The following is a 71,502-nucleotide window of genomic DNA, read 5'->3' as shown; positions in this document are numbered from 1 at the left end:
ATAGTGTCCTACTGTACTTCAATAACTTACCAGTCGCCACGGCTGTTATTATTCCAGCATTTCTGCCTGTGTTGTCTATAGCTGGCTCATGCCTTTGCTCCGCTGCCATGCCTTAAATGCATATATGATTCATTTGTAAACAAGTGTCTTACTGCCAGCGGTATATAAAATCAATGATTGCTGCTTTAAGTTTATTTTCTTTATTCATGTTTGATTTTCTTCTTTTTATGTTGTACAGTGTTGTTACTATCATCCATTCTGTTTTCCTTATTATATTGTATTTTGTATTTTGTATTATCCTTACCATATATATGATTCTGTTCATAGTTAACATTATTATGAGGCACCTTGTGCAATTCATATTTGAAAAGCGCTATACAAATACATTATTATTAATCATCATCATCATCATCATCATCATAATCATTATTATCATCATTATTATATTTTTGCTCTGATCTGACTAATTTGGCTACAGCAAATTCTGCCCTTTTGTCTCTTGCTTGAATGCGGTCTCTTTGTATTCTCAACAGATTTTGTATAAATATTCCAAGCTGCTGTTCCTATCCAAGAGCAGTTCAGCCCACAGAGGCACCTAGAGGGATGAAAGCAGTACAACACAAACACCGCCAACCACGCCAGAGCCAGCCCACTCACAGCAGCCTCAGACACTTTCAATTGGTAGATTATACTCTTTAGTCCACACAATAGAGAATGCAGAGCATTTCTATGACAGCGGTCCCCTCTGCGATCAATATGTCGATACCCTGCTCTTCTCCATTCCATTCCTCTCTTTTGGCTATAAGAGACATGTATGTCATCATGCCATTAACTCCAGCTCTCCTTCTCTCTCTCTCTCTCTCTCTATCTCTCCTCCCCTCCCTCTTTCCCTTCCTCTTTCTCTGACAAATGCACTCCAGGAACCAGGCATCTTTGGATATTTTGTCCCCCCGCTGTACGTATTACAGCTGCCCCTAGAAAGTACATACTTTGCATGCAGTACGCATACAATTGGGACATACTACCTTGTCATAACATTGCGCCTTGAAATTTGACTACATCCATCACAGTCCATAAAGCGATATTTGTCCACACCATAAAAAGAGAAAAACTAAGGAAGCCCTTCTGACAGTTTTGAAGCCTACCACGTTACCGGCAAAAACTCTTCTTTTCTTTTTTTTTTTTACAAACTTTTAAAATCTAAATTAAAAAAATCTAAAATATAAAAAAAAATCTAACATTCCAACACTTCAGTACAAAGTACATAATCAAAGAAAATACACATGCCACGGGAGACATAACAGGATCACACTAGGAAGCAATCCAGAGCAATAGTTCACAAAAAAGGAGTAAAATCCAACTCCTCATTAATTCTTGGAAGTGTGGTAGCCTTGCACCTAAAAATCCACTCAGCTTCTTTTTGGTTCAGACATTTCAGGCGGTCACCCCTCCTGTCTGATACCGGAACAAGGTCAATACCTATGGCTAATAGAGAAGAGGGATCATTACCATTATGTTGTTTAAAATGTCTAGCCATGAGATAGTCCAGATCCTAATGGCATATTTGTGTTCTGCAGGTCTATCTTGTACCATCGTTTAGTGCAGCCTATGTAGAAGACTTGACAGGCTGGACACTCTAATTTGTCCACAGCTAGGATTCGTCCACAGCTAGGATCATCAAAACACCTCCGGTGTACACCGGCCTGACTCGCAAATGTGATGTAATTTCCGCTGTGCACAGAATTGTGAGTCAGTATACCCTTGCATACTGTAAAATGAAACTGGATGTAGTAGGATATCCTGGTATTTTCGCCATACTGCATGTGGCATACTATGTATTGAGACATATTACTGTACATCCTTTTTTGGCATAGTAAATAGTATGGAAGTATGCGATTTGGAATGCAGCCCCCCTGTTATTGTTCCCCATTCCCCTTGCTGGTTCAGTTACCCTTTCACTCCCTGCCCTGTGTGATTGTCTGCACCTGTCCTTTATCTTGATTAGTCTCACCAGCACCTCGTTACCTCGTTAGGCCCCTCTTGCTTTATATACCAGCTTTATATATCTTATCAATCTTTTGTCCCCTTGTCAAGTCATTGGTTTTGTTTGTGTGCTGTTGTGTTCCTCAGTTTTTTCATGTACCTTTTGGATTTATTTTTTATTAAACCACACTGATCCTGCTCCACCTGCCTCCATCATTTGGGTTTTACTCATGCCATGCCGTAAGAGGCCATAACAGAATGACTTGACCATTCATGGACCCAGCAGACAGTGAAATACCAGCTTAAGCCCCAGGCCCAGACTAGCTATCAGCCGAAGCGTACCAGACGTCTTCTGACCCTGCGCTACAGTGCCTCCAGGCCCTGAGATTCCTTGCGAGTCCCAGCAGCCCTCTGTGTCTACGCTCCAGCCGTCTTCCATGGCCGCACCCCAGCAGTCCTCTGTGGCTGCGCCCCGGCATTCCCCCATAGCAGTGCTCCGGCTAACCTCAGCAGCTGCGCTCCCACAGACCCCTGTATCTGCACTTCCGGGATGAACCTGCTCTGCCTGCCTCCATCGTCCTACATTAACCGTAACATGTCATTTACAGTTTTTCCACAGCTCTGAATGTAAAAAAAAAGAAAAAGTCATATACTATACCTCAGCAGTCAAACATTTTTGCCATTCGCTTCGTTTCTCACATTGCATGTTCACTGTCAACAGTGCCTCTCTTCCTTTGAAGAATAGTCCGTTTCCTATTTGAATATGCTACTCACCTCCTGAGGAGGCCGGTCAGGTGATGTTTTATTCATGTGAGGTGAGCTACTGTACCTTCTTGCTCTGCTCCCCTTAAGGTGAGGGCATGGCGTGTTAACTACTTAACACATATTAAGAGCCGTCCCAGTACTCGTCCTCTGGGATCACGCCTCACCAGTCGCCTGCCCGGAAACCAGCTGACGAAGGTAGGATTCTTACTCTGCCTCCATCCCTCCACCCTCCCGACCTGCTCACAGCCAGCATGCCCATCCAGCCTGTGAAGCTTAAGCTGTCTGTCAGCCACTGAGCTCCTGTCCCCAGCGCAGGTCTGTACGAGCAGCAGACAGACGGAGAGGTTCATACGACCGGGCCGTCGGGAGAGAGTAGGGATAGGAAAAAAAAAACCTTATCAGCGCTTCGTCCGTCCTGACAATGACGTACCACGCCCCCCCCCAGGACCAGGAGATGATCAATTACCCCCATCGGGCACATTCACATTTCATTAATGGCTGAAAGACCTACAATTGTATGGGCTGGACTGGCGATGACAGCGAGACAGGAAAGTTAAAACGTATTAAAGATTGATCCCATTTTATTTACTTTCCTGTCAAGCTAGCCCCAGGGAGAGATATGGGAGGGTTTCATGAAGTTTGAAAAGGAATGTTCCTTGTTAAGGACAAAAAATGTTTAACTTCGTCCCTGCTGTCCTTACCCACCGTATGGCACAGTGAGCTGAGTTACCCTGTACCTGGTGAAGATAGATGTCTTCATCTGCTGTACCTGTGGAAGATAGATGTCCAGATTACTACTGTGGCAGAGAAGAAAACTTGACAGATGCGCAAGGGCAAAACAATCTCCCTCAACAATACACAGGACAGTGTGTCGATGATAGCAATTACATTCAGACCAAGCCCTTGGTTTGGAGAGGCGTCCCAACATCAGAATCTCTCATCATTGAAAGTTGGTTTTATCCTGACATGGCTGGGAAATGACTAGACAACAGACTCGAATGATGACAATCTAGGGTTAATGTTCCTGTCATAAAGTGGCACTGATTTGTGTGAAAGGAAGCAACACTGAGACAAATTTTTATTTCTTGTTCAGTTTATGTTTTTAAATTAATGGTTACTAACAGCAGTGCTAGTGAAACAGTGGCTTGGAATATAAGCTTTAAATCAGTTTGTTTTTAAAGCTGCTCTGGGTCTGTGTGTCCGAAGTCATTTTTAAAATGAGAGGTTCTGAGGATGGGAGATCTCTAGAAACTGACAGCTGTGTCAACCTTAGGCTTGAAGTATAATGTAATAAAGCACAACTTTAGCTCTGTTTCATTGGGGATTTGTGGCCTGAGAGAGACTGAGAGCAAACCGCAGCACACAGGAATAGGATGGGGATTTGGGAGGTAATTTTGAAGAATTGCCGCTCTGATTTAGGGGAATATAGAACTCTCCAAATTGGACATGTTTGTTCCTGTTGTAGAGATACAAGGGTGTGGTTGACTCGATTGTGGGGACATACTACTGGCTACTACAGCCAACATCCAGACAAATGTGAAATACAGAGGGGTAGGTTTGGTTTGAGAGGTTTGTGGGACGAATAGATAGATAGATAGATAGATAGATAGATAGATAGATAGATAGATAGATAGATAGATAGATAGATAGATTATTTATTGTCCTTTACAGGAAATTCATTTTCATGTCTGTACAGTGCTACACATGATACAGACTCATTATCATACAATCCCCTCCAGTCACACAAAAATCACCAACCATATTTACACACATTTACATTATTGTTCAAGTACAACATTTTTGCCTTAGTCTTAGAGATATTGTTTAACATTTTGGTCATCTGTGTTTTCATCTTCAAAGGTCTGCTGTTGTTTCCCGGTCTTTTTTCTTCCCTCCTCCATGCTTTTTGAATGACTAAAAGCAGTTCCTGAAAATATTTAAATGGTCAAAAAATGCCTCATGCATAGTTATGGCCAGCCAAACATCAAGTATATGGCTGTCCTTCTTATATCCTAATCAACATTTATATTTAACTCCCGTGTTGTTGCATCACTTTCTTCTCTCACAGCCCCAAATTATCTTTTTTGAGTTTAATTATTTGGAATTATGGGTTTTCGTTAAAGGCGTAAACAAAGAAAATGCATGAATTCAGCGAATTGCTTTGAAGTTCCTAGTTGTATAATCACAGCAGCATTTTTGCAGAAAAGGGCTCTGTTGTTGATTGGTTGGTTGGGTCTGGATTGGTGTTGTAAATTAATTGTTTGGCTGTTCATTTAATCCAAACTACAGTTACTCTGCAGTGGGGTTAAATTTCTACATTTTCATGTCACAGCGTGATTTATAATTATTCCATATTTATAAAAGAAAGTTTGGATAGTTCTCACCAGCTGCAGCTCAACCCTTTAATCACATTTTGTTTGTTGGAATAATCCACTGAACTGACTGGACTTAACTAACTTCTAGCCTACTTCCTACTCCTCTACTTCCATTTTAAGCAGTGAACTCAGTTTTCACTTCTTCTCCGTCCGAGGAAGGCAAGGCAAGGCAAGGCAAGTTTATTTATATAGCACATTTCAGCCACAGGGCAATTCAAGGTGCTTTACATGAGACATTAAAAGCATTAAAACAAAAAGCAAGACATTATAGACATTTAAAACAAAACGCAGGACAAATTAAAAGGAGGAAAATCCAAAGTGAATTCCAAACAGCAGCAGGAAGGGGAGAAGCTGTTGACATGTACAGTATGTCTCAGTCCCACCAACCACCAGCCCACCATGCCAGTGTGGTTGGTGACTTGATGAACATACTGTAGAGGGAGACATGAAGAGAGCCTGTTTAACATGCTTCCCAGCCCCACTTATCTCCCAAGCAGGTTGTTGTTATTGTTTTTGTTGTTGTTTACAGCTTGTCTTAGCCAGCAGCCCGAGAGAGTCTCCTCGGAAGAGCGGAGCGTGTCATGTAAATTTAGCAATGTGTTGGATTACAGCCTTCCAGTTTTCTGCCTCTGGGAACTTCTCTAAAACATTGACGTTGCCAATTGTTTTGCATGCTGTACTTTTGTCTCAACGGAAGGGGGGGGTAGAGAGGAGCACACTGGAGTATGATGGTGGTACACAGAGCTACAGACAACAGACCTTAGGAGGAGCTGCCACAGGGACTGGAGTGAAACACGGAGGAGGTCATGTATTAGTGTCTGTCTGTGAGCACCGAATGGTGGAGCAGCTCTGGCCTCCCCAGGATCAAGGCTGCTCTCCAGCTGGGCGAACTGGTTACAACTGACAGCACAGCATGGGGCACTTTCTCCTCCCCTTAGTTGTGAGGTCAGCAGGGACTGAATCCACTAACATTATAGTCTCAGAGAGAGAGAGAGAGAGAGAGGGTTAGGGTTAGAGAGTGTTCTCTCTCTCCCCCCTCCCTCTGTCAGTCAGTCAGTGAGTCCAGATGCTGCTCTGGCCCTGTGGTGTGATGAGGATTCAGGAAGACTCAGGCATCTGGCTGCCAGTCCCGTGAGTAACTGGTCCAACCAACTCAACTTCTTGTACGCCGTTTAACTTCTATGATGATTTTTCATTGCAAGTGCCTCCTCTGATTATTTTACATTTAGTTAGAAGTGAGTGTCTTGAAGCTAAGACCACAGGATGCTCTGCTTACTGCTAAACCGCTCACAGCTGTGTTTGTGATTACTGAGAGTAATGTCAAAATGTCCCACCTGTAGAGAGCCTTCGTCTGATAGGCTAAACTTTTCTCCGTTCAGAGCAGAACAACTTGCTTGTGCAAATAAACGACATTTTTATTCTTGTTCTGGCACTCAGAAACTGCTCTGTGTGCTTTGTGTGTCAGTGTAATAAAGCTATTTCATTTTAATGTGGCCCTATGCAAGATAGTGGCTGGCGAGAAAATGGTGGTCAATTTTCATATTTCACACCGCATGTCTATTTAAAGTGTTGCCGCTGCTTTTTATGTTAATGGTGGTCGTGATAAATCCAGACGGCGTGTCAACCCTTTTGGCTGGTGGGAGGAGGTGATGAATACAATTAGCTCCACATCGCTAATGCATAAATAATGACTCCTCTGGAATAGAGAGCACATGCTCTGTCAAAACCCTGTCAAGCGAAGCTCTGAATCAGGCCTGTTCTCTCCCTAATCCACTTCCATGGCAGAACTATCTTCAGCCCCGTTACGTGAAGGTGATGAATGATGAGGCCAACACTACATCATTACGTCATCTACTGACTCTCTCTACTATATGTGCTCCATACAGATAATGTTAAATGTCAGTCTGAGTGTGTGTGTGTGTGTGTGTGTGTGTGTGTGTGTGTGTGTGTGTGTGTGTGTGTGTGTGTGTTTGTGTGTGTGTGTGTATGTGTGTGTGTGTGTGTGTGTGTGTGTGTGTGTGTGTGTGTGGATGGATGTCTGCGCGTCTGTGTATGTGTGAATGTCTGCATGTTTGTGTGTGTGTGTATATCTGCGAGTCCATACTCTATGTACATAGATTATCTGCATTTATGTAACATTACTATTTTTATTCAATTCATCAATCATAGACCTTTCCGACCTGTCAATCACGCAAAGAATAGTAACCAATAAGTTTGCTTGATCTCTTAAGACCACGCCTCTGATGTCCCACAAACAAAGCTTATCCCGCACTGTTCATAGATTACACATTAGTTTGAAGAAAATAGTTCTTAAAACATACAGAAAAACGGCCTGCAGGCTGCTGTACCATAATGTTATAAGAAAACAAGCTGTAAGATACTCCACTCATCAGTTTACAGCAGCGCCGACACAAAAAGCTACGAAGCTTGTAACGTTAGGTGCTTGATGTACAGTAGCCAGTTAGCCCGTAGCTATTAGTTAACATATCATTCTCACAGGCTTATTTTCTAAGAATGGATGCCTTTAACGTACTCACCCTGCTTTACATGTGCAGTTATACTCCTCGATTTTGTCCTGATGAATTTCAATCTGGAGTTTAAGAGGCATCTGTGCCTTCCGCATAGATTGCCAACACCTAGCATCAACATATGTTGTCACCTGCTCCGTCTGAAATCCAAATATCATGGATATCCTTGTGTAAAATAGTTCAGGCCTTTCTGTAGATCTCTCTTAGACAAAATAATGGCATTTGGCAAATAACATGCAACAATGTTGTCAGGAATCCTTGATTGAATCATCAGGTATGTGCAGTTCAGTGGATATTTTATTAACTTGCTCCAAAGCTTCTGGGGCATAACAAAAGTAACTAGGGGGGAGAGTTTTAAGAAAACAATGATAGACCGGTGATAAATGCAGTCCGACTCACTCGCTGGTACCATAGTGTTTCTGATATCTCTGGTTCTGCATTGACAGTGACCAGAAGAGGTTTCAGTGAGCAGAGGATGTAACAGTAACTGGAGGATGTAACAGTGAGCAGGGGAGGTTACAGTGACCAGAGGATGTAACAGTGGCCAGAGGATGTTACAGAGAACAGAGTAACAATGTAACAAAGACCAGGGAATTATTGTGAATACAGCTATTGTCCATTCACAATAGTCACATACCTGGTCCCTCTCCCCTCCTTTCCTCTTCTCCTCTCACCTCTCTCTTGGCCTGCACCCCCCTACACACACACACTCTCCTCCTCCCTTTTCCTCTCTCCCCTCCCCTCCTAGCCCCCCTCCCCCCCCCCCCCCAGCTCCTCCCAGCCCTCCCCCCCTACCCCCTAGCTCCTCCCAGCCCCAACCCCCCCAGGCCCCTCAAGCCCCTCCCATCGCCTCCAACCCCTCCTATCTCTCTCCCAGTCCCACCTAGCCTGTCCCATCACCTCCCAGTCCCTCCCATCTCCTCCCAGTCCCTCCGGCCCCCAGGTCTGCCGTCTCCACCTCATTCTCATTCAGAACGCCTCCACCTGTGTCCGGGCCTGGGGTCACAGACAGACTCAAGTGGATATTATCATGTCTTTCTTCCTCCCTCTATTTCTGTGAAGTGAAAGCAGAGATGAAGGAATGGTGAATGTGGTGATGGGTCATTAGAGGGAGAAAGAACATCAGGCAGGGTACACAGCAAACCCATATTTCAGGGACATTGAAAGTTAAATTAAGCTAAATTCAGGAATTGGAGTGGCAACGTTAGCTAAACGCTATTCAGCACTTTGATATTGTCTCACAATGAAATGTGCTTTATAATTAAAATGAATTATTGCATTATTTATTATTATTATTATTTTATACTGACTTCAGGCTGCTTTTTTGTACACGTTTTGGATCAAAATTTGGTGGATAGCCTACAGTAGGCTACACTTTTTTTATGCTTATACCTTCGTGAGACCAGTCAGTCAGGGACTGTGTTCTGACTGCTGTTCTACCCCCCAATAGACCATAGCCCCTAATTGGTTTGTATAACAAATGTTTCCCTGCATGTCTCCTCTGACAAAACAAAATGTTTATATTTATGTGCATGTCTGTATATGACAAGGTAAATACAGTTGGTATAAATAACTCCAAAATTCCCAGTTTATTCCTGTTAATTCCCATAAATTCCCCTTAATTCCCCTTAATTCCTATGGAAAGTTTCCAACTTTGAATATTCACAGATTTTTGCAACGTAATCCTAGCCCTAACTTTAACACATACCCCTAATCCTACCCATAACCACTAGGAATTGAACACCTACAGTAACATGAACCATAGTCTAATGATGCAAACAGAGAATGGCACATTCCTGTTAATCTAATAAGGTAGCAAATTCAACTTTAGTAAAGTTCCAAGATGTGTTTATAACACATTGCAATAATAACATGTAGTTGTTTGCCCATCAACATGGTGGTGCCTCATTTTGGTCTGTATGATAACGCTGGCTGAGGTTGATGTGTGATTAATGGTCCATGTCTAGGCCAGGAAATGAATCAGCCTTCTCCTTCGTACTAGATTTAGGCTGAATCCCATTTCTCATTTTTACCCCTACCTCATGCCCCACAGAACAGTGTCAAGGGCTAGTGGGTTGACCATTTGCCGAGATAAGGCTGTTGTCGGCGGTATACCATGAGCGCAGACCACCCAGTCATCTTGATGGCTCGCTAGCTCCGAAAATGACCAAGCATATTTTCAAATTGGCTCTATCTTGATAAATTGAACAGATTTGAAGTTAAACAAGTACATTGCCGCCTAAAAAAATCTTTAAATGATATTCATTGACACAACAGTAGTATTTTGGAAATGTTTGAAGTGTGGGTCTGAAAAATCTCAGTATGGAGAGCTATGTAGCCCTCGCCCTTACCCCTACACGACACCCACCCAAGGATTGGGACAACCCTACCCCTAGGTGTTAGGGGCAACGCATAGGGCCAAGGGGTGAATTGAGATTCAGGCTAATTTATGTTTCCTCTTTATATATATATATATATATAACATTGAATGCCTTACAACAAAGCGCTGCAGACAGCAACCCCTCTCTCCATCTATGATCTAGCAGACACTTTGATCCATCTCTATGGTAACTCTGTGCCAGTTTGTTTACATTTTGTGCATTGGCTGTTTCAGAAGCTTCCTTACAGCTGTCTAATCACACTATGCGTCTCACATCTGCGACCTTACTCAACTCAGGAGGTGTGAACCACATTTGCCACATCCCAATCAGATCTGATTGACATGTTTGTCTAAGACGTGTCTTTTCTGTCTCACATATCATACATGAACCATAAGAAACTCAGCAGGTCATCACAGACATGTTAATTTCTTTAGTCTCCTGTTACAGAGATGTACAGTAAGTGGTTGTGTGCCGACTGGCAAACCTGACAGGTATTAATGTACTATCTCTGTCTCTTTCTCTTTCCTCATCCACTCTTTCAGTCTCTCTTTCTTTCTGTCCTCACCTCTCTCTCTCTCTTTCCCTCTCTGCATATGTCTCCCTCTCTCCCTATGCTGTTAAGACCAGCTTACAGACCAGAGGAGTCACAGGAAGCAGTGGGTTGGTATTCTGTCTGTCTGTTAGTGAGTCACTGAAAAGCAGTGCCAAGTGGACGATGGGCGTTTTTTTTTTTAAAGTGGTTCATTTTCATGTTACTCCAAAAAACATGAATCATGATGACGGTGGCGTGGCTTAAAAAAAAAAGGAAAAGGGTAATGTCACTACATTCAAGATTAAACAAGGAAATAACTCTTACTGTAAGTCTTCGCCTGAGGATGGGTCTACATGCATTCATATGGAATGGCAGTAACTAAATTACAAAAAATCTGTCCTGATGAAGGTAGAAAACCGAAACGTTGACTGATTAAAAAGCAGAGAAAAAGTGTGTGCGGGAGTACGTTATTCTTCATTTGACACTTTTAAGGGGATTTACTCCCAGCACCACAACAGTGTGAGAGTGTGCATTTTGGTATTTTCACTTAGTAACTAAACCAACTCTAATTACCATCCAAGACTACTTTAGTGTTAATGTTAGTGCTTCATGCAATTGATACTATATTACCATATTGTCTATATGACTAACCTCTTCTCTGAGCCAGAAGTTCTACACATCATTCTTACCTCGAGGACGAGCACCTGGCATTGATGCTGTGCTGTTCAGTCAGCTGCTTGCTCATCACTGATCCCTCCAGTAGACAAAACTGTTGTTTTTAGCAGGACAGCTAATTATAGACAGTGAGGGATGTGGACGCGGTGTTCTCGCTGAGGTTAAGCAACACCCCCAACAGGAACAGGGCAGCGGAAGAAGATGACAGCATCGCTGTGGTCTCCCAGGACGGCGTTTAGTGTGTGTGTGTGTGTGTGTGTGTGTGTGTGTGTGTGTGTGTGTGTGTGTGTGTGTGCAAGTGCGCTATGTGTGTGCATTAGAGAGAAAGAGAGAGAAATACTATAGCAAGAGAGAAATCTTTATCTAGCTTGGTTCCTGAAATCTGCAGGAGTTCTCCGATGATCACTCCATCCTGGCCTCTGTTAGACAGAGTTCTTATCCATCCACAAACACACACATGCACGCATGCACACACACACACACACACACACACACACACACACACACACACACACACAAAACTTGCACACAAACAGGCACTCAGACTCACATTTCCTTCACTCTCTGTCTCTCTCTATCTTTCCCTCACAATACAGTTTTCAGCCCCATGGAAATATACATGTAAACCACAGACCTGGAAATGAACTCCTCCATGTACAGGTCGATCCTCAACTTCCCGACGGGCAAATCTCGGTGAGAATGGGCAGCCACACCTCATCTTCCCTCATCCTCAACACCGGAGCGCCCCAGGGCTGTGTCTTGTCCCCATTGCTGTACTACTTGTGACTTCATAGCCACCTATGGTTCCAACTCCATTGTCAGGTTTGCTGATGATACAGCTGTGGTAGGCCTGATCTCCATAAACAATGAAGGTCTACATGAAGGAGGCGGGGCGCCTGAGTAGGTGGTGTCAAGTCAAATCAAATCAAACTTTATTTGTAAAGCGCATTTAATACACAGAGGCAACACAATGCGCTTTACAGAGAGCAAAGGGGGGATGGACATACTGTAGATCCTACCCCTACATTTTCCAGTTGGAAGCAAAAAAACAGTTCACTCAGGATAACAACCTCCGCACTCAGCACAACAGCCGGCTGGGGATCGTAAGGTTCCCGGTTCGGCCCCAGCTCCCAGAGTTAAAACAAAACATGGAGAAGCATCGTTCAGTTGTTATGCTTCACATATCTGGAACAAACTTCCAGAAAACTGAAGGTCTGCTGCAACTCTCAGACTTTTCTTTTTGCCGCTGCTTTTTATTAAATCAAATAATTATTCATTCATACACTGCACTGTAACTTTTATTCCTGTATTTTATTTTTCCTGCATTTTGTTTTAAATGTTCTTTTTTTGCATTTTGTTTTATATGACCTTTTATGTGTTGCACTTTGTCTTGATGCTTTTAATGTCTCATGTAAATCACTTAGAATTGCCTTGTTGCTGAAATGTTATACAAATAAACTTGCCTTGCCCAGCTCCCGGCATTGTACCAAAATGTCCTTGAGCAAGACACTGAACCCATAAAAATTCGAGCGGGAAATAAACAAATGATAGGAAAGTCAAAGCTGTCGAGGGGAGACAGACGACTCAGTATTCTGGAGGCACAAGAAGGTTTTTTTTAGGAGAGGAGCAAAACAAACCTGAGGGTTGTTTCATCAACTCATCGACCTTTAATCCCCGCAATCCCACTGTGAGAGAGAGAGACGGACGTGGTCACCAGGATGGCAGTGGTCATACAGTAGGAGGAGAAGGGCAGAGGTGATGTGTGTGTGTGTGTGGGGGGGGGGGGTGACTCTTTTGAGGAGATTGGAGGTCACTCACAACAATCACTCCAGACAGACAGACACAGTATGGAACCTTCAGTTACTGGAGGGTGCAAACACAGACCTGGGCTCACCAGTTCAGGTAACACTTTAGTATAACTATCACTTAACATAAATAGTAAATAGTTCATTCACAAACTGTCAAATAATGAGTTACTGATGATGTGTTAAATGCTCTTTTACTCATACTAGTGCACAGATGGATGGATGCATGGATGGATGGATGGATAGAAGAGAACAACCACAATGGCTCTACTGGGACTGTGCACTAGTGTTAGTAATTTAAGAATATATATATATATATATATATATATATATATATATATATATATATATATATATATATATACATATATATACAGAGAGAGAGAGAGAGAATGAGAGAGAGAATATACTGCAAAGTATGCCATCCTGTACTAAGAATTTTAAATAAAATAAAAAAGTCTGAGAAAAATATTAGATAATCTTGCCTGTGTTTTCTAATGGTACTGTTGGTCAACCAACTGACAATACAGTTAGCAAAGGACTGTGGTTACAGAGTATAGGTTTTCATTAACAGGAGGTAAGTAAGAGTGCAGGCACTTTTTTTATGTTATTCAGACATTTCAATCATGTCTGCTTCCTTTGTTGGGTTATGCTGAGCAAGGCCAGAGCTGTGAATAATGTGTGTTAGAGGAGTGAAGATCCCTGATGAAAAAAATGATCTGCTCCTAAGTGCTCTGCATAATAAGCTCTTTATTGCTCATGAACAACTAGAAACTCTTTCCATTATTAGCAAATGAGTGCCCTCTCTAAAACAGTTGTGGGCCTGGCCTTCTGAAGTCACTTTAATGAGCTTCTTCAGATGTGCCCAAACAAACAATGAGAAACAGAGTAAACCAGCCTGTTTCGATGTCAGGATGCTATATGGCATCACATGAAATAAATGAATTGCTATGAAGGGCTTTTACAGCAGGTGGAGGTGATGAGGCCATAGGAAGAAGCTAAACGGATATTGTATGAAAATATACGCACACAGAGAGAGAGAGAGAGAGAGAGAGGGAGAGAAGAAAGTATTTTTTCTATTGTATTTCATTGTGTACACAACATTACAATGTCTTGTGTTGTATACTTTTGTAATTAATTATTAGAATACAGAAACATCATGACAACTGAGTCTGACACTTCCTTTCCATCTTCTCACATGAAACTAAATCCAAGACCACAGCATTACATTTGCACAGCTGCTTGGCAAATAGGCCATGTCATTGTATTACAATATTCTCTCTCACACACACTCAAGAAGCAACACGTGTGTATCTATGGCAGAATCTGTTGGCAGGAAGTCACTATCCCCCAACTTACCTTGATAGGTCTTCCGGCTTGTGAAGTCCCCGTCACTAAGGGATTAAAAAGTGCTTTAATTTACATTTGATACCTAATTTTTGCAACCAGGCGTTGACATGCTTTAAATCACAATCCTCTGTCTAAAAATGGGCACAGGATCACAGTTAAGCTCATTGCATGAATCAGCTGCACTGTGGCTCTATCTCACCAATGCACAACTTTGAGACTTAAAAAAAAAAAGGAAAAAAAAGCCAATTCAAAGTCTAGGCTCAATCTTGAGTCATGTTCAGTGAAATTTCTTTCAGACACAATTACATGATAGTATTATACCACTGTGTATAGGACATAGAGTAGCCTATGCATGTATACCCCTGACAAACAGAACAATATGCCTGTCAGTCATACTTGCACACTTCTCCAGTGTGAGCATCGTTGAGAGGAGCATAATTTATTACCCAGTGGGAGTGAATTGGTAATGAGTGAATGTTAAACACCCAGCCATATTTCACACCCGACCTGACTCAAGGGCCATTTAAGAAGGGGGTATGTTAGGATAAAATGGAATGGAAAGTTTGAATAGAAAAAGGAGAGCTGTGCTTTTCATTACTCATACGTGGTGTGCCCAATGCATATTCATAAGCTCCAAGCGACACTGCAAAGTAGGCCTATACCATTTTTTTTGTTGAGCCTTCCAGAAGATTCTGTCAACTTCTTCTACTAAGTTTATCTGGACTCCTAAAGAAACGATGGGCCGCTACCTGCTCAGGATGACCTACCCTAAAAGAAATGATCAAGCTCATCAAGTAGGGTAGCACATCCTGTCAGGTAGGAAATGTCTATCAGAATGCCCTACTACCCATTATATTGTGACTAAACCATGGGTAGCACATCCTGTCAGCAAGTAAATATCTATCAGAATGCCCTACTACATAGCAAAACGTTATAGGCGGGGCATTTATGAGTAAACCACAATATGGATGATATCACCAAACACAGAAATAAAACCACCACCACGACGAGATGCATTATGTTGCAGTCAACAACTTTTGTTGATATCGGCCCCTCTAGAGTTTCACCCATGAATTATCCCGTGAATGATCATATTGTATTATGTCTAGTTGTTTATGCACAACAGCCGTGCGCCATGCACTGAGGAGTAGTCATCAATTGAAACGTAACACAGATTTGCAATATGCTATTATCACATCCCTGGCAAATTATTTGTGTTTCTGGTAAACATTCTGGTTGTTTTTCTCCGCACAACGCAGGTACATATAATCAATAAACCAATATTGTAGTAGCCTAGTGCTTCACCTGGGAAAGGTCCATTTCTAACCTCATTTTGAGCTCTACTGACACCTACCGGCCAACACAACAGATGTCATAGTTGAGGGTCATGCACCTGTTCTTATCAGACCAGGCAAAGTCGCACTGTATTGGGAAATGGGATTCAGGCTATACAGCACTTATTGTTCACAATTGCCTTTAACCGATGTTGATATTCTGATAGTACATTATCTTATTCTGTTTTATAATACAATGCGTAAAGTTGGCTTTTCCATCAAAAAAATGTTTTGATCTGTAAAATCCACTACCAAGGGGCAGTTCATGTTGCGGAAATCTCTTGCTACGTAGAATAGATGATAAATGATTAGAGGACAAAACGTGTTAGTCCCCATTGACAGTGCGTGGAATAACTGAACGTTTTTAACAGCAGCATTTTCCCCCAGTTGATATGAATGGAGGACGAGCGATAAACATACCAGGATTATTACATGTTCTTGTTCTTCTCACTGTCCTGAATCCATTTCACCTCCATACTGAGGGGGTACAATTTGTAGCCTAGGCTACTTTAGCCACCCTCACCACCCTGACGCGCCCAAATGTGAGCTCACGAAATCAGGATGATTACCTCGCCCGATGTAAATCATTCTTACTTTAATTGATTATTTCAGTGATTTTTTGTGTAATTATATATTATTATAGTTGTTGGGTTATGAGTGTGTTTGGGACAGAATGTGTTACACGTTTACACAGTCAAATCACAAAAAGTAGCCTACATTTGTTTTGCATGACTTTTATTTTGAAATTCGTGTTAAGAACCCGGATATGAGTTGACAAGGAGGTGTAGGCGAAACATCCGCGCGTACAAAGGAAAGGGGACCATGGCTGAAATATCACTGTATCTCACCAACGTCAATGTATCGTTGGGCCAAAACATGGACATAGATAAGGTAGGTTTGTACGTTCAATTGGTTGAAACAGTTTAAGTTCGAGTTGGTCCTTCGTTATTTCAGTGCGACGCGCCTCAATTGCGTTATAGCACATCTCTGTTTAGCAAAAGTGCTGCCTAGCTACGTCCAATCCTGCCCGCTGTTGTGAGGTTCATGTTTTGTTCCACAAATACATTTCAGAAGATCCACATTCATTTCAAAATACTAATACGTCTTTATCATTTGCTGTACATCCTTTAATATATTTTGTGCTTGCACACATTGGGCTTCATGAATGACAAAAGACTGTAGCTAGGCTCTGTATGTCTGACAGTCCGTTATGATTACAGTCAGTCTCTTTCTCCATCCCTCCCCCCATCTGTTTGTCTGTCCCAGAGTCCGAGCGCGGTGAAGGACTTTGAGAGCGTGGAGCTGGGTGACCTGGGGAGGAGAGAGAAGGCTCCTCGTAGAATCATCCACTTCTCCAGCGGAGAGACCATGGAGGAGTACAGCACCGATGAGGAAGAGGCAGGGGAGGACGAGCAACCAGAGAAGAAGGATCTGCTGTCCCCTGTAGATGCGGTGAGGCGCGTGCGTGCGTGTATGAGTGTACTGTAAGCCGTGTCACAGGCTAACCAGTGTGTTTGCTTTGTTCCAGTCCAAGATGAACTGGGGTCCATATGTCTGGTTTCACATGTGGAGAGCCGCCACATCCACCATCTCAGGTAGGCCCACAACTGCACATGCTACACACAAGCATTAACATGAACATCCCAACTGAGCTGCTGACTGGCTGAAACCAGCATGACAGAGTGCTAACTTTCTCACGATACACACTCTTGATCCTTAACTCCACACTCAAACTCACATTCATTCACTCTGGTACAGCGTGCGACTACCTGGGGGAAAGAATGGCGTCACTCTTTGGCATCACCTCAGCCAAGTATCAGTACGCCATCGATGAGTATTACAGGATGAAGAAAGAGGTACGTTCTCAGAAAGGTCATGGTAATGTCAGCAGAGAGATTGGACACCCAAAGGGCATAGATACCTGTGTCTAGGCTGTGTGTGAATGTGTATCCAGTATGGAGGATGTGCCTCAGTGAGAACAGTAATATTTCCCCCTCCGCCACACAGAAGGAGGAGGACGACGCAGACAATCGGTTGTCAGAGGAGGCAGAGCGCTACTTCGACGGGCTCCAGTGTCCGGAGGACCAGGGGGAAGCGGTGACGGGCCCGGCCGAGGTCGCCGCCCCCCAAGCCGGTGTCCCCCGTGAGATGGTGAACGAGCCTCAAGCCGTACCCGCCATCGTCCGAGTTGTCACGACAACCTAACCGACGACCCAAAGCGAAAGTTAAAGCGTTTCACCTTTGTTTGTTTTGAGTTGTCGAGGAGGAGGAACGCAAGCAAGTCTTTTGTCTCTCAGCGCTACCTTGGTTTGGGAGGCAACAGAATCTTGTGGCAGACTCACTGTATTTCAGTTGTTTTGTGGGGGCAGTTTGGTAGGTCTATGCTACTCTGTTAGGAACCACGAGTCCCTCCTCAGTGGCCTTACTGCTCTAAAGCCTTAGAGGGCTTACCACTGAGCCCTTTAATGGACAGGCCAGTGCATAAACTGCTAACAGGGCCAAGCAGCTTAAAACTTAATTCACTCTTAACACATGGAACTCTTGCTGCTCTTTTGATCTGCCTCAGCGAACACTAATAATATGCTACTTCCTTTCTTTTTATGTAAATATATCATGTTTGAAAAACATGTAGTGCACTGAACTAAAGGAGCCTTCGTGGAAGACACCCTGTAGCCTTACCGACTTGTTTATCCCAGGAACATCTGCGTAAGCCACTACGAGGTTTCTGGCTATCTGTTGGAGTAAGAAAACTGTTTTACTATGTATTATTTGCATTTACTTTTGCCAGTTATTTCTTATTGCCAGTAGTAGTGCTGGAGGTAGAGCAGTGGAAATGGTAGGGAGCATTTCAAATCATCCCTCTTCTTTCCATCAATGTCCAATCTTACTTAAATATCAACTGACATTTGTATTTATTTTGAAAGCACTTTTTGATATTTATCTATTTATTTCAATGTACTGACTGAGCACTTTTTCAATTCCTTATTTCACAGTTTTTAGTACGTAAGGAACTGTTAATGATTAAACTGTTACAATTAAAAGGGTTTTCTCCTGCTTTGGTCCATGTCTCTGATCTGGCTGCTGAGGCGCGTGCAGCATCTCTGAGTCAGGCTTGTGACTGGTAGTCTTTGTCATCATCAACAAAGACCTCAGTGTTGTGATGCTCCTAGAGCTATTGAGGTCACAGATTCTGAGAGCTAGTCCCTCAGTACTGCCATTCGGAGGTCAGAGAATGACCTAGCACCGTGACCTCACTATTTTAGAATTACATTGAGGGTTGGGCTGGTCAGGACTTTGCACCCACAGCACAAGACCTCTATTGAATTCATTTCTTTATCTATGATGACGTTTTGAATTACACCATGGCTATAATACAATTTCTCATTAGTAATGCCGACACTATCATGGTTTGTTGTTTTTGTGATACAGAAGGTGCCATGTAGGGCCAGCTCATCTGTGAAGGATAGAGTCCTTGTCCTTGTGTTTATGCCACAGACAGGCCACACAAGGACAGCTTTATATGGCACACAATACCCCCCCACAACTACACAGACACTAGGACCAGCACAGACAAGCCCAGTGATACACACTGAGAATTCACCATGCCAGAGAAAGACCTGTCAGACCGGTAGACAGCGCCGGTAGGGCAGACAGACAGGCTGTGTAAGAGCTGGATTATGTTGGAGGTAGCAAAGAAACATGTCTTCATGTGTGTTTGGTTGAGCTTTGCCAAGTCAGTCTAACAGTCAATCCTGTAGAGGCTCATATTGCAGAGTTTTGTGTCAGATACCTGCATGCATGTACATTTTACATGCCATAGTCATTTAGCAGACACTTTTTATACAAAGTGACTTACAATAAGTACATTTATCTTGGTTAAGTGAACCAACTACATCCCAGTCATCAGTAAAACCTTCAATAAGAACAAGTGTCATCAGCAATATGCACTAAAATACGTGGTTAATAATAATTCTGATATTAATCGTGGACTTGATTTTCTGTGGACCAGTTGCTGTCTTGTACTCAGAGCAAATGCCCTAGCTCTCTTCTACTCTGGTAGTTCCCTTATACTTCCACCAGAGGATGCTATTGTGCTATGGTAGGAGGGAGCTACAAGGCTATAATGGCGCAGCCATAGTCAAACAGTGAACAAATGTGTGCTCTGCTCTAAAGAGCTGATTGGCTGCAGGATTGTAAGTTGTGTGAGAAGCGAACCAAGTCTCCTTGGCAGACTGAGACACACAGCAATCATCACGAATTGGTGATTAAGAGGGAAAATCCGGACTGACCGACTGAGGAATCCACAGTGTCATTCCTTATGACTGTGCGTGACAGTAGAGTGTGTCTGTCTGTCTGTCTGTCTCACCTTCTCTGTTACTGTATAAACAACATGTGCGTGCATGCGTTTTCAGGCCATACCTGAAACATTTGCTGTTTTGGGAGGGAGATGAAAAGCAGGGAAGGCACAAACAGACCAGAACCGAATCTACTGTATTGGTGTTTGTCATAGCTACTTCAGGCTGCAGAGCTACAGATGGCTTACTGACCACAAACCAGAGAGCAGCTACCTGTGTTTATCCACCCACTCTCCAGGCGGGATGAGATGAGAATAGCAGGCCTCAGCTCAGCTCATGATTATGGCCTAGACAGAGAGAGAGAGAGAGAGAGAGAGAGAGAGAGGAGGGGATTTCCACTAGCACTCTGTCTCCCGTCTCGCCCCTGGACATGCTTCCTCATAGAGTTACAGCTAAAACAGTGACCTCCTCTTCTCTGGGACAAAGCAACATGGCCAACCCTGGAAGGCTGGAATGCTAAGCATGATAGTTTTAGAGATGGGAGGGGGGCAGTCTTACTGCATTCTTTCAGGGGACGATACTGGAGGAGGTGAACAGTTAGCATCAAACTGCCTCAGACTCTATGGGGTTACAGAAAGCGTGGTTATTGAGATTCACTTCAAGGTATTTTATGTATTACAGTACAGTTGCTACTTTGATACTCTGCATGCCACCATGTTTCATGTTTCATTGACTTTCATGTAAAATGTCCAACTCTTTTGAAACCCCAAACAGGGAGATGAAGTTAGCTATCTCCTCTGCAGCACATTCTATGCGTGTCTGACCAACTTAGTGAAGTTCTTAGTGGTGTCCACACCACAGTTACATTACAAAGTGAACTACACACTCAAGTAAGCACGCGCGCGCGCACACACACACACACACATGCAAACACACGCATACACACATGCAAACACACACACAGACATAAGCACGCCCTGCACTCTGGAAAGTCCCTCATACTGCAGTACCTCCTATCTACACACGCAGCAGCTGTAGAACTGGTAGGCTAGCACAGGTGCTGCTATTAGCAGCTCGACATGCAGTGGTACACTACAGGACTGGTTATAGGCCTACTGTAACTCTGTTCCAACAAAGCTGCTCATACCCACTTGACCTGATGTCATTTTAATCACTTTGCCTCTGTCTAATCTTCTACGGCTTTGGATTTTTGTGAATTGCATGAAAGCAAAAGGATGCATGACTTTTGATATGATCTGTAGCACCTGTATCAGATGCATGTTGTTGCTGGAATGTACTGTATGAGTCAGCCGTTCGTGTTGATGTCCCCAACGAAGGTACAGGAGACGCTACATATCCGGTCTGTACCTGGGCCATGAACTTATCACTCTCAGGCCAAGATACGAATGTGTCAGCTCTTGATGGCAGATACTGTAGAATACCCACCATTCCTATCACAGCTCACCTGGCTTGCGGTCACTGACTATCTCTTCATAAAAACTCCCATGTGTCACACCATGTACATGAATAATGTACATTTTATTTCATGCAATATACAGAAGGGCGGTGTCTTGTCTTTCATGATGTATTGCGTTGGCTACCATGCTGTTTAGTTTTAGTGTTGTTAAACTGGGTGGGGACGTTATTCCTTTTGTGTGGGCCAGCTTATGTAATTGCTGGTCTGAGTGACACGGTAGTGAAACATCCTCTTGGGTGTGGTTCTTGATTGACTCAGGCCGGGTCCTGGATGTGGACCAGACCCAAAAACCCACGCCCAGGCCCAATCAGTCTATCAAAGCCATGCATCAAATGCATCTTCAAGTGCTGAAAATAAAAAGTAGAAATAAAAATATGTTGTTGTTGTTGTTTTTTTTACATGAGTTTAAATTTAAAAAAAAAAACATGAAATTAATAAATTTAATGTAATAAAATTGTAAAAGTAAAATAGGAAATAACAACAAAAGTGCAAGTCAAAATAAGCACACACTAGATAAAAGCCAGGCTAAAAAGGTACTGTATGTTTTAAGTCTTCTTTTAAAGATATCCACACTCTCTGCCCCTCAGGTCCTCCGGATGGCCGTTCTTCTGGCTGGGGCCATAGTGGCTAAAAGCAGCATCACCGTGGGTCCTTGGAACAACTAAGAGACAACTACCAGAGCACCTGAGGGGTCTAATGGGTACATATCTTAAAACTATGTTAGACATGTAGTCTGGTATGGAAGTTTTTTGGTGTCTTTATTCAAATGGCAATGCATTTTTCAATTGGCAATTCAATATTCTATTTTGTCATGCAATTTGAAAATGCAAATTGGGATTGCATTTTCATTTTCAACTTCTGCGTGCATTATTTCACTCAATATTAAAATTAAAATGCAATCGTGTGATGTGCAATTCCATTTTCATGTACCAGTTATGTATGGAAGTTTGAAATGCAATATGGTATTACATTTTCATTCTCATAAAAGGTTTTTGGCCTCTTTATTCAAAGTGGCAATGCAAATGGGATTGCATTTTCATTTTCAACTTTTGCATGCATTCTTTAACTCAATATTAAAATTAAAATGCAATTGTGTGATTTGCATTTACATTTTCATGTACCTGCATGTATTGAAGTTTGAAATGCAATAAGGGCTTACATTATCATTATCATGGAAGGTGTTTGGCCTCTTTATTCAAATTGCAATGCATTTGCAATTGCATTTTCATTTTTAACTTCTACGTGCATTCTTTCACTCAATATTAAAATTAAAATGTAATTGTGTGATTTGCATTTCCATTTTCATACACATTCGCTGACAATATGAAAATGATAATGAAAAGCCATTTGACATTTCATTTTCAACGTCAACATTTCATTTTCACTGACAACATGCATGCTTTGTTGGTGTCAAAATTCTAATGAAAATGCAATATGGGAACCCGCCCTACTCTGCCTCTGATTGGTTAGTTGTACTTTGCTCTACTGTTCCAGGATCCCATTGTGGCGGCTCGAGGGGGGTTGACCTGTAAGGCCTCCGCTGCCTCCAAAGCTTCCCTGAGCAGACGGGTCACGTTTGTGTTCTGGTGCCGGTTTGCCATGATCACTTGGTTTTGACCGCAAGCGCCACTGTGACCACTATTTATAACCTCCATATCAATATGGTCCCACCCCCAGAGAATGACTGACAGACTAGTAGAACATGATAATGAAAATGCAATTGCGTTTCGATTTGAATTTTGACACCAACAAAGCGTGGCATTACTTTGAAAATGAAATGTCAAATGGCTTTTGTTATTTTCAGCGAATGTGCATGAAAATTGAAATGCAAATCACACAAATGCATTATGATTTCCAATATTGAGTGAAATAATGCATGTAGAAGTTGAAAATGAAAATGCAATCCCAATTTGCATTTTCAAATTGCATGACAAAATAGAATATTGAATTGTCAATTGAATAAAGAGGCCAAAAACCTTCCATGATAATGATAATGCAATCCCTTATTGGATTTCAAACTTCAATACATGCAGGTACATGAAAATGTAAATGCAAATCACACGATTGCATTTTAATTTTAATATTGAGTTAAAGAATGCATGCAAAAGTTGAAAATGAAAATGCAATCCCATTTGCATTGCCACTTTGAATAAAGAGGCCAAAAACGTTTATGAGAATGAAAATGTAATCCCTTATTGCATTTCAAACTTCCATACATAACTGGTACATGAAAATGGAATTGCAAATCACACGATTGCATTTTAGTTTTAATATTGAGTGAAATAATGCACGCAGAAGTTGAAAATGAAAATCCAATCCCAATTTACATTTTCAAATTGCATGACAAAATAGAACATTGAATTGCCAATTGAAAAATGCATTGCCATTTGAATAAAGACCAAAAAACTTCCATAGTCTGGAGCAAAACTGATGATTAGTAGACAAATAAAATCATCTTAAAATCAATTCTAAAACAAATAGGTAACCAGTTCAGCGATATGAGGGATCTAGTGGGTACATATCTTAAAACTATGACAGACATGTAGTCTGGAGCGAGACCAATGATTTATAGACAAATAAAATCATCTTAAAATCAATTCTAAAACGAATAGGTAACCAGTTCAGCAATATTAAAACAGGTGTAATGTGTTTTCTCCTTTCTCTCCTGGTCACACATGAGCAGCTGAATTTTGTATGAGTTGCAGTTGATCTATGGATTTTTTGGTAGAGCATTACAATAGTCCAGGCTACTAGTGATAAAACCATGCACTAGTCTCTCAGTATTGACTTGGGAGAGAAATGGACGCATTTCGGACTGGAGTGCAAATACACTTATGGAGGGCATCAATAGGGCTTGCGTCATCAGGAGACATAGCAATATAGAGTTGAGTGTGTAGTGGAATTATTTGATCTAAAGTCAAAAAGGATTTGCCAAGGTTCGCTCAAAGAGGTTTAGTCTGGTTTATTGAGAAAACATACGAGCGCAAGGACTTCCAGGATAATGCACGTGAGTGGTATCCAGCAGAAGTAGAGTAGATTCGTCTTGCGCCGCCTTATGTTCAAGCAATACACAGGTATTGTATAGACGCTTCCAGGGATGTGATTGGCTAACCCATCTGTACACGTCATAATAAATGGCGGACATCATCAACAGTGGTCCAGAATACAGACACATGACATGAGAAATGGCGGTAAATCTTGCAGGACAATGGGACAAAGGAGGGTTATTCTACAGTAGACGTGTCTAGGTGTGTCGACCTCCTGAAGAGAGGTCATCCTGTCATAAATGAGATTAGCACAGCTATGTGAAAGGTTGAGGGAGGTGGTGAATTTCTATGACAATTGTCATCAGCGTAACTGAAAATGTATGCCATGTCTCTTGATGATACTGCCAAGAGGCAGTATATAGACTGAAAAGGAATGAACCTAGGATTGAGCCTTGTGGTATGCCACAGTTGATTATAATATTCAGATTGTCATTGTAGTGTTTGTCGAGGTCGAGGGCAACAAAAAATTCTCTAGCTGTGACAGTGCAAGAGAGGCCAACACATTTAAGTAGTCTGTCTATGAGAATATTGTTGTAGCCGGGGCTACAAATTAGCAGTGCTGTAGAATCCTGTACTAAGCTAAATCCTATATCTAAATCTTATGTACTTAAACTAATTCATAATTTAACCTAAACTAAACTAAGATCTAAACTAACAGGCGCTACTCCCCATCACCAGACGGCCCTTTCTAGCTTAACATGTATGTGGACATGGGGTTGCTTATTTAAATCTTTACTGTGACATTTAGGGTTAGGATATGTGACTAACACATGATTAACTAGGGTCTGGGGAACAATATATAATAATCAACGCGACCCTATGATGTCTCGTTCCACACAACAACCAATCAAACTATGAGATAAAGAAAATAACAAACCAATACAAAAGTGTGTGGGGGTGGGGGGATCTAAACCATGCTTGGGATGAGAACTATACTGCGCCGGGGGGAGGGACTGGTACAGTAAATTATCTACTAATCCAATTTAGCCTGTGCTAAATTTAATGACTCTAGGTCTACCAAATTATAGGCTACTAATGTCTGAGCCTTCATAACAATTGTGGTCGACTGTAAAAAAAAAACTGCACTCAGATCAAAGAGAACAAGGAAGAAGTTTAGAAATTGGTCTGAAATTGCTGAAGACAGATGAAGTTTTTTTTCTTCAGGACCTTCCTTTCACCATAGAAGTCTTAATGTGGTTGGAAAACACCTGTCTGTAAAGAATAGTGAATGATGAGCTGCTGATGACATCTGCACTCCTCCATCGAGTGCCCTTCTAGCTCTATTTGTTATTTGCCGCATTCATCCCTCTAGCAGTCCTGCTACAGTTTCCTGTTCTCCTTCTCTTCCTGTCTGCTAATCTACTGCCCTTTCAGAGATTTGAGATAAGAGAGGAACAGAACATGTAGTCCCCGGGAGATCTGAGAGAATTCCCAGAATGGGACAGTGGCCATTGACGTGCATTTTAGCGTTTTACCAGCATTATAAAGGCAATCAGAACATCTTATCCGTCTGAAAGAGACTCCAAACATCCTGGTAACAGAGGAAACTCCCTGCTTTTGTTGTCCTTTAGGCAAGGCAAACCCACGCAACATGGGGGCAGAGGAACAATAGATATTCATAGTTCAGCCTACCACACTCAATGAAATGTAACCGTTATTAAAAAAAAAAAAGTACTGGATTTTAATTGCGAGTTGAGGCTTGAGTGCTTCTGTTTGTAGCTTCAGCCAAGTTCTTGCGGTAGAATGCTTTGGATTTCTCCCTCATCAGGCTGAGGGACACGTGATGAGGTGTATTCAGGACCTCAGGATTTGGTGCTGAACCGCTCCAGAGCTGCAGCGCTTTGTCATTTCTCTCCCTCAAAGGCAGACAGTATATGTATGTTGAGAGGTGCTTTTATTTCTGGCTTTTCCACCTCCTACACACAATACCTTCACTCTCCTGGAGTCCACACCACATCAGAGTCCGGCTGTCTGAGCTGACAGAGTGCATGGGGGAGGATGGGGGAGGGATAGACGGTGGTGACCACCACCCTCTGTTCCCCAGCGTCTGGAATCACCATGCATACAAACGAACGGCAGCAGCACGAGAGGGGAATTCCCCTAGTAACTCCAAAACCATCACAGATGTGCGTCTGGTCAGCTCTTACTACACACAGCTGGGCCCAGACCAGACCAGACCCCCCCCCCCCCCCCTCCTCCTTCCTCCCTCCATAACACTGCGTCGTCTCCGCTGGCCTGGAAAAGCGCTTGACGCTTGACTGGAATACATCGTTGCTAGTTCACCGGCTACTGCAGTCAGTCCGTCAGCCAGCCAGGCGGCTGCATGTTCACGGCCGGGACAGAGAGGCCTAGTAAGAGCATTATCTGGCAGCTGTGGCCGAGGTGGAGGGGAAGTTTGGGGGATTTCAGAAGGGAGCGCTACGGCCTCCATTTCAGGAAGTGCTACCGGAGGTCAATGGCTGGGCTCTATAGGGAAACAGTTAAATGTTTCTGTTTGTTCTGTTTCCTGCAGAAACTGTTGGTGGCGGTGCGAGCTCTTCTGAGTTTATGATTAAAGTAAGGTTTCTGCACGTCTCTCAGAATAGACTCTGCAAAGGGGGGTTGCCCACTGACAGACAGATTAGGGACTAAGCCTCTGGATTGGGAACTAGTTGCAACTTTGCTGTACTGTATCTGCAGAACCCTTTGTAGCATCCATGTGCATATCAGTGGCGGCTGGTGACTCAAAAAACTGAGGAGGACTGTCCTCCCCTGCCTCAATGGACGAGCCTCCACTGGTGCATATGCATGACCAGGTGGGTCTTTATGTTCCACAACTGAATGTCATGTATACCATATTCTCCTCAGGCCACATACACCACGTGACCACAAACATAACACACGTTAGCTCTCACTAGAAAACTTTGGATTCCCAAACAAGTAGGATTGGTTGTGCGGGACGAACGTTGTTTCCTGATAAAAACGTGTTCCTTATCGTGCAAGATGAAGACCATGAAGACGGATTGTACCCATTGTCGTGGTGGGAAATTCCCATCAAAATTCCGTTGCCTCTCTGGCAGCTCTCTCTGCTAACACATTCCTGCCAGAAAAACATCTTTGTGAGAAAAAAAAAAAAAAAAATGAAAGTTGAATTTGTGGTTGAAGGAGTTTCAGAGACCCAAGACATAAATGTCAGCACACTGAAATCTCCCTACCTCATATCTGTCTAATTTATATATCAATGCTGGTTTAGGCCTTTGCCCTGGAGGGATCATTTAAATAAAGAAGAAGGGAAAGGAGGGAGGATGATTAAAGGAAAGAGACCAAAGGCCTAGTTGGTTTAAAGGTGCTTCCATTAAAAATTTATTTGCACCATTCTGCTAATCTATCTCAAGCATTGGTCTAACAGGTGTACTTAGTCATAGTTTGTTGATCCAAACACCTCGGAATTAGAGGCTCATGTTGTGTGCGGTCTAGGGCTGCCCCCTGAAAGTCGACGCGTCGAATCATCAGTCGGAGACCCTTAAGTCGACAGAGATTCTTTAAGTCGAGCAGTCGTTTTCTACTCCACTGTCAAGGACTAGGAGGTGGACTAAGATCAAGGACAGGCCAATCATTCGTTTTAGACCTAGGCTATTACCGTAGCTATTCGTTGGGCTGTAAAAGAAGAGTTAAGACTGATATAGCAGAGGGAAGAAGGCAGGGAGCCCCTCTCCCCTCCGCTAAGCATCTATGCCTAGCCTAGCCTACTATGCGCCGGCAATCACGTGCATTTCCCAAATGGAATATCACACTGCTTTCCTAAATCAATCTTCTTGTATATCCAATGGTAAAAAAAAAAAAGGGTTTCCCATAGACAGCTTGAGCTCTAACGTCTGTGAAAATGCTTTAGTGACAGCCAAAACATTTCCTTGTTGACTGCTGCCCAACTATGAGCCGATTCGCGCAAGCTTTCAAATGCGCAGTTGAGGAGACTATCGTCAAATTACCCAACCCTAATGTAGGATATGTGAAACTGTATAAAAACATGGGGGCATCCGAAGTAGATGGACAATGATTAATGTTTAACAAGAAAACAGGTGTCTTTTATTGTGCAGCCTGCAATTTTGAGTTGAAAGTTTCACAGCTCTCCCGACTCCGGCGGTCTCCCCTCAGCCTGGGGGGAACGAATCTCCCAACATGTCACAAAATGGATATGAAGACAAAATGTTTAAGATATTGATAACCTGTCTATTAATTATCTCGATTATTAGTGGTCCAAACTATGGACAATGCAAGAAAGAGGGATGGGCTGCACTTGAAACAAGCTATCAAACACATTCGGAGGCAGCGGAGAGGATTTTAGCGGAGCGGAAATATGAGCAAGGCTAATAATTTATTTTGAAACTTTATTCTACTTTTTTGTTCAACGGAAAATAATAAACACTAATCAAGGTAAAATAGCCAAATAAAGGCTATTCAAGCATAACCTAAATGGACGAAAGTTCGTTCAGAAAAAGATTGAACAAAATGAAGCATCCCTCCATCTTATTCCACAAACCGATAGCCAGGCTATTCTAGCTATTTAAAATGCTGTAATTATGTAACTGTCATTCTCGTTGATTTCAAATACCCTAACCAGAAATGTGCCTTGGCAACAATTGATTGTTTCTATAGGCTACCAATATAGGCCTAACCAAAATAATCACGGAAACTTGATGTCAAGTGATTTTCTGATAGCCAGGAGAAAGAGAAAAAACACATCGACGATTCGACGCGTCGCTTTGAACACCAAGTCTGAGTCGAATCACAAAATCCTGAGTTGAAGACAGCCCTAGTGCGGTCATTATCGGTCATCACCCTCCACTGTGTTGCCCTTTCTGTGGGTGTGGAGGAGGATTTCTCCCTTCCAAATTCCCCTGTCACTCCCAGCCCTGACCTAACCCTGCTGAGATAGCTTTTGGCGCTCGATATGCAGCAATCTATTCCTAGCTGGTTATTTCACTATATCCAAAATGTGGTCAGTTGGGGAATGTTCTCTCTTTTTGCGGATGATTTAATCAGTGAATTAATGACTAAATAAGTGTGTGTTGGAGGGGATTTCGGAGTGTTCTAACTGTAGTGTGAGATGACTCATATTGTTCCATGTATATGTGTCCTATTCACTCTAACACATTACATCCCAGTTAACCACAACTGTGCCCTCAGCCACACACTGGCAACCATGTTTCCTATGAGTGGGACACAACTATGACTGAGAGTAAACCCCTCTGTAGAGACGTGGATAGGATCTACAACACACTGTAGAATAATCTAGGTGTTTTACTCTAGGTGTTTGAGCTCAAGTTTAAATGAAAATTTATTTTTTTCTCTCAATTATAATACAATTCTGTTTTAAAAGGTTTAACAGGTGCGCTTCTTCTTGTGGCCTCCTGACTGGGAGGGCCACCATTCTTACAGTTTTTCTACCATGGATTTCCCCTAATACAATAATGTCCTAAGAAAATAGGTCATAGCACAACAACAAGGTTTGGGAAGCTCTGCTTGATCCAGTTGGCACGCCCCTAAGTCAAGCCCAGAGAAGATTAGTCATTTCTCTCTCCTCTGTCATTACAGGAGCCACCAGGAGCTACTGCACTCCGGACATTTCGGTCTCAGAAACTATTTCCAACCCTACCCTTCCCCCCCAGAGCTAGCTTCAGAGCGGTTCTTTTCTTCTGACAGAGCGCCGGGCTGAGCTACTGTATCATTGCGCCTGGGGAGGTGGGGTGAGGTTGCTGGCCCCAACAGTCGGGAGCATAGCATATCTGCTTTCTGGTTCAGACAGGCCTATCATGATGAGCTTTATGGCGTTAGGCTATATGATGTTAGCTCCATGCGATACTAGCCAGACGGTGATTAGGTGAGAAGGATGAAGCGTCGAGGAAGCTCACTCGTGGAACCTGATAGACATTAGCTACTCAATCATCTGACAGCTCCGCAGACTGGGCCCAGTGTAGCTACAGTGTAGCTCTCTGTTACTTTGTGACAAGCTCTCAGCTGTAAATGAGACCGAAAAAGAAGAAGAGGCTTAGGGTTTCCTGCTGCCCTGTGGCACGCAAACACTGTGTACTTCCTCCTCAAGCGGTCTGACTCTTGACTTCAGAGGGCTAGCCTACTAGAGAGGCTATCTTGTTGTTTTGATTGTGAAATCCCTCTAGTGATGTTTAAAAGATCAGGCACCACTCTAAAAACCTACACAATTCTGCATCTGGAGACCGTTGATGTGCCTTGTTTGCTCATGTGTCTTTTGTGTGCCCAGTATAACTAGTCGTCAGTGAGGTTGTCTACATAGACTTGAAAGTTCTATATGGATAAGCCATCAGTTATCTAACACAGGGAACTGTGTAGGAGGACACGGCCCAGAATGGTGTCTTATCTCCCCTCACCTCCCTGTCTAGAGTGGAAGCTCTTTGCATATTGTCTTTGCTGTTTTATTGTGGCGGGCTCTTTCAAGCATGACCTTACAGTGAACAAGTCTACTCTGGATGTTAACTTCCTTGAATGACTTTGTGTCAGTCTGGGGGATTTTCATGCTAGGGGTTGGTTATTTAAAGCTTTACTGTGACATTTAGGGTTAGGATATGCGTCTTAAAGCCACGGATATCCCCCTCCTGGCCTGTATTGTTACCTGCACAGCTGTTAGTTAAAGCATTGCTTATTCACACGGATAGAGCAGTGCATGTATGATTAACACACAAACACAGCATGACTCTGCACTTACTCACAGTTTACTCTAACTAATAGGTTTGGATTCTATTGAAGGAGGAAAAGAAGGAGAAGGAGGAGGAAAGGCTAAACAGTTCATTGGTGACTGAAAGATCATGGAAGGCCGGAGTTTTTGGAGTGTTCAGACATCCAGAGTATAATCCCCTCCCGTCCGAAACTGTCATTTTTCTTTTCTTCCCCACCCCCCCCGCACCCCCCCCCCCCCCCACCCCAGGTTCTCAATTTCTCGTACATACAGTATGAAGACATTCTGTCATGCCTGGAAAGATACCTGATATTTGTGAAAATGACGAGAAATGTTTGCACTAAATCAATCAGAGGGGCGAAACTCCCAGAGGGCTTGGGAGAAGGAGAAGTGTGTAACAGAGCAGGTTGAACCAGTTGGCACTGGCCCAGATCACACAACACCAGGTCTGGGCTTTTCCAACTATGGCGCATCCTCTGCTCTATAATGCTCTAACTACCTGAGCGCAGATGGGGATACTAACCATTATGCAAACAAGAAGTGTGCCATCTTGCCCCAGAGTGCAAATATGGCAACCTCTGAGTCAACAGGGAACACATTATCAACTGTTTGCATGGTGGTTTTGATTGCAGTCTAAATTTGTTCATTATAAGCATTCGCTTGTTTGAGCATCTGGAAGTCGGGACCACTAAAGTGTAGCAAGTATCCATTAGCTAGCACCACCCAGTCTCCTCTCCCTTGTATTCTTAGAACATAGTTGTATTAGTGTATACAACATACTGTACATACTCTAGCACAGAGTGCATGTATGATTATAATTATAGTACATACAGTGGCACATGGTGCACATACAGTTATGTTATTCATAGCACTGTTAAGTGCCTCCGCTGGTTAGATAAGATTCAACACACCACACCCCACAGCTTCCTACTGGCTGGTACAGTACCTGACCACAGAGGCTTTATGGGAGCATGGAAGTCACAGCTCAAGAGTGTGTGTGGGTACAATGCTGCAGGTCACAGGAAATTAAGCTTTTAGACGCCCACGGCCCCTGTGTGAAGTAGAGGTGAGGAGGGGATTTCTGTCAGACAGAGGGACTATCAAAACCACACTGAAAATGTTTTATTTTTTTGTGCATGACTGTAAGCCAGCGCACCTAGGATAGAGTTTATCCGGTTGTCACTGCCTCCCTCCCTCCGGTCAATGTTGACCTGCATTTCTCTGTTGGCACCACAAGAGGCAGTAGTCCCAGCACACCAAAATGAAGAAGGACACCAAAATCACTCCAACGATCTCCACTACATAAGTAGAGTAGCGGTGTAAGCATTGGACTCCCACCATGGAGATTGGGGTTCAAGGCCCCGGTGGGGATGATTTTATGGAACTATACCCCAAACCTCCACATGTTCATCCTTTCACTCTGACCTTTACCCCTTGCCTTATAGGTCAGATCGTGTCCCAACCCCAACCCTTATTCTAACCCCAACCCACACTCCTTCCCTTATAGGTCAGATCCTATCCCAACCCCAACCCTTATTCTAACCCTAACACACACTATGGACTGGAAGAAGGACACCAAAATCAACCTGCCGAACTCCACTGCACAAGTAGAGTAGCGGTGAAAGCATTGGACTCCCACCCGGGAGATGCTACTCAAATGTTAACACTACTTCACGTTACGGCAGCTATCTTAGCTGGCTGACACATTTAGGTTAGCTAACTAGCTAGTTAGCGTTAATGTTAGCCTAGCCGCCAGCACTGTGTTGTAGCTCTATTTTATTAGTAGATGGATAAGTGTGAGGGATAATTATATTTGAACAAGGCGATGAAAGTGTACTGGTTCAATCCCTTAATGGTGAGATTCTACCACAATGTTTTACCAGTGCTTAGAAATACCCAGTAGGCCTAGATTAGTGTTAGCCCTATTTTGCTAGCTATATTTGCGTTAGCCCTATGTTGCCAGCTCCACCAGCTACTGTGTTGTTACTCTTTAGTTGTAAGTCTTTGTATTAGTTTAGAGATGGATAACAGTGTGAGGGATAATTATATTTGAACAAGGTGATGAAAGTGTATTGGTTCAATCCCTTGATGATGAGATTCTACCACAATGTTTTATCATTGCTTAGAAATGCCCGGTAGGGGAGGACCGGGACGGATGAAACAGGGGGACGAATGAAACACGCTTGTTTCATCCACAATAGGGAGACCTCCAATCACGTACTTATACATGCTTGTGCAAGTTACACCACAGAACGAAACTTACAACTAATAATAGTAAAGGACAGTACAAGTTGTTTGTCATCAAAAAATGGAATCTCCATCTTTATTCATTTCTGTGTAAATCTGATCAAACCAAAAAGTGTTTCATTCGTCCCGGTCCTCCCCTAGATTAGTGTTAGCCCTATGTTGCTAGCTATATTTGCGTTAGCCCTATGTTGCTAGCTATGGCTTAGTGATTTTGATAGCTTCTTCATATTATGTAATCCCTGGTTATAGGCCATTGGTAGCTAAGAGTAACTGTACTTTGATTTTTATGTTCATTACATTCTGAAGTATGATTTAGTCCACGTTCTTGTTAGTTGGCTACAAACGTGTATTACCGGTGAGACTGCATTTACCGTTTTCGGCCACAGTAGGGCAGCAACAGGCTTAGATAGACTGTGTTCCTTAAATGAGCATTTAAGTTAGGCTATTTAGTTATTTGTGTAAGTATTTCTGTTAGTTATATATTATATTTCTTTATTATTATTTCAGAGACCACACACTCACTGTCTGTTTATGTAAGTGAAGAGAATTGAAAGGTCAAATAATGCTTATTAAGGGGTTAAAAGGTAGTAGTATTGTCACAATACTGAGGAAAGCTTGCGTGCAACGAGCCAAAGTATTCTCTCCTCTCCTCGCACTTAAGAAACTGGGCTCAGCATCATGATCATGATCATGATCACAAGTTTATACAGTTAACATATTTTTAAGCAATGGTAGTGTCTACTTTTCATGTCAGTGAGTCTAACAAAATGTATAATGCATGGGTTGTGTCTTTTGTCTTTTCCCACGTGACCTTCATTCCTGTCTGGGCTGATCATCGACCACTACGTTCCTGTGATCTGGAATAAAACAAGTGCAGAGGTAGTGTTTTCTCTTTCAATGTCTAGTTAATGGAGTAAACAGTGAAAAATTCACCGAGGGGTGGATCAGGATCTGCTTCAATTAGATCCTCAGAATTTTAACAATCAGAAGTGGGCCTTACTAAAGGTTGAGAATCCCTGGTGTAATGTCATAGTCCGTTGTAAATAAATCATGTTTAGAATTTAAAGCATGCCCTGAAATGGGTACCTCGGAGCATGAGGGTGTCAGTCCCCTCCTCTCCCAACTTTACTGTCCTTTTCTACTGTCGCTGTGCCAAAACAGCAGAAATGTGTTTCTGAGCTAATATCTTCTTTATCCCTCTTAGGGGCTACGCAGAAAAACCCAGTCACGAGGGGAACCACTGAGGAGGCACTGTAGCAGGAGGCTACCAAGTACCTGAAGGGGGCGTCAGACAGGGAGGGTGGCTGGAGGCAGCGCAAGAGACTAGCAGAATCACTCCTAGCCCCACAGCAACTCAAAATACTGAACTGCTTAGGAGCACCTGGTTCCATGGCCCCAGACACTGGGCTGACTGTGAGTCAGTCTGTCAGTCAAGTCTGCAAGTTTTTTTTGTTTTTTTTAAGGAACTGTACAGTGTGTTTTGCAGATTAATTAACTGTGTCAAACTGATTGCAATAACTGGGGGACCAATTAAGTGACCAATTACAAGTCCCATTGATATACTACACTTGCTTCAGTGCTTACTGTTATGTTTCTCTGTGTATGCAAATCTGTGTTTTGTTTTCTGCTCCTCCTGTTCTCGGTCCCACTCCCAGATTCCTGAGTGGATCCAGTTATAATTAATATAAATTTCAAAGCATTTAATATATGAGAATTGTGATTTGTCATTTGTGTTTGTCACTAGATGCTATAGAAGCTATGTAAAAATGTGGTTAGTGCTCACCTGGTGGTGCTCTGTCAGTTATTGAATTAATGTGCAGTAATTGAACATTTTAAATACTCCTGTTTTGAAATTATACCTACAGTAGGTGTCTCACTAATTACCCATTATATTATATTTACCAGTTAAATGTTTAGTAATCGTGGGACTATGAAAGGAAGGGTTACCAAAAAAAAATTCAGAGTAAGTTAATTTAGCAATATAAATCCATAAGCCTAGCGCCAATGGGCCTAGGATATAGACAATAAACTACTGGTGGAATGGTGGTGGAGCAATAGCGGGAGCATTTCAGATTACTAGCGGACCGCTGTCCCTGACGCTAATAACCCGCCAGAGGTCCGCTTGCCATTCGATGTGCAAATGGCCAGAAACCCGCCAGCTCATCAATCAGGGTCCGAGCCTTGTATTATATTCCTCCGGAGGTCTGCGAACTCGTCCATCGGGGACCCGCTGTAGATCCGCTAGCCTTGTGTTATCTGGGTTTATCCCTCACCTATGTCCAGAAACAGAAGTTGAACCAATTGCAGAAAAATAACTAACGTTACAGGAATCATCAGTAACTGCTTTAGCCACTGACCACTACCATTAATGTTAGGGAAGCTTCTGCTAGTTGTTGTGAGCTCATGAGCTAACTGTCTATCCCGCTCTTATTGTGCTGGAAGCACATTGGAAGAATTGGAACTGATGTGTCCAGGCGACAAGACCTATCTTAATTTATCATTATTTCTTGTCATTTCAATTCACAGCTATTTCAGTGGCATGACTAGCTTCCGTCCTACCAGTCCTGAACAGAAACAAGCCCGCCACGCACATAGGCCAGGCTGGACCTGGCCTGGTTTTTGTGCATGACAGAGCTAGCCCATTCTTATTTGAGCATAATGCGTGCCAAAAAGGAGGTATTTGACTAACAATGCTTGCATTAAGTATAATTAACTGTAATTAATTGACTTTTGTCACAATGATTTTGTTATTATGATGCAAGCTCATAAATGACCTGAGACCTCCAAAAAGGTACTGAAGCACACTGAGAAGAATAAAGGTAAAAATAAAAAGTTCTGCACTTTGTAGATTCAATATATTCTTCGTATCTAAGGTCTTATTTTCTTTCTTCTTTGCTTTTTTTTTAAGGCTGGGACTAGCTCGCCCTGTCAATCAGTTGGTCTGTTGGTCCACAAAAAATTCCCCACCCTATGCATGTGCATATGTGGTCGCAGCTATTGCAAACTTGCACTTGTTATGCCCTATATATCTCTCAGACACAGCCCAGAAGTTGCATGATAGTGGTGTGAAGTTTCTTAATACATGAACCACACAAACCTAAAAGATTAGATTCCAACTAACCTCAATCTGATAAATAGTCATATTTCCTGCATTAGCAGAATTGACAGAATGTGTTCTCACTAAGAGCTTACACTTATCTTAGTGGTAAGTTCATAACCTAGGCTACTCCAGAACATCACCTCCATCAAACAGAACTTTCTAAAGAAAGATTCTGCTATCGAAACACTCTCACATCGTTTCCCATGTAGCTCAACTTATGAACTTTTGATGTCTCTGGAAAATATGAAGCACATGATGTTGAGGTGCTGTGTGACAATACGTACGCCTACTCATTTCTAGTGGAGATCCCCTAGAACCCCTGGAGCTAGCTGGTCCCACGCCTGGCTACACAGGGAGCGGGGGTGGGGGTCTTTCCTCTTCACTTTCTACAGCAGAAGGATCAAGAGTGAGAAAGAAGCTGGGGAAGGGGGAAGACAGAGAGTCAAAGAGGAAACTGGAGGGACACTAACGTGGGTGAGGGCTTAACTGACAGTTAATTGCCTGTGATGAGAGGGCAGCTAGGGGCAGGTGCTTTTCAGTAACAACCAGCAACTTTAACATTATATGCCATGTGTTTTATCAATTTATTTGTTCGCCATCCTATGCTGGAATCTCATTTTCATATTAATTGCCATTTCTGTGGTGTAACAGTCAGCAATTGATAGATTAAGTGGCACTTTGTTTTAAGTGCCCATTGCATAACCGGTCTGCCTTAAGTTGTGAATGTCAGGCAAACTTTACATGAGACAGCTTTGAGTTGTGAAAACATGTTTGGGTATTTACTGTGTTTTCTAAAGACTGTTGCGACATTTAGTTAGAATTAGTCTGTGCATGTGCGTTTGGGAAGTATCAGTGTGTTGTAACACAGGAACCTGCATTATGGCAGACACGCAACTTCTGAACCTGTGTGTGTGTGTGTGTGTGTGTGTGTGTGTGTGTGTGTGTGTGTGTGTGTGTGTGTGTGTGTGTGTGTGCATGCGTTCGTTCGGGTGTGTGCACGCATGCTGGTATGTGTAGGTTTAGAGGAATGTAGTGTGATACTAGCCAGGCCTGTTGCTAAATGAACATTTCTAATAATATTGTAGGCTACTCATTCTTTCACATTTAGTCACGATTCATCACTGAATCGGTGATTCACTCTGTAAAGCAATTAAAAAATAATGTCACCCTGTGATCCTGCAATGGAGAGTAATCTGGGTAGGCCTATTTGGCCTCGTAATGAGGAACACATTTCATCTATGGCTGTATGCAAGGGAAATCCCCTGGATCGATGCAGGTCCTAATCAAACACAGCAGCCGTTAAACATTTTAATTACAGGACCCGGAGTGGGAGGGGGGGGGAATTGTTTGATTACATGGATTCATTAATTAATTGCTAAAATTAGCATTATTTAATTAATATTTGAATAGATTATTTACATTTTAATTGGTTAATTGGGCTACAAACCTAGCCAAATCTGGCAGCCATTATTGGGCCAGATCCGGCTCAGTTTAGGTGAGTCGCTGAAGAACACAGCCGAGTGCGCCGACACTCTACCTGGGACCGGACTGATTAGGTTCTTTGTGAGGAAACCATTGCGAACACGGGGAGAACAGTCAAATTCCGCACAGACAGGCATGGGAGACCTTCTTGCTGTGAGGCGACAGTGCTGCGCCACAGTAGAGCATGTGAGCGATTTTGGGGTTCTATTAATACATCTATGGGTTCAATGTGCACACTTCTTCGCACACTAGGCCTACCGGGAGCTAGGATCGAACGCTCTACCTCCAGAGCTAGGTGCTGCCTCTGGCACGTGGCCTGCTTATTCTAACACAAAGGTTTTGTTCATGTAAATCTAAGAAGCTCACTTCTGAATTACTTAGAATGAATTACGTATAATTAATTACTTAAGCTATAATTACGAATTACTTCTCAGTTCCCCGCACATATTTTGTGTTATGTTTCTTTAATCCAGCCAAAGAAAATTAGATCATGCGATGGTGGATAGTTCCGCTGCTATGATAGGGATGATGGAGGAGTGAGTTGAAAATTGAGGAGGGTTCGTGTTTGCCATCAGGAACATGAGCTATAGTAGGCCTATACTACCCCAAAAGAGATGTGCAACAATTATGCTCAATAATACTCGCCACTTCTTCTGTGCTGTCCATGTACTCTTATCTACCTACACAAAAAGGGAGAAGGAGGGGGGTTACGATGGCAACCTACCAAAGCGTTTGGCCTCTGACACCGGATGTAGTAATGATTTCTGCTGATCAACTTCCGAGTGGAAATGTTCTGCATGTTGGTACCCTTCTGCAGAAGCACTTGATTCGCTTCACATTTAGCTGAATTTCAGGTAGCAAAAATGTCCAGGGGCTCTAGTGCAGGGTTTGATCGTCACATCACTATCTTCTCTCCCGAGGGCAGACTCTATCAAGTCGGTTAGTATGGACTTTCTTTTACACTCGCATGTGGCTACTGGCTAGCCAAATGCTCTGTCATTGTAGCTAGTTAACGTTACACTGGTTAGCATAGAACGCTACATAGAGATATAGCATACGATTTAAAAAATGTAGCGACTTGGATGGTGGCTTGCTAATTGTAGTTTGCCAATCGTTAAATGCTACAGTGGTACAATCTGACTAGCTAGCAAACTAGCTAACTGTAGCTAGGTGTTAGCGTTAGCATGACAGGCTAGCTCAGCTGTCAGAATCAGATGGCTGTGATCTGACTTGACTAGTACTAACTAGCTATAGCTAGCTTGCTAAATATTTATTTTCCTCGTTAGCTAGCTAGCTACCTAAAATACTGCTTTTAAGTGAATTTGGTGTCTGAAAAAGTCTATGCAGGTATCCTTCCTGTCACTGCACAATGACAATATGGTGTGTTATATATCAGTGTTTTGTATTTCCACAGAGTATGCGTTCAAGGCCATAAACCAAGGAGGTCTCACATCTGTAGCAGTCAGAGGTAGAGACTGTGCAGTGGTTGTTACACAGAAAAAAGTACCTGTAAGTGATGACAAACAAATCATCAATGTCGCTCCACACAAGTTCTCCTTTTGACAATTTGATCAACTAAGGACCTATCTTTGGCCTTTTCCAGGACAAGCTGTTGGACTCCTCCACTGTCACTCACCTCTTCAGAATCACAGAGAACATAGGATGCGTGATGTCAGGAATGACAGGTACTAGGGCTTGCTGCATGACACAGCATGCAGCACCAGTTCTGAAGACTCTTGGCGTTTAAAATGGCTGATGGTGAAAGAACAGATTCACACCTGTTAGAACTAATCTAGTTTCAAGCAAACATTATGTCAATTTGTATCTCCTACCATGACTACATTCGCAGTATAAAACAGTCATAGACCTTGTCTGAACTCCCTCTAAATTGCCCCCCCACCCCCTCTCTTGGTCTCCCTCCCTAGCTGACAGCAAGTCCCAGGTGCAGCGGGCACGCTACGAGGCGGCCAACTGGCAGTATAAGTACGGGTACGAGATCCCCGTGGACATGCTGTGTAAAAGGCTGGCTGACATCTCCCAGGTCTACACACAGAACGCCGAGATGAGGCCGCTGGGATGCTGTGAGTGTACAGGCCCAGGGGACCTTTCACACTGCCGGATAAAAGTGATCTGCTTCGCCTTGCTACAGTCCACCTTTTATTCTCACGTGTGAAAGCTAGTGGACCATTTTGGACTTGGACGCAGACCTGCTGAGGTGGTGGTCTGTAGGTAAACCTGCTGGGGAGGTGGTCTGTAGACCTGCTGGGGAGGTAGTCTGTAGGTAGACCTGCTGGGGAGGTGGTCTGTAGGTAGACCTAGCTGGGGAGGTGGTCTGTAGGTAGACCTGCTGGGGAGGTGGTCTGTAGGTAGACCTGCTGAGGAGGTGGTCTGTAGGTAGACCTGCTGGGGAGGTGGTCTGTAGGTAGACCTGCTGGGGAGGTGGTCTGTAGGTAGACCTTCTGGGGAGGTGGTCTGTAGGTAGACCTGCTGTGGAGGTGGTCTGTAGGTAAACCTGCTGGGGTGGTGGTCTGTAGGTAGACATGCTGGGGAGGTGGTCTGTAGGTAGACCTGCTGGGGAGGTGGTCTGTAGGTAGACCTGCTGGGGAGGACTGTTTTGATTACTGTTGCTATGTCCTAATCTATTGGGGCGTGGACAGTATAGAACGCAAATGGTCAGTAAGCAACTTGCAGTGTGAAAGCAAGCAGGACGGAAGTCCCTTGATGCAGATGGATTAGCATCCAGTCTATCTGGTTTGGTAGCGGTCTAGTCTGATAGATCATCTAGCATGTCAGGCGACACGTTAATGATCTACATTGCAAGCAATGATCTACTACGCAGTGTGCTTCTAGTGTTCACGTTTAATAGCCAATGATGCCTTCACATAATCTAATCTTTGCTTGTTTGAACCGTTTGTTGACTAGTGCGTTCATACCCACATTTTCAGTGTCTCACTTGAGGGGTTTGTGTGCATGCGCGAGTGCTCCAGACTAAGGTTTTGGTCTCCTTTGTGCTCCAGGTATGATAGTGATAGGTGTGGATGAGGAGTGCGGTCCCCAGGTGTACAAGTGTGACCCAGCAGGCTACTATTGTGGCTTCAAGGCCACGGCCTCAGGCGTCAAACAGACAGAGGCCACCAGCTTCCTGGAGAAGAAAGTGAAAAAGAAACTCGACTGGACCTTTGAACAAACAGTTGAGGTGAGTCCCTGCCCAATGAACGGACACGCATACACACAGCGAGAGCTTATCAATGCAAAGAAATGGAAGTGAAATCAAATGGTAGGGTGTTGGAAAATCCCTATGTGGAAAAGGAGCACGAGACAGCATTTGGTTTATAGGCCCCCCTCTGTCGCTCTCCGTTCTCTCTCCCAGACGGCCATCACCTGCCTGTCGACAGTCCTGTCCATTGATTTCAAGCCCTCTGAGCTGGAGGTGGGCGTCATCACGTCAGAGAACCCCAAGTTCAGGTAAAGCGACACAGAAATACTGTATGGCTGTGCGCAGCACACTGCAAAAAAGGGGTGCTCTATAGCAGTGGTTCTCAAATGGTGTGCCGTGAGACAAGTCCAGGTGTGCCGTGGGACTTTGTGACAACCATACATTATTATTGCAATATACAACTATACAAAAAAAGTTATTAATAAATTCTTCCATCCACGGCATCGGCATTAGGCCGATACTGGCCCAGAACGGCCCAGATTAGAGATTGGATGGGAGAAAAAAATATGATCCGTTGGGATGCGGGCAGCGTGATGTTACAGCAGCAGCAGTAGTAGTAGGCTAGCATGAGCATGTGAGTTGGTAGGCTACCTGTAGAATAGTCATGTCAGCAGTGATAAGTATTTCAACCTTGACTTTCTATGAATTCATGGAAATTGACAGAAAGACATTATCAAATTGAAATGTGACGTTACTGAAAAAAGAACAAAAAAACTTACTTTTGAATGAATCTCAATAATAATTGAAAGGCTTAAAAAGGAAAGGAATGTCAATTTTACACAGGCAAGGACATTAAAGACAAAATCATCACACCAAAAATTCAAAAACCTATGTCAAAACACCTCAGAATTCCATAACACATTGCTCACTGAATACCCTCCACCCCAGGAGAAGCAGAGAAAGCAGCCTCTCTGATATGAACACAGGTGTGCCTTGAGATTTTGGCTTGCTCTTTGGTGTGCCTTAGGCACAAGAAGTTTGAAAATCACTCCTCTATAGAACCATTTGTAACAGTAGATGAATCCTATGTAAAATAAATAAATAAATAATAATAATAATACATAAAAATAAAATAAAAAAGTAGAAACCTATGTTTCTAAATACAACCTTTTCAGCTCCACGATAAGGTGCTGTTTGGAGCCCTAAATGATTATTTCTTACCTGAAAAGTATTCTATCTAGAATTTTTTCAGAGGGTTCTTCTACAAACCGTTCTATGAAGCACTCTTTTGTTATTAGAGTAATTAAAGGACCTCACAAGGCCGTGATCAGATCAACTTGATCTGGGCATGGTATTTATTGCACGTAATGCTAGCTCACTTACATTATAGTAGTAATAGTTGTTGTAATAGTTGTTGACTATTCCAAACTATCTGTAGACCATTTCATGGAATGTTCATAATCCAAAGATTACACTACTTTGGTCCATCTCAACATTCGGTTTGCAGTACGATAACACTGTCAAGTTGGCTAACGTTAGTGGCGGAGGCTAGCTAGCTAGCTAATGTTATAAATGACAAGAAGCTATTTCTTGAGTCTCCCAAAGGCAGAACTGTGGACATGTATCAATAATAATAATAATCCCACCACCAAACAACAAAATTCCAAATTTAATTTGGATATTTTCAAAAAGTGTTCAACTTGGTAGACTATTTTTTGTTTGTTTTTCCTGTATCAGCCACCAAGTCGTTGCCCTAGTGACCAAAAATTCCATTAAAGGGTCTATAAGAACCAATGGAGCTTTCGATCACTAGGGCAACATCATCTTGGTCCAGGGAAACTGCACTCTAACCTCTGGTATTGTTGTTTTGAATATGAGCATTATGTGAAATGGACAATACCGTTAAAAAACACAAACTTTGTCGAATGTAGAATCTTAATATATGTCTATTCTGCGTGCAGGATTTTAACTGAGTCTGAGGTGGACCTCCACCTGGTATCTCTAGCAGAGAGAGACTGAGGCAGAGCCAGGACTGAGGCCCACAGAGACCTGCTTCCTTCCTGTATGGGAACCAGTCACAGAATGGTGGGACCAAGCCCCCAGATGAAGAATGGCGTTACCTTTGTTTTCTGTATATTTACCCTGTTCCATTCAATAAAAAAACAATTTTGGAGTAAAACTCTGTTTCTGTACATTGTTTTACTCAAAAGCACATTTTCACTGAATGGTTGGTAACATACTACTGTACATGATTCAGATCTACATGGAGCTGACATGAAGGCTGCAGATTCTGTCTGCGGCATCTTTCAAGATTAAAAATGTTTTATTGGCCATGTATATGGTCACATACTAGGAATTTTACTAGGGTAAACTGTTGCAGATGACATAGTACAGAGTACAGGACAGTGCAAAGACATGACAGTGCAAATGCAGTATAAAAAACATTGCAAATACAAAATGCAGTGCAATATACGAAACACGATATACTGTTAAAAAGGGAGGCAAAAATGCAATTTACGTAATAATGGAGTGTGGTGAGTATGTACAGTGTGTGCAGAGTGTAGTGTGATAGATGAGCAAAGTTTTGTGTGTACAGTGTGTGCCATTGATGGATATGGAATAATCAGGTTGTGTGCGAGGGGTGTAGAGTCAGTGAGGGGAGGTATTGTAGGGGGACACAAGCCTTGTTAATGAGAGGGTTGTGGGAAAGAAGCTGTTATTGTGGCGTGTGGACCCATTCCCGATGGACTGCAGTCTCCTGCCCAGAGGGGAGTGGTTCAAAGAGACCGTGACCAGGATGAGAGGGATCTGCCACAATATTTCTGCCCAGTTTTGGGGTCCTGGAGGCATGCAGGTCCTGGGATCACCCTCTCAGTGCAGTGGATGATGTGCTGCAATCTGCCCTTATCTTTATCATTGTCATGCAAGGTTAACTGCTCACTTAAAAATAAAAAAAATCTTACTCTGCTTATTCACATGTATGTAATTTCCAGCATATGAAACAGCTACGTACACACTTGACTGAACTCTGCACTACTAGATCTGTTTGAACAAGGTTTTCCATTGATGTACCTGTTAAATAGGGTTCTGTCTGTTTTACAAAATTAGAAGTCAGGGGATTTTCTCAGGGTGCAGAGCTGAGCGCTGTCTTCCTGTTGTGGTTCAGCGTTCTTAATCACATGATGAAACTGCAGAGCTCTGTGGTTGGGCTCTTTACTATAGTCGACTGGTTGTGACCTATTTTGCCTTCTTTCTCATCACTTCTACACCATTTCCTCTTCCAACATGACAGACATCCGTTTAAATGCAGCTGAGACACCTGATACAACAGGTAACATCTAAATACAAACACAAGCACAGTAGCCATCTGGAAACCTGTGTATTAATTAATGTGTGTGATGAGTACTGAAATACGTATGTAGCTTGGTAATGCACTTTTTAAAAGGAATCTTCAGACACCTGCTTGATTTAGGGAATAGTAAGTGTCAAAAGTAACATTTTATCATCCAGAAAAAACTATTAACTCTGCCTACTGTATGTATTGGTGCTTGATCCTCCGAAAATCTGTGTCCAGATATAATAAAGAGTAGGCCTACACATGCAGATGGAGAGCCGTCACGACAGATTTGTGTGATGGGATGAGGCTGAGTCAGGTCCACTTGGAAATCCCCTGGGAGACCAGGACTATAAAGGCTATCTAATGTTTACAGCTTTACAATGACTAGACAGATTGGACGGTACACTGACATTTAAACTGCTGTGCTGGTGAGTCTTACGGCTGACTTCATTATCAGGAAAGAGAGAAACGAAAGTCAGGAATGGATAGAGGTCAGAATCACTGGATGAGTGATGGAAAAGTATTGGCAATGCTTCTTTGTCATAATTCCAAATTTCCAATTTCTTGATAAGGTGTTGTTGACAGTAGTACACTGTACAGTAAATGACAGCTTCAGTGGAACTTCCTAAACGGAATGTCAAATGTTGGAAGTTCCTCTTGCTTGGCTTGGGGAGTTTGACAACCTGACTCACTGACCCCCCCCCCCCCCCATGTCCCCGCCCCAACCAGGAAATCCCAGGGTGTACCAAGAGTTCTGAGTAGGATTTGACTCATAAGTCTGAGCAAAGCTACTGTGACTGTTTCCATGCCTGTAGTGTGTAGCGGTAACCCTAATATAGGAACGTACTGTCTCACTGTGTGAAAAGTTCATAGAGATTCACTTAAGAGTCACAGGAAATAATGGGGAAGTCACAAGACGTTGGAACAGACAAACACACAGTCAAAATCCATTTATATTCATATATATTTTAATAACTCATAGTGTTTTGCTCACATTGAAAACAAAAGTATAAAAAATAATATCTCTGGTCTGTGTATTTACAATATGTTACAGGATGCTTTTCATAATATACATGGAAATAGGAGAGTTCTTTTCTGAGGTCAGATTCCTGGTATGTTGAAACTTCCACAGGTGTGAGCTCCATCCCGACCAATCAGAACACCATCTTCAGCCTGGTCTGGGGCCAGCACCCGAGGGCCCGTCTGCCTGGGGCCAGGGTACCCCTGTACTGGAACTGGACAGGACCAGACAGGCCAGCAGCAGCTTCACTGAGTTCACAGCACAGCATAACACCCAACACCTCTACTTCTCGCCAAACTTGATGTCATCATACATCTGTGGAGAACATGAATTAAAAAACACGTTAGTCATCTGGGATATCAACAGTGTGCTACATTTCTGCGGGCCTAAGTCTGTCCAGGTGGGTTGTGGGACACGCCTGTGATACAGGTTTGCTGTGGTGGAACTCACCTCGATAGACATGTCCTCCTCCTCCTCGCTCTCCTCCTCCGCCTCACTCTCCGGCAGCTCTCTGAGCTCCTGTGCCGTCTTCTCGTAGAGCTGGTTGTGGATCTCGGTGTTCTGCCTGCCGTAGGTCAGCTGGCAAGGCGTGTAGCCCCCGTACGTCAGACTGTTGACGTTTGCCCCCAGGGCCAGAAGCCGGTGGACCAGCGAAGGGTTCTCGAGGTCAACGGCCAGATGGAGTGCCGTGCGACCGCTACAGTGCTCCTACGGGAATCAAAAACACAAGAAACCTTTTAGTTCCTTTTTGTCTGGGAATGAGATTGGCCTTTTTCCCCACCTCGTCAATAGAGGTGTTTAGATACACAGTGGGGATGCTGCGTGCTGCTGACACCCACCTGTGCGTTGATGTTTGCTCCCAGCTGAATGAGGCTCTCCACCAATGAGAGGTAGCCGTTGATGGACGCCAGGTGGAGGCAGTTGTGCCCTGTAACAGAAGGGGACAGTGTTATACCACCACATTCTAACCAGGTGAGATATACTGAATGAGGTGTGTGTGTGTGGGGGGGGGGGGGGCTATTGATACTATAAAATGGGGGTGAACGGGTATTATAAGACAGGGAAGGGTGCGTGATGGGTACCAGGGCTGTGGTGGCGTGGTGCCCATAAACTTGCTAACTTACCACTGTAGTTGTTGAAGGTGAGGATGGAGCTGAGGTGCTGGGCTGAGCAGTTCTGGGTGATGACGCTGAAGCAGGCGAGAGAGCCCTTCTTGCAGGCGATGTGGAGGGCCGTGTTCCCGTTGCCGTCCACTAGCCGAGGGTCACAGCCGGCCGCCAGCAGCCTCTCCACCAACTGGGGTTGTTCTGTGACCACGGCGAGATGAAGGGCAGTCTGAGGAGGAGGGGGAATCAACATGCGGTGAATCACACATTCTGTAAATAAAATGTTTCACTTTTTTTTATGACGTGAGATGGGGTGTTTAAGATGGTTTTGGTGTATTTTTAGCCAGCTGTTTCACTATGTGATTTTGAGTTAATTGTTTATTTAGATAAACCCCAATACATGGTAAGTGGGAGTGTTTATTAACCAATTACAGTGTATCTTCTTAATAGCCTGTCATATCTCTCAGGTCTTTACCTGTCTTTCGTTGTTCTGTGCGTCCAGGAAAGGGTCGTTGTGAGAGAGCTTGATCATCTGGAGACAGTATTCTGTGGCTTCGTGGATAATGGCGAGGTGGAGGAACCTGTGTGGAGGAGGGGAGACTGTGTTAAAATAGTGCGCTTCAAATATACGCAGAGGAAGTGGCTGAGGAGAGAGAAAAAAACTGAACAACGCTGAGCACTAAAGTGTTGCGCAAGAGTGGATTTTTTTCTCTTTGGGTTATTTCCACCAGTTGTGGCTTGACACATCAAGAGGCTTTATCAGTTCCTGGCACCGCGCCAGGGACTTTCCTGAACGCGCAGGACTGACTAGCCCCGCCCAGGCTGCGCTCTGTGCCAAAGTACACTCAGCAGGGTCGCAAGACCTTTTGTTTACGTGCACATTTCTAATAGCGTAGACTAGGTTACATTTCAAGGATATGATTTTGTAGCTAATTTGTTATTTTAGGCCAAAATGCACATTTAAATGATGCATTGCTACAGTCTACCGCGGTCTGACAACATTTGGTTTCTTGAATTATGTCCATGTTTTTTTCTCCAAAAATTGCATAGGATACTTTAAGCTGCAAAACATGCAATCAATATGAAATACCAACTTACGTGTCTCCGTCCTCAGTCACTGCATTCTTCCAGGGTTCATTGCTGCGATCGCTTGGCGTATGTTCTGTTGAGACTATTCTCAACTCCTCGATCTCTTTCCTTATGCTATTATATTCATCCTCTTTTAACGAATCCAGACCGCTATCGAAGCGATCTTCGTGGCAAGGCAACACTTTTCCGTGTTTAGACTCCATGTCGTCGAAGTTGTAATCCGTTTGGTTGTGGTCGGACACTCTGTAGACATCCATAGCGAAAGTGGCTGAAACGTAAGTCGACTGTTCTCTGTAAGCTAACTTTGATCGAAGTGTTCTGGAGAGGGAGGTGCTTCGGGTTATATAGACTACTCGTATGGGGAGGAGTAGGGGATTTCCAAACTAGGGAAACTCGACTGGGGTTTTTAATGGAGAAAATTCCCCTTTAATAGACTCACAAGTAAGAATGAAAACCTGTAGTTTCCTGCAGACCTACGTTGAATGAATAAGATATGAGCACGAATGTTATGTTTTGTGCTAGGGGGAAATCATTTTGTCTTTCATAATTTCTCCAGATATTTGCAATTGAACCAAACACAAACGGTCTCGCGTAGCCTATAGCACACAGGGTTTCCATAAAATGTCACTGATTGTGAATGATGGGCATTGAGATATTGGAACATTTATGCAAATGATAATAGGCCTACATAATTAAAAAAAGAAGAAGATGATGAAAACAGAGAGAAGAGTGCATGTCTGCAAGCGTGCAACATGTTCTTCTCAGTCTGCTAAATTGTGTGCATAATTTCAGGCAGCTATGATTTGGGAGCTCGTAAATTAAAGTTCCTGCGAATAGCTTGGAGGAGGTGAATGACCAGACCAGGTTAACACCAAACTGATGTGTCAAAATGGTCACTGTATGCTACTTTCTTAATCCTGACTAAACTATGAGAAATAATGTTGACGCTTTCCATAGACTCAGCTAATTCTACAAGGTCACTCTCTCAATGAAACCCAGTGGTACAGAGAAAAAAAAGCTTCTCATGGACAATGAAATGGACAGTGTGGCCATTTCACACAGTTCTGGACCCCGTGAGCACACACACTCACATTGCACATACCCAAATATGCCCATGAAATAACTGTTCTAAGTTTCCCCAGTAACCTAGTGTAGCTATTGAGAAAAACCATGGAAACAACCTCTGTCAACTTTCTTAATTTAATTTCCCCTGACATTTGCCCCTATTATTAGGATGTGAATATATATGGGGGTGTTCCACTGGAGGGGAACTTCACTCTGACAATTAGAGAAGAAAAGCCCAGGACCAGCTCAGCTTGCTCAATGACGGGGAACTATCAACATAGCAACCATCTCCAAGAGCAGTAAGCATTCACACCTTTGAGGGACCATAGCCTACTCCTCGAATGCACAAGACACATACTCACACACACACCCTGAGGTGTGATGTAACCACACACTGTTATGTGTGTGTGTGTGTGTGTGTGTGTGTGTGTGCGTCATATAGCCCAGTGAATGTGTCATGGGGGCATTGAGAGCACACCCTCTTCATTGAATTATGGTAGATTCCACATTTTTCTGTCTGCCAAAAGGAAATCTAGGGACACTGTGTACTTTTTTTCACTGTACTTTCCTTTTAAGTGACACATTTCAGGATGTTGCTGTTATGGTATCTGTATGGTCAGATATTAACAGAGGACATAAATATAAAATGGAGCTTCCAGTTGATGTTCTGATTCTACTGCAGAGCTCTACCTGCTTGTCTTCTGTTTGCTTGTGGTTTCCATGGACACCAGCTCCTGGTACAGGTACCAGCCTCTCCTATCAGTCATGTGACTACTAGCTCTGGTCCAGGGTGTGAGGCCGGAGCTCAGCCTTACGCCCCGTCAAGGTTCATACATTTCTCCATTTGCTTTTTTTCTTCTTCTGATTTTATCCCAGTTTTCACCCAATTTGGTAGCCAATCACACCCGACCTACTGTCCAATTGTCCCTATCGCTGCTGTGGAGGGTCCGTCACACAACCCCATGGTCGGCAATTCATAAGAGAGAGACAGCTACCTGACTATACATTTCCTGGTAAGCCTTCAAATTGGGGACTAAACAACAAATTTGACATGCCGCACAGCCAATTTTCAATCACTTACAAAGTATCTTACTCTGGAATGACTACCTTTATAGCCAAAACATCATCATCTTTTAGACATTTTAAGTATGAATTGGGGGCCAGTCTGATGAATCAAACCACCCAATAGCCTCCTGCATTGTCATGTTGTCTAATCATGCACTCTCACACACACACATACATTTACACTCATTTGTTTATTGTTGTTCACAGTATACATACTATTCAGTGAGGCATTTTTATAAGCCCACTTGGGTTTAAAACCTGTCTGGCACCTGCTTTTTTCTTCTTCTTTTTTTAATTCAGTTTTTATGGTACGAACAAATAAACCTAGACTCATACTCATCATACCAATGCGCTGAGTCATGTTACAGTGCTTCAGTCAGCAAAGCATTCCTGTCACATTGTGCCCACATTAACTTTGTAGTTTCTTGTCTGTTTTCCATACTAGTCAAGTTCCCCGTAGTCCAGTTCTGTCTAAGAATAGATTGATCAGCTGCCTAGCTGTGAGGACATTGTAGCAATTACAACTTCACAGACGCTTAACAAGAGAGTGTAAACGCCTATTTAGAGTATGACATAGCAGTCTTAACTTAGTGGAAAGAACAAGGCAAGAGCGCATAGGTTGACCGTGTTCATCATGCTTTCCACAGGTTCACAAACCGCTTAACCAGTAAAGATGCACTCGAGTGACACTTTATGCAAGCATACACCCACGGTCCCTGGTTACTTCTTCCACTTTTAGTTATGTGAATCTGTGGTCTCTGAAAGTCCATTTCAATATAGAAGGCAGTCATATGGCACAGTTTGTCATCTAGTTTGTGTTGAATAGACATCCTTTCTGGTCCTGAATCAACTCGTGAGAGATGAGTCACATGTCAGACCACTAGATCACAGGGACTTCGCCCTTGCCCCGCTACCAAGGTTTATCATTTAAAATGTAGTTGTGTCGGATGTATTTTTATGTAATTTCACATGAATGGTTTCAGTCAGAGGTGAGAGAGTTAGTGAGGACACTGATTAGATATGTAGACATTGTCATTGGTAAAATATCTGGTTTTGCCAGAGCACATTCCCACAAAATGAGTAAGCCAAGGTAGGCTATTTTGGAAATGCAGGTCATCATAGATCTATTCTCTGGCTTTCTCGCTCTCGAGAGTAGATGGGGAGTGGAGAGGAGTGGAGATGGACAGCCATACCTGTTCCTTGAATAGACTATGCCTATCAGGGGCTGGTGATTGTCTTTCATTTACCATTTCAAGATCATGGTTCATCTTTTGAAAAGGAAACAAATCACTGTGCAGACGGCCTTCTGAAGCGTATTGATTGAAACCATGAATTGAGATAAGTCCTTGGAGAGTATGCCTCCACTCATGCTCACGGGGTTTCGTACTGAATGTACATGCGAGATTTTCGGGGAAGTGTGGGTGTATTTCGGGGTAGGGATTATACCTTGCACCCGGCAACTATTTCCCACGGTAATCTACCTGAGGTTTGAGGCATGTGCCATGACCCACGACTCTCGCCAGCGGATAACCTGCCTGTCTCACTGTCCAATTTCCATTATGGTTGAACTTGAACTAATATTTGATTGTCAAACACTAGGACAGGTTTTATACGGTGCAAAGCCAGATATTAGGGCTTAGATTTGACCCATGTCACCTCCTCACCTCCTGGCAAGGGACATGTTTGAGTCTCAAGAGACCATTAGCCAAGTACCGAAATGCCTTTTGAAAAAGCTTTGAGAGCACATGGACTGAACGCAATCATGCCAGGTCACCTTTCTGTGATTCTTCTTTTGTTTTCATCTCTGATCTCCTTTAGGCTTGAGTGCCTTGTGTGTGTGTGTGTGTATGTGTGTGTGCGTGCGCGCATCTGTGTGTGTACATAATGTGCAGTGTGCGTGTGTGGTGCAGTACACGTCTGTGTCTGTCTGACCATTTCAAAGGATGATTGACACAGTTCACATAACCCACAGGCTGTTTTGATGTAGTTTATTTGAAGCATGATGTAATTGGTAGCCTACCTTTGATCTGACATCCATTCATTAACTAATGACTGCCTGCTGTGCAAAGCAGACATAGCCCATGTTCTAAACTAACACATCTGCGCAATAACGGCCATGATGCCGTCTCAGTGCACAACTTTGTGGTTGCTTATTCGACAATACCTCAGCAAAATCTTATCTCTTACCCTGACACACTTACAAAGCAGTGCTTGCTAAAAAAGAGAAAATTAGAACAATTATTTATGCAACCTGCATAAGTAGCCTAAATGTCCTACAGTAGATGAGAAAGAATAAGTCCCCTGACACAGGCCTAACACTCAAGAACTTCAAATCAACACCAACACGAGTTTGTTATTTTTAAAATGCATACACTTGTACAGTATGGTGTTGCATTCATTAATTTGACAAATTGTATATTTTGGAATTACAATCAAGAACAAAAATACTTTTTTCCCTTTTTTCACTGCCACGTGGGAGTGGACGCTCTCTTCTGGTTGCATGAGGAAAAACAGGACAAAGATATGTCCATGGAATATAGAATAGATAGCCTCAGACCGCCCTGATCTCGTGCGCTCACGTTGTCATATGCGTCCACTCGACAGAAGTTGATTATTGAAGATCTCAGCGGAGTGTAGGCTAATGAGTTGACAATTCTGTCTGATAACAGGATAGGTTAATTGGGGAAACACTGCAAACCCTAGAAACTATATTATTATAATATCTGATGCTGCTTTACAGATAACAGTGATTGTGACGTTAAAAGCGTCTTCGATGTGCGCTCATCATGTGCTGAGTTTATTTAACCAAAAAGACTACAATTCCCAAAAGCGAACTTCCTGTTCATCAACCATCATGTGTGCTCTTGGGGAGCCAAAGTGTAAAACTACGCCCTCTACTGGTTTGGTTCCCACCGCACTGCATCTTTTGCATCGAGAAAATGTTTAAATAATAATAAATCGATATCAACATAAAACGTAATGACAACACATACCATTTTGAATAGATAAAGCAATAAACTACAAACTTTATCATGTGCCATCACAATAACATGCAGGCACTTTTTAAAAATCTATTTTACGTTTTTGTTATTTTACAGCGAACTACATACTGTAGTTGGGGAATAGGGTTTTGAGTCAGTTGCTCTTGAATTAGATCAGATTACTAGATTATGTAGGGCGAGAGGAAATTTGGTTGATTACTGACCGCTAGATCAGTAAAACCATTCTGATCATTAATGTTGTTAGCATAAGTGAATGGAGAAGAACATAGCAAAAATTAGCATCACGGCTAAGTGGACTATTCTGTTTGGCAAGTGCCGTCTGAGCTTGGTTTGACTAATTTTAGCAAGCTAGCTACTATTGTGTACAATAGTAGGGTGGATAATAGAACACGACAAATCTGACCATATTTGCAGGACAGAACAAGACATTAATCTATTGGCCAGGAAGCACATCTGCTATTCCTGTGTAGCAGCAACACAGGTGTGTGCATCATGGGAACTGTAGTTAGTTCACCCAGTGTTCCAAAAAAACATTGTAAAACATTTGATTCTGTCTTTAACTGCAAAAACATAATCAAAATCGATAAACAATTACTCAATGTAAGTGCCTTAGAAATTATGTAATAACAATGCAATGCAGCCCAAAATATAATGTTTATAAAAAAATTGCAATGCATTTTAATACAACGGTGCGAACCACTAGAGGGCACTTCCGGTGGTCTTTGGGATTCTAGGGATGGGTGAGAATTTGGGGGAATATTGTAGGGCTCTTTTTGTGCGTGGCTGTAAGGCAGCGCACCTAGGATAGCGTTTGTCTGGTTATCATTTCTCTGCATTTCTCTGTTGGCACCACAAGAGGCAGTAGTTCCAGCACACTAGTCCCAGCACACCAAAATAAAGGACACCAAAATCAATCAATCTTCCCTTATAGGTCAGATCCTGTCCCAACCCCAACCCACACTAGGGACTGGAAGAAGGACACCAAAACCAATCTGCCGATCTCCACTGCACAAGTAGAGTAGTGGTGAGAGCATAGGACTCCCACCCGGGATACCGGGGTTCAAAGCCCCAGTGGGGATGACTTTATGGGACTATACCCTAAACCTCCAAACGTTCATCCTTTCACTCCAATCTTTTTATCCCTTACCTTCATCCAGAAATAGAAGTTGAACCAATTGCAGCAAAATAGCTAACGTTACAGGAATCATCAGTGTAACTGCTAGACACTGACTGCTAACATTAATGTTATGGAAGCTGCTGCTAGTTGTTGTGAGCTCATGAGCTAACTGGCTATCCCGCTCTTATTGTGCTGGATTAGCATTGGAAGCATTGAAACTGATGTGTCCAGGTGACAAGACGTATCTTAATTTACCAGACATTATTTCATGTCATTTCAATTCACAGCTAGCCTATTCCAGTGTGTAATAGTCAATATTTCTTTAAGAGCTTTGGAGTTAGGGACACATGTGCTATTCACTGCCCCCATGCAAGCTGTGAGTTAGAGAGAAAGTTAAAAGTTGAAGCTTCAAAGAGACCGCCACCACCACAGAAGAAGACTACCTCGGAAAAATAAATTCACTCGGACAAAACGCGTCTTTAATTAAGTTATTTAATGGTAGCGCCGAGGCTTCAAACCCCAGCATTTGTTTAGATAGACCCTTTTGCTTAGGTAAGTGAAGTTTCATGTTTATCTGACACGTAACTATGAGCGCCTCTCCTAAATAGGCCGACACCGATTTATTTAGACGGCGAAGTGAATGGAGGGTGAAAGGACTGTAGTCTGGCATGAGCGAGCATGCGACTACAGGACTGAAAAGGGCTACCATTCCACCAGTCCTGAACAGAAACAAGCCAGCCACGCACATAAACCAGGCTTGACCTGGCCTGGTTGTCTTTCTTGCAGCTACGAATTGGTCGTCGGATTTAGCTGGTTTCCTGCTTCATATTGTAACCTGACGTGCGATATGCCTTGATGTTACTCCGGTATGGTAGGTGGCGGTATGCACTTTAGGTTGGTTCGCGATCCGCCATTAAACTGAGTGAAGAAGAGGAAGAGGTAGAGCCAGTTGATTGGTGGATTTGGTAGCCATGTTTTCAGTCCGCTCTGTTTTAGTTGTGTGTAGTTAGCCAGCTAGCAAGTTAGCTGTCCTATCTCGAGGCAAACCTAAGCTGTCCTGTTCTTTATAAGCAAACCAGCTCTCCTTATCGTCCTTTACTTCACAGATAATCTACAACATAATGCCCGTTCATTCCAAGAAGGACAGCAATCACGAGGAAATGGAGGTCGATTTCCCCGAGCAAGACGCCAGCAGCACAGACGAGGAGGACACGGTCAGTTCGTCCGTGTCTGAAGATGGAGACAGCTCCGGTAGGGATTCGAGCCAGCCAGCAACCTGTCAACGCTGTGGTCATTGTTCTTGTGTCGCAAAAGTCGCTTGGGTAATGCATTTGCGGATTGTTCAAAGGTGTTGTGTTGTGTGTGCACACGCATAGAGATGGATGACGAGGACTGCGAGAGAAGACGAATGGAATGTCTGGACGAAATGACCACCCTGGAGAAACAGTTCACCGACTTGAAAGAGCAGTAAGACGTGGCTGGATAATTATTCTCTACTTTTGCGCTGCAAAATCTGTATGAATACTGACTGGTACCTGCCCTACATACGCATTAAGATACTGTGCGTGTGTGCGCGCGCGTGTGTGTGTGTGTGTGTGTGTGTGTGTGTGTGTGTGTGTGTGTGTGTGTGTGTGTGTGTGTGTTTGTGTGTGTGTGTGTGTGTGTGTGTGTGTGTGTGTGTGTCACGCCCAGGCTCTACAAGGAAAGGCTGAGCCAGGTGGATATCAAGCTGCAGGAGGTCATGTCTGGCTGTGCTCAGGAGTACCTGGAACCCCTGGCCAACCTTCAGGAGAACATGCAGATCAGGACTAAAGTAGCCGGTCAGTCCCTCACTAGGCTCTAGATCAAATGCTTCTATGTTCCGACACTGGAACTCTTCTATCTACTCCACCAGAATAGTTAGGAAGGCTAAACATATTACATCTGATCCCTCTAATCCAGCTCACCATTTAATTAATCTGCTCCCATCTGGAAGGAGATACAGGAGTGTTAGATGCAGAGCAACTCGATTTGGAGATAGTACATATCCCCAAACTATCGGGCATCTGAACTTGTACTAAAACTACCTCAGGTGCGCTTGGCACCTGCTGCACTTTATATGTGTTTGTACTACTTGTACTGTATGTATTGTGTGCTGTTGTTTTGATGTTTGTTTCATGTGATGAGCGAACCTGACATATTCCTATCAACTTAGTGTTGACATGGTTAATAAATTATTGAATTGAATTAAGTCTAGTCTCTCCTTAACTGTGTCCCAGACCTCACAAGGCTACAATCTTTAGGCACTCTAGGTTATAGTTCATCTCCCCTGACCACACTGTTATTCATAGATCCCAGTAGAGGTGAAAGAAAGTGTCTTTTCTCGGTAACGAAGACCCCTGAAGTGTGTAGAGGCTGAATGGATGCCTTACTAAGATGGATGCTGTTTTGTCTCCAGGGATCTATCGTGAGCTGTGTTTGGAGTCGGTGAAGAACAAGTACGAATGCGAGATCCAGGCTGCCTGCCAGCACTGGGAGGTGAGCAGTCCAATCAGTGGGTCAGTCTGGGGTTAAAGGTCAGATATGTGGGATTGACCATGTTTAAAAAAATATATATATATATATATTTTTTTTTTAAATACAAGAACAGGACTTCACTGCAGTGTATAAACAGAACCTTCTTCCGCATGCACAATGGCAATGTCAAAAACAGTACAAGCAGCACGCACGCGTACATGGGTCTAGATATTCTGTTGGCCCAAGAGCCTCTAACTGTATGTTCCCAGAGCGAGAAGCTGCTCCTGTTCGACACGGTGCAGAGTGAGCTGGAGGAGAAGATCAGACGTTTGGAGGAAGACAGACACAGTATTGACATTACCTCAGGTACTGGAGACTGGGCATTTATACACACTTACATGCTCGGAACTACTAGCAGTGCACACTGGAAGCGGTAAAGGAAAATATGTCAAAGATCGCTTTTACTGGGAGTTTTCCATTGGCATTAAAAAGGGATGACTTTGATAGTTAGTAAATGGTTTGGACGGACGCTCAGATGGAATCGTACTACTGTCTTTCTAACTTGATCGGTCTCGTTGCATTCTAGAATTGTGGAATGATGGGTTGCACTCACGGAAGAATAAGAAGAAGGATCCGTTCTGCCCAGTGAAGAAGAAGAAGCCTGTCGTCGTCTCCGATATCCTTTCTGTCTATCCCTCCATTCTCTGGTCCGTCTGTTATGTGATGCTCCACTGAGGGTCCAGTCACATTAAGAGACTGTCTGTGCCATTACCAGCTTCCCTCTCGGTACTAGTCTCGCGGGCCAGACGAGTCGACCTCCGGTCCGGATTGTCTACTACGTCTGGTATTCAGGTGCTGAAATTTTGTTTGGAGTTGGGGAGGAAAACGGGCAGATATCCCGTCAAAATTCCGTAGAGAGTAGTAGACAGTCCGGACTGGAAGCGTTTTTTTAAGAACTTCCTTTTACAAATTCTAAGCAGCTGAAGTCCAGACTCTCCCCTCTGTAGAGAGTCTGGCTCTGAGACTATCTCGGTACAAAATCTTCAATTTATTATGGGATCAGTATAAAAGCATTTTGTGACATTCCATCAGATATCAGCATTAAATATCTGTAATCAGGGCTTCTTCTCTGCTTGTTAGTACACCAAACCTCCACCCCACAGTTTCAATCATGCCTTGTCCGTTTACCTTAACCACTGTTAACGTCCATATATTGTTTACATGCTACAAGACCTGGACATACTTGAAGACTGGACCGCTATCAGAAAGGTATTTGTCAGATAACCAAAGTGAAGTCATGCCGTGTGTTTTGAGGTGTGGTTTTATTTTGGTCTGGTGTTTGACCTTTGAGCTGGTCTGGTTCTGTATGCCCCACAGGCGATGGCATCGCTGGGACCCCACAGAGTCAAGGGGGATGGTGAGAATCTCCCTAGAACACATCATACTACACCCTCCTATAATACATGCTACATCCTCCCTGAACACATCATACTACATCCCCCTAGAACACAGCATACTACACCGTCCTAGAACACATGCTACATCCTCCTAGAACACATCATACTACATCTCTCTAGAACACATCATACTGTACCACATTGGCCTAGAACACATCATACGACATCCTCCTAGGACACATCATACTACACCCTCCTAGAACACATACATCCTCCTAGAACACATCATACTACATCCTCCTAGAACACAGCATAATACCCCCTCCGAGAACACATACTACATCCTCCTAGAACACATCGTAGTGCACCCTCCGAGAACACATACTACATCCTCCTAGAACACATCGTACTGCACCCTCCTAGAACACATACTACATCCTCCTAGAACACAGAATACAGGTTCCATGCCAAAAAGGGGCGTCACTGCAAAGGTGCGTCCCTGTTATTCCCTCGGCTGTCCATTCCTGCGTCATGCTTTTGACATGCATGATTTGATAGAAAACTGAAATGAGTCTAGTCTGTTATCTGTTTTAAATCAATGATTCAATCAATTTACTAAATGAAAAGGCCAGTTGTTGATGTGTTCTAGGAGGATTTTTTGCCTCTGGCAAGGGAAGTCTATTTACAGCGTCTGTTTATGAAAGCAAAATAGTCTGTTCTGACTCAGAACCCCAAAATGTGTTCTAAAGTAGAAGGAGAATTAAACTTTTTACAGGGATATGGGCCTAATGGTCAATATAATTTCTTGAGCACCACCTTTATTGTGACTAAGCAGCAAACCGTCAAATGTTGGACAGACAAAAATAGTTTAATACATGTGGGTGTGAGTTGTATTGCAGAAATAACCACCAAGGGAAACTGCTGGTTTCTTTCTCATAACTTTCTAAAAGGGCACAGGTCATCAAAATATACATGCTGTAGAAAATAGGCATTCTCTCTATTCCTTCAAATATCTCCACCTCTTACAATAGGAAAGAAAGTGTCATATTGGGCTATACAAAGGCACATTGTGTTATTATACAGTCAATGCAGTTTTTCAGCATGAGGTATGCTACTTAATGCTGCAGGTCGAAGGAATAATAAGCAATTCATGGAGGTTATCCTGTAGGATGAAGTGCTCCATCGTACACAGTAGGCGCACCACCCTCAACAGGTGCTCTTGAGTGGCACGGTAACACAACATCGACACAATGACAACATGCACAATGCTCTCAAGGCCTTGAACTTGAGATGGCTTCTTATCTATGATTCTGTCATTAAAGCCTTTATTTACACAGAGAAGAACACACTAACCAGTAGAATAATTATTGTATTTAGGGCTGTAACGATTATTACATAATCGTCAAACCACGGTTATTTTTTCTGACCGCGGTTATGAAAAATATGTAATAAAAATTAAAAAAAACTTTTTTTTTCGTTTAAATAAAATACAAATCTGTTGCAGAGTTAATATGGTAGCAACCCTAGTTCAATGGAATTCTTCAACTTGTTGGCACTTGTCCTATACGTTCATAGCAACTAATGACAAGAGACACTGTATTAAAGAAGTAAAGAAGCACTGATGCATTGTCCACTTCATGTGCTATTTGTATACTCCAAATTTAATTTAATCTTAGTTTTTCAGTGCTTTTTTTATTGAGGAGGATGTATGTTGTATGTAAATGTTGTTAACATTCATGATATTAAAGAGGCGTGGTTTTAAACCACAGTTTTACTTCATAGGCTGAGTACTTGTGTTATTAGGCCTACATTATCTGGTAAAAATGAGTCAGAACTCGGCACCCACCCACCCTCACTCACTCCCTCTCTGTCTGTCTTTCTTCTCATCAACCTTTCTCTCTCTCTCTCTCTCTCTCACAAACACACACACTCTCACTCAAATCATGCGGACATGAGCATCAGTGCCAGGGCCGGCCCGTGGCATAGGCGAAGTAGGCGGCCGCCTAGGGTGCCAGATCGGCAAGGGGCCCTAGTGGTGTGATGCGAGCACCCCCCCCAATCAACAACTCTGACAATTATTGTAATAATCGCAATTATTTTTCGGACAATTGAATGTTAATCAAAATTCATAATCGTTACAGCCCTAATTGTATTTTATTATATGTACAGTAATGAAATGAATGACGAATTTGATGAAGTTTTGTTACTTTAATATGCAAGCTATGTAGGTTATGCTAAATAAAAGGCCTACCTTTCATGTCACACTGCTGCTGTAACAACCAAATCCCCCCATGGATATTAATAGTCTTATTTTATTTTATCTTTAATATAGCAAAGACAAATACATTCTTAAAACTCATGATTATAAGCTGTCCAATGTTCACAATGAATGAATCGACAAGCAATTTGAATGCCTTTGAACGACTTATCATATTGCTTCGGCTATTTCAAAGGCATTAATTCAGATTAGCAAATATTTAAAGTACCGATTATAAGCTATCCAACATGCTAAGCAATCGAATGGAATCGAGCGCGCCTCTGTCCATACGGGCCTGTTATCGCGGGAATAACTGGTCGCGACAATAGCCTGGTGCGGTTTATGGATGGCGTGCCTTTGGGCTGCAACGCATCATACTACATCCTCCTAGAACACAGCATACTACATCTCTCTAGAACACAGCATACTACAGCCTCCTAGAACACAGCATACTACATCTCTCTAGAACACAGCATACTACAGCCTCCTAGAACACAGCATACTACATCTCTCTAGAACACAGCATACTACAGCCTCCTAGAACACAGCATAGTACTTCTTAGCATACTATATTCCAGCATAGTATACATCCTAGCATCAGCAGCTTCACTAAATGACACTCTTCAGATTTGCGATAGCAGGTCTCACACTGTTTTGTCCTTTCTGTCTTCACTCCTCCTCCCCTCCCCCCCCACTGGCCCCTCCAGTGCCTGTGAAGCCTGACAGACACCACCATGTGGCCAGATGGGAGGACGGCAGACTGTTCTATGACAGCCAGTGGTACTGCAGAGGACAGGCCATATGCATCAACAGGAAGGACGAATACCCCACCAGGTAGGGATGCGCGTGTGCTTCCATATATGCATTACTTGTGTGTTTGTTTGTGTGTGTGCGCGCGCGCGTGCGCCCTTCTATGGACGTCTTATCCTCCGCTATTCTTCCACCTCTCCCCAGTGCCATCATCACCACCATCAACCACGAAGAGGTCTGGTTCAAACGTCTGGACGGCAGCAAGTCCAAGCTCTACATCTCTCAGCTGCAGAAGGGCAAATACACCATCAAGAACTCCTAAAGTCCCCTCAGCCCGCCCAGCCCTCAACACTCTGCCCCCGGGGTGGGGGGCTGTCTGGAACCTGCCAGTGCCTCAGATCCTGCCCCCCACATCATGGTTTTACCCTTGTGTAAATATGTTTGTATGTCGATGTTCACCGATGCCACCAGGCGTCATTCTCTGGACCGGAGATTCAGTGCTGCTGAAAGGGAAGCTGATTGGAGGGATGGCTGGCTGTGATCTGGGGGGGTGGGGGGGTCGTCGTCGTCGTCGTCGTGTGTGTGCCTTCCTGACAAAGATGATGCCCGAGTCCTTAGCCGTCAGCGCGGAGAGAAGCCTTACTCTCGTTTGAGCTGTGAGAAGGTCTTGTCAAAGTGGGATACTGAATGAGCGGGTGAATGGGAACCAGCTGTATGGTCCAGTGGAAACTGTAATGTGTACGTTTCATTCAGCTCACCTGCTGCACCACAGGGTCATTTCACCCTAATCAACTGTTTTTAGCGGTACTGAAATGCCAACCCCACCACTACAAGTGGACTAGATAGCCTAAATCAAAGGCACTTGTAATCACAGCCAGTAGTGTGTCTGTCCTCTGTGCAAAGCTGAGCTGGCAATGATAAACTGTTAAATTCACTGTGAGCCTGCAGACCCCCCCCCCATCTACTGCTTTCGCCACGTATCCGCTAGCTTGGCCTATACACGACTCAAAAATGTCCTCTGGATGTCTCTCGCTCTCTGCGAGTCACATGGCTTGCATTAGCCAGGCCGTGTGTCCATGCCGTCCTGCCACACAGGCCCCTGTAAACAAACACTACGCTTAGTATATTACCCACCATGCCTCGCTGACAAGCTCAACTGACTTAGCCCTCCCTCGTCCCCTGCCAGTCACAGATAGAAACCTATTCAGGACGGACACAGCATCACGTTTCGTCATCCGTTATGGGTTCAGTTCGATACGTTAACGGTTCTGTTTGAGACCCTCCGAGTCTCTTGGACAGTAGGGGCCCCTGAGCCCGCTGTTAGGAAGCGGCGCCCAGGCCAGACGAGAATGATACTGACATTGAGGCAACTGTACGAACAATCTCGTCATGCCCGGTTCCACTGTTGCACATTTGAATAGTAATGCGTGCGTGTGTGAGAGAGAGAGAGAGTGGTGTGTTTGTGAAAGGGAATGTATGTGAGAGTGAGTGTGTGAGAGAGAAGGTGGACGTTGCCAACATTTTCAGCATTATATCTGCTCAAAACTATCAACTGCCAACAGTGTTGTACTCAGAGAACTGAATTATCATGAAATAATTGATATTTAAGTCGTCATAAAGCCAAATGTTGCATTACTATCAGTTGACAATAGTATGTTTACGTTTTATCAGTTTTTAGTTTTTTTTTTTGGTAGAAAAATGGTCTGTAGAAAAGGACACAGGATTCTGTCACTCATTTTCACATTGTGCCAATGCATGTACAGTGAATAAAGTATTTCATTTTGTACCGGAAGTGTCACTTGATCACACAACAGACTGTTCCATAACATGCCCTGCTACAGTAGCACTGCGGTCTGTGATGAAGACTATAGTTCCGGCTAGGCCTGATCCCACCTCTGTAACAGATAGCTGACAGAGGCTTGTCGCTTGCAACTGCACAGTTTGCTCATGTAGTGATGAATAAGTCTGCTTGTCTTCGTGCCGAGTCAGCCGGCCAGCTGTCCTCAGCGGCGCAGGTTAACCCGGGTCAGCTGTTCTCTCTGGGCCTCCAGAACAATCTGGCTTTATCAAATGAAGTTTCTTCACCTCAGGTGGTCAAGGTGGATTCATCTTTTCATTCCAAAGCACCCGGCCACCCCCTAGGATTAATCTGCAGAGGCAGTATCGCCTGACGGTGCTCAAACCCAAAGTCACCCCCAAGTTTACTCTAGGCATGCCCGCTTCACCACCTGGCTTATTGTGAAAACGCTGAGCACGGCTGTTTGATAATGGATGACTGTTTGCTGTGCTGTTCAGCCTATCAGCTATAGTCTCTGCCAGTGAGGCACTCAGAAGATTAGCACGTATTGGGATCGATTCAGGATACACTCGTATATCTCTAACGTCACCCTCCTCTAGTCAGAAAACGGAGCAGAAAACTCGGGAAATTGGCTACTTTTGGTCACTTTTACATGAGCACAGATCTAGAATCTGCTTTGCTCTGCATAACAATCATGCTCACTGGGAGAACTGAAAACATCTGACCTATCACTTCCCCCCCTATCCTGCAGTAGTCGTTGGCTGTCAGTCCTGGTGCAGTGCACAATGCAGTACCCGCCTCCTGCCAGGTGGTGTCAGTAGAGCTCCACAGCGCAGACGCAGCGCGGTGCTGGACGAGAGAGGGAGGAGGTCTGTCTGTATCTGGGGCACTCTGCTGAAGGAGGCTCCCCCAGCTGATGAAGGCTTGGACAGGGGCTGTTGTGCTGTAGAGGCAGGGCTTGACACGCAGGCAGCTCACTGGCCTCATCCGCCGGCTTCTGCTGCATGGCAGTGAGGGGGTGGTTTGGGGGGGGGGGGCGAGAGAAATCCCCGTCCCTGCATCAAAGGCAGTCGCAGGACTGTCTGTCTACACAGGGAAGCTCTCTAGAGGGTTCTGAGTCAGCGTGAATCTGTCTCTCTCTCTCTCTCCTTCTCTCTCTCTCTCTCTCTCTCTCTCTCTCTCTCTCTCTCTCTCTCTCTCTCTCTCTCTCCCACTGTCAGAGTATTTACCACTGAGGCTGTTTCAAGGCAGAGTGGTTCTAAGTACTGGGGTCTGGGTACTGGTTTGCGGGTTCTGAGTACTGGGTTCTGGGTCTCTGATTGGAGGTGAGTGGTGCTGAGCTGAGCTCCATGTATAGTTAATGAGTAACCTGAAGCGGAGGGTCATTGGGACCTGTTTACTGCCTAATTAGGCCGTGTGTGTATTATGCAGTGTAAAGCTTGGTTCTAGATGTAAAAGCTTGTACCCAGAAAGTGACCTGCACACACATAATTCAGAGCAGTGTGACACTTCCGGCCTAATTAGGGACCAGTGTTGCAGTAAACAGGTCCCAGTGACCCTCTGCTTCTGGTTACATGGAACTCAGCAGCACCCATCAGACGCACAGGACCAAGGACCCAAAACCCAGGACCCAGAAGGACAGACTAGAAGATCAGATGTTTTCAGTTCTCCCAATGACTGGCATGTGGATTATGCAGAGTAAAGCTGATTCTAGATCTGTGCTAATGAAAAAGGATACAGAGAGAGAGAGGTGTTTGTGTAAAATAAGAGAATTAAAAATGCAAGATTTCATAACTCACCACAGAGACCGAGTGAAGGTGTTCATTGCCAGAGAAAGGAAGTGTTCACCAGGCCTGTGAATGGAAGAGGGACTGTGCCCTCCAGGTTGAATGTTTCCAGCTTGGCACAGACATGTGACACTCCTGACCAAACTAGCCTTCTCTAGGTGTGTACGTGAGTGGCGCTGTAGCAGTGCCCTAGAATTCACCATTAGCCGGCATGCTGTATCACCTATCTCTCTTTCACACACACGCACACACACACCACTAACACGGTTGGACTGCTTTCACCTGCTCAGTGTGAAGGGAAAGGAGAGAAGGGGAGAAAAGAGAAGAGGAGAGGAAGGGAGAAGAGAGGAGGGCAGAGAGGAGAAGATACTTTAGACCATCAGTATCACCTACCAGCTTCCTCTCACTGGGCAGGTGACTGTGACACTGACCCTCTTACCCAGACGCATATCACCGCAGTATGACAGCTGTAATATGGAAAATAGCACCTGTAACCTCTAGTTCCAGCCAGCTGGTGGCAGTGTTGTAGCCATGGGGTTTACGTACTGTGTAAAAGGTATCAATTTGACCGTCTCCACCCAAGCACACAGGCTCAGAGCATGGTTGATATGGAAATGCAGTCAAATTTTCAACCGACTCCAGCCTGAATTCACCTCATGTTTTTTTTCATATTGTAGAGGTTGTGTGTGTGTGTGTGTGTGTGTGTGTGTGTGTGTGTGTGTGTGTGTGTGTGTGTGTGTGTGCGCGCGTGTGTGCGCGCATGTGTGCGCGCATGTGTGCGCACCTGTCTTTGCATGTGCATCCGTGTGTGCCTGTGTATGTGTGTGTGTGTGTGTGTGTGTGTTGGACTGGATGCAGACTTGAGTGGAATGAGGAGGAGGCACACCCAGCCGTTTGGCTGCAGTCCTAATTGGACGTGTTGACAGGATGCTGACAGAGCACATCTCAGACAGGTACTCTCTTTCTCTGCTCTGATCTTCTGATCGCCTCCACTGAGGAATTCCCCACTGTCCTTATTTCACCAGGAAAACACAGGACTTCTGAGCAGGCCTCTGACAAACCACTGAGACATGAAAACACAGGACTTCTGAGCCTTCAACAAACCACGCAGTGCTTTCCTCTCTCTCTCTTCTCACTACAGAAAAGAGAGGATACTGGCAAGGAGCCATGTTTAATGAGGTGGTTCTCAGCTTAGCGGGTTGGGGTGTTTCAATCTCTTCTTTGGCACACACGCACGCACGCATACACACACGCACACATACACACACACACACACACACACACACACACACACACACACAGGCCCATTTTGATGGACAGCCCAGCTCACTGGAGGGCAGCGGGGTGTGTGGTGTACAAAGACAGTGCTTAAGCAGCATTTTTAGAGAGACCGTGTCCAGAGATATGATGGTTGCCTGGGGCTATTGTTAGAGTAGAGTCAGAGGACAGAGGTTACAGTGCATACTCTACTAAATGGACATAGACATTTTCAGCGCCGTGACTACAAGAACCCTCTGAAATAAGGTTCCATACTGAACCCCACGGTTCCAAATAGGACCTTTTCAGCTCCATAAGGGGCTGTTCAGAACCCTAAAGGGTTTTATATAGAATCTATTTTTCAGATGATTATTCTATTGTTACAAACAGTTCTATATACAGAAGCACTCTGTTTTGTAGAGCTCCCTCTCTGTCAGTTCACTTGGTGTAAGTCTCAAGTGACACATATCATTATTGGCTAATATTTCAAACATAGAGATTGAGCTCTGGTCATATAGAGATTAAGCTTCGGTCACATAGTTAAACTCCTAACACCATCTCTAACGTATAAAGCCATGACTCAGGTTTCAGAAGCAAGGCATTTATTGTAAAGCCTACATAGACAGAGCCTGCATAAATAACCCTAACTCTCGCCTACATTGAGACATTTACTGTATAGCCTACATAGTACAGCTGCTTATCTCTATACGAACCTTCCAGAAGACCAGGGGGGTGATTTGACCCTAATGCCAGCATCATTTGGGAGGGTTAGTGGGTTGGTGGTTGGTTGGGTAGTTGGTGGGGGCGTTGGGTGGTTGGTGGGGGGTTGGTAGTGGGTGGGGCGTTGGGTAGTTGGTGGGGGCGTTGGGTGGTTGGTGGGGGGTTGGTAGTGGGTGGGGCGTTGGGTATTTGGTGGGGGCGTTGGGTGGTTGGTGGGGGGTTGGTAGTGGGTGGGGCGTTGGGTGGTTGGTGGGGGGTTGGTAATGGGTGGGGGGTTGGGTAGTTGGTGGGGGCGTTGGGTGGTTGGTGGGAGGTTGGTAGTGTTTGGGGGGTTGAGTAGTTGGTGGGAGCGTGGGGTGGTTCTTGGGGGTTTGGTAGTTGGTGGGGGGTTGGTAGTTGGTGGGGGAGTTGGGTGGATGGTGGTGGGTCCTCTCCCTCTCTCTTTCTCTCCTTACTCTCTGGTGTCTTGCCTCTCTCTCTTCCTATCTTCTTCTCTTTCTCTGACAGTCCCACTGCACATTTCCTTATGAAATAGCAGCTTTAAGTGGCAGTGTTCAAAGCGATCCCCTTACAACTCTAATGGCGATGCACAAGCCACAACACTGTCTGCGCTGGGTTGCTTTAGAAAACACAATGTCTTGGGTTACAGTAAATGATGTCCATGCTCCAACACAGACAGGCGCTGAAGCAAACATTTTAACAAAATAGGCCAAACTCCCCTGCAAAATTAGATATGGACGTCTTTGTAGATTATATTAGTATTAATTTCTGCATTAAAACTATACAACTGTCATGTATTGATTAGATAATATATTCAGCTGAAACTCTCCAAATCCTTTCTGCGGCAGCTGAAAAAATTCAACCTGCCGCAAACCATGATGGTTCAATTCTACACCTCAATCATCTAGTCCATGGGTTCCCAAACTCTATCAATGTGGGCCTCCTTTCTGAAAACAGTGACACACCCGCGTCCCCCCAACCCCCCAAATTTGTCCATTTAGCAAGGCAGCGTTAGCTAGCCCATAACGTTACACAGCTAAGTTAGCTCGGTGGCACATGTTGCTAGTTAACGTTATGACGTTTTCGCACAATACATTCATGCCTGCGGGGGGAGGCTCTCTCTGCACTATCCACAATTTTATGATACATCTCTCCCATTATTTATTTCGATCTTCTGACCTTTAAAATCACATTTCATTCATAAAAACTATAGCCATTTTAAAAATAAAAAACATGTTTTTCCTTTTTTTTTCTTCTCCTAACCATCCCTCCGCGCCTCCCCTGAATTTCTTTGGGGCGCCCCAGGGGAGGCCCGCCTCACAGTTTGGGAACCCATGATCTAGTCCATCCTCACCTCCTCCATCACTACCTGGTTCCCCGCCGCTACATTCAAGGACAAGACTAATTTGCGGCGGGTGATACGCTCCGAGGAGAGGGTAATCGGCAGCGCCCTGCCCTCCCTCCAGGCCTTGCACGACTCCAGGGCATTGAAGCAGGCCAGAAAGATCATGGCTGACCCCTCCCACCCGGGCTATGGCCTCTTCACATCGCTCCCCTCTGGCAGGTGGCTGCGGTCGTCAAAGACCAAAACTGTTTGACACAGGAACAGCTTTTTCCCAACGGCCATCAGCCTTATCAACAAGGTTCCCCTTTGACTCTCTCCCCCGGCTCCTGCAATTCTTGCACTAAACTGACTACTGCACTTTGTAGTCCAGTTGCACTGCTAGTTTTTGCACTATGTTTGTATCTTACACTGTCCTGTTCTGTTCTTGCATTTGTCCATTGTTGTATTGTTGTAAAGCATCACGGTGTCGCAAAAAAAATCCTATGTATGTACAGTATAGTACAAATGGCAATTCTGATTCAGCTGTATTGACACAGGGGCAGAAAAGTTCAACCTTATGTGCCGGTTTAGACCTTTTCTTTTGTACACAAGTATTGATGTTGTGCAGGGCAACCGCCCCTATTCCTGTGATAATGAGTGAACAGTTTAGCAAACAGCAGTCTACTGTGCTGAGTGCTTTACAAACCCTTATGACGTCCGTTTTATCTGGAAGAGCTTCATCGAACTGTATTTTCAGTTTTTGTGGTTTGTAGGTTAACAATGAAACTGTACTATTCATGTTGTTGAATGTGTATGAGTTCATTCAGCGACATTCACTGTTTTGAGTTTATGGATCTTGGTTTGCAGAAATGTGCCAAATCTATTGAGGACAACTTGTGTAAGTAATAAAACAGAAGTAGGCTGGATGTGCATCAGTAATCCATATGTATTGCTGCTTATGTTGTAGTTAGGTTTCAGTAAGCTATCACAAGTTCCCCATCACAAGTTCTCCATTCATCATATCTCTTTCAGGATCCAAGGCCGCTCTTGTTTCTGTTAATGACTTGACACAAGTCACCTTCCTCCCAAAGATACTGATAGGGGACAATAAATGTTTTGAAAACAAATCACTTCTGTGTTTTGATAACATCTTTGACATATGAAAACGGGGGCAGTTTAGAAGTGCTGCTCTCGCTTAGTTCTTGCTGGCTGGGGTTTTCACTTTTCTGCTGGCAAGTGTGTGCGTGTGCATAATAGAAAACAAGGAATATATACAAACAGTATGTGTGAAATATAGGATATATAGAACATACATAGACTGTATAAATATGTATAATAATACTCACATATACATACATACATACACACACCGACAGACACACGCACACACATACACAGGATGGACTTCAGTTTGTCCCTCATCTTCCTCTCCACCACAGCCTTCAGGCTGTCCAGTTGTTGCCCAACAACAGAGCCTTTGTCTCCCCAGACCTGGTGCTGCCTCCCCAGCAGGCCACGGCAAAGAAGAGTGTGCTGTCTACCACAGACTGGTAGAACATCCGTAGCAGCCTGCTACACACACCAAAGGACCTGAGCTTCCTAGGGAAGAACAGTCTGCTCTGTCCTTTCCTATAGAGGGCCTCAGTGTTGTCCGTCCAGTCCAGTTTGCTGTTCAGGTGCACTCCCAGGAACTTGTTTGAGTCCACCATCTCAACTTCCTCCCCCTGGATGGTAAAAGGGGTTCGGGTCCCACTACATGCTCCTTGGTCTTGCTGATGTTGAGTTGGAGCTAGTTCTCCTCAGACCATTCGACGAATCTCCTGGCGAAATATACTTTCCAACAATTCCAAAACTTTAGTATTTACATGTTGTGACTTGTGTTATATGCTGACCCCCCCATGCCGTCTGCCCTCTAGGAAAATTTAAGTGCCACAGTGGTTCGGTAAGAAGAAAATAGTTCCAAGTAGAATCTGTTTAGTATATTACAATGTCTCATTTAACATTTATTTCTGCATGTGGTAAATACACAAGTCACAACATGTAAATAAGAAAGTTTTGGAGTTGTATTTCGTCACTTTTGAGGGAGCTAGGCTAACTGGTGTCAAGCCACTTCCAGTGATTACAGCTAAGCAAGGCTAACAGCTTGGGTCTCAATGCTGACTACTGCACGCACAGAGAAGGGTATATATATATTGTATGACTCTGAGGAAGATGGCAAATAAGCAAATTTCTTGAAGAGAGAAGGACTATACACATGACTTGAATAGGTGCCAGGCCAGATAGCGTCAGTGAAAGAAAGCGGGATGCCCGCATACTATAGCTCCATGCCACAAAAGAACTTGAATGCACAAAACAATGTTTCGGTCCTATCTGGACCTTCGTCAGGTTGGTTAAGTATTATAGTAAAGTAAATAAGCTAATTTCCCCAAAAGTTGGCATGTTCCTTTAATTTGTGGGGTCACAGAGACTGAAGTAAACCAAAGATTAAGTGTCTCACTGATTGAGTCCCTAGTGTCACGACACTTGACATTCGGTTCCCCTGTCACGATTGGTCTATTTACAGCCATGAGTGTTCATCCAGGTTGTACTAAATATAGTTGAGATACACAACGTATCTGTAAATGAGCACATCATAGAGCCAGCAGCAACATTTCACAGTGATTGTACACTGTATGTTTACATGTGACGGATAAAGATCTGAATCTGAATCACTGTGTTTCCTCCCAAATAGCCAACTCGATCAGTACAAAAGCACAGAGGACAAAATGTCCTTGGACGACCTAGAGAGTATTCCCACTGGTCAGCGCTGTGGTCCACTGAAGTGAAGGTGTACCTGGTATACCAACCCAGCAGGCGAAAAACATGTGGGTGGTGTGTGCATGTGTGTGTGAATGTGTGTTGGCCTGTGTCTGTGTTTCTGTAAATGTGTGTGTGCCTTTGTGAATGTGTGTTTCTGTAAATGTGTGTGTGCGTGTCTTTGTGAATGTGTTGGTCTGTGTCTGTGTGTTTCTGAAGGCTAAGTGTGTGTGTGTGTGTGTGCGTCTAGCACACAGTGGGGATTTCTCAGCGCTGATCTCAGCAAATCTTGTGGAGTCTCCAGCTAGCGCTTGCACATGCATATTCATGAGGGCTCTTGTCTGTGGTAAAAGCTTTGCGTTTTTCCAGCTAGGCTGCAGAGGGCCTGGGGGCGCAGCTCCACCAGGAGGCCCTCTCTCTCTCTGTGTGCTGCTGCAGTTGAATGAACGTTTCATCACAGGTTCAGCTCGGGGTCTGTGTGACTGGGGGAGGTCGGACGATGGGGAGACTCCCTTGTTCATAGGTCAGGGCTTATCCCATGTACATTTGGGTATGTGTCAACCGTGCGGTCGATTGTTTGTAAGAAGTAACCAGCTACAGGAACCTCTCTGGTGACGTTTTGTCTGAGAGGTTATTTGTTCTCATCCGACATTAATACCATTAACGGCATCCAAATAAATGCAAATTATTTACTTTCATTGGTCAAGCATGTCAATACATCAATGGTATAAACATGACTTAGCGAAGCGCACACACACACACACACACACACACACAGTGAGCACATTCCTTGTGAGCATGTGGAATATCAGCCTTAGAGCTGAGCTCAGGTTATAAATAACTAAATGGAAAGCCCTGACCAGGCCCTGTTTTTTGCTGTGCTATTCTTTCACA

General features: G+C 43.7%; 4 protein-coding genes across 4 annotated transcripts; 3 read left to right on the top strand and 1 right to left on the bottom strand.

Annotated features, from left to right (window-relative positions):
- Positions 1 to 16,505: 16,505 nt before the first annotated feature.
- Positions 16,506 to 18,650, top strand: LOC311310375 (protein FAM177A1). The gene is made up of 5 exons (XM_084439848.1): positions 16,506 to 16,619; positions 16,995 to 17,180; positions 17,257 to 17,323; positions 17,487 to 17,584; positions 17,736 to 18,650. Exons 1-5 carry the CDS (start codon positions 16,551 to 16,553, stop codon positions 17,931 to 17,933), a joined length of 618 nt encoding a protein of 205 aa, XP_084295974.1. The 5' UTR covers positions 16,506 to 16,550; the 3' UTR covers positions 17,934 to 18,650.
- Positions 18,651 to 38,865: 20,215 nt separating this feature from the next.
- Positions 38,866 to 43,361, top strand: LOC311309934 (proteasome subunit alpha type-6). The gene is made up of 7 exons (XM_084439291.1): positions 38,866 to 39,006; positions 39,482 to 39,576; positions 39,671 to 39,752; positions 39,993 to 40,148; positions 41,085 to 41,263; positions 41,438 to 41,532; positions 43,186 to 43,361. The coding sequence occupies exons 1-7, from the start codon at positions 38,931 to 38,933 to the stop codon at positions 43,241 to 43,243; spliced, it is 741 nt and encodes a 246-aa protein (XP_084295417.1). The 5' UTR covers positions 38,866 to 38,930; the 3' UTR covers positions 43,244 to 43,361.
- Positions 43,362 to 45,589: 2,228 nt separating this feature from the next.
- Positions 45,590 to 48,074, bottom strand: nfkbiaa (nuclear factor of kappa light polypeptide gene enhancer in B-cells inhibitor, alpha a). The gene is made up of 6 exons (XM_084439972.1): positions 47,787 to 48,074; positions 47,164 to 47,269; positions 46,707 to 46,917; positions 46,422 to 46,510; positions 46,033 to 46,290; positions 45,590 to 45,897 (listed from the first exon to the last, which is right to left on the bottom strand). The coding sequence occupies exons 1-6, from the start codon at positions 48,032 to 48,034 to the stop codon at positions 45,865 to 45,867; spliced, it is 945 nt and encodes a 314-aa protein (XP_084296098.1). The 5' UTR covers positions 48,035 to 48,074; the 3' UTR covers positions 45,590 to 45,864.
- Positions 48,075 to 55,060: 6,986 nt separating this feature from the next.
- LOC311310342 (breast cancer metastasis-suppressor 1-like protein-A) lies at positions 55,061 to 61,263 on the top strand. Its single transcript, XM_084439793.1, has 10 exons — positions 55,061 to 55,277; positions 55,403 to 55,493; positions 55,719 to 55,846; positions 56,464 to 56,543; positions 56,792 to 56,888; positions 57,109 to 57,198; positions 57,727 to 57,791; positions 57,900 to 57,939; positions 60,884 to 61,010; positions 61,131 to 61,263. Exons 1-10 carry the CDS (start codon positions 55,148 to 55,150, stop codon positions 61,246 to 61,248), a joined length of 966 nt encoding a protein of 321 aa, XP_084295919.1. The 5' UTR covers positions 55,061 to 55,147; the 3' UTR covers positions 61,249 to 61,263.
- Positions 61,264 to 71,502: the final 10,239 nt, after the last annotated feature.

Source organism: Borostomias antarcticus (assembly GCF_949987555.1).
Source record: "Borostomias antarcticus genome assembly, chromosome: 6".
Lineage (NCBI taxonomy): Eukaryota > Metazoa > Chordata > Actinopteri > Stomiiformes > Stomiidae > Borostomias > Borostomias antarcticus.
The sequence above is the reverse complement of the archived record's forward strand: the minus strand, read 5'-3'. Positions and strand labels throughout refer to the sequence as shown.

Bases quoted from the DNA above. Each gene is read 5' to 3' on its own strand.
- LOC311310375 (XM_084439848.1), top strand. From the start codon at position 16,551: ATGGCTGAAATATCACTGTATCTCACCAACGTCAATGTATCGTTGGGC. The intron at 17,181-17,256 runs GTGAGGCGCGTG...GCTTTGTTCCAG, and splicing joins TGCTGTCCCCTGTAGATGCG to TCCAAGATGAACTGGGGTCC. The intron at 17,585-17,735 runs GTACGTTCTCAG...TCCGCCACACAG, and splicing joins ATTACAGGATGAAGAAAGAG to AAGGAGGAGGACGACGCAGA.
- LOC311309934 (XM_084439291.1), top strand. From the start codon at position 38,931: ATGTCCAGGGGCTCTAGTGCAGGGTTTGATCGTCACATCACTATCTTC. The intron at 39,753-39,992 runs GTACTAGGGCTT...CTCCCTCCCTAG, and splicing joins CGTGATGTCAGGAATGACAG to CTGACAGCAAGTCCCAGGTG. The intron at 41,264-41,437 runs GTGAGTCCCTGC...TCTCTCTCCCAG, and splicing joins CCTTTGAACAAACAGTTGAG to ACGGCCATCACCTGCCTGTC.
- nfkbiaa (XM_084439972.1), bottom strand. From the start codon at position 48,034: ATGGATGTCTACAGAGTGTCCGACCACAACCAAACGGATTACAACTTC. The intron at 46,918-47,163 runs GTAAAGACCTGA...CCTCCTCCTCAG, and splicing joins CACAGAACAACGAAAGACAG to ACTGCCCTTCATCTCGCCGT. The intron at 46,511-46,706 runs GTAAGTTAGCAA...CTTCTGTTACAG, and splicing joins CACCTTCAACAACTACAGTG to GGCACAACTGCCTCCACCTG.
- LOC311310342 (XM_084439793.1), top strand. From the start codon at position 55,148: ATGCCCGTTCATTCCAAGAAGGACAGCAATCACGAGGAAATGGAGGTC. The intron at 57,792-57,899 runs GTATTTGTCAGA...TATGCCCCACAG, and splicing joins ACTGGACCGCTATCAGAAAG to GCGATGGCATCGCTGGGACC. The intron at 57,940-60,883 runs GTGAGAATCTCC...TGGCCCCTCCAG, and splicing joins CCACAGAGTCAAGGGGGATG to TGCCTGTGAAGCCTGACAGA.